We start from the raw sequence: 72,089 nt of genomic DNA, 5'->3' as shown, positions 1-72,089 counted from the left end.
ATAAATAAAAGAGGGAAAGCCGCTGGAATTGAGAGGTGTTAGAGATTTGATGGAAGTCAGGGAGGTCACTAGTCAGAGAGGAGAAAGGAGTGCATTCTAGTGTTGAGTGGGGAGTAACACATTTGGACCTGTGTTTTAAGAACATAAAAGCCATTTTTAATGGCTGAATGGAGAGAAGGGAGTCAGAGAGACTTGAGGCATACAGCAGGTCCTCTGGCAGGCTATTGAATTAATCCAGGTGTGAGGTGATGAGGGTCTGTACTAGTCATGGCAGTATCAGAGGGAAGAAGGGGGCATATTTGAGGGATATTGCCTTGGCAACAGATCACATGGGGGGTGGATGAGAAATAGAACCCAGGTTGTGAGCTGGAGGGATTGAGAGGATGGTGTTGCCCTCCATAGTAACAGGGAAGGTAGAAGGGAGGGCGAGAGTTTAGGGAGAAAGATAATGAGTTCCATTGTGGACATATTTAATTTATGATGTCCATTTGATATCCAAATCAAGATGTTGAGATTGCAGGTCTGTGGTGAGATTGAGGGAGGAAAGGTTGATTTGAGAATCATCAGCATTGGGATGGTAATTAAATCCATGGGAGCTGATGAGCTCATCAAATGAAGTAGTATAGAAGGAGAAGAGACCAGGGCCCAGGACAGAACCCTGAGGGGCACCTGAGGGCATGAGCTGGAGGAGAATCCAGCACAGGAGGCTGAGGAGTGGGATAGGTAGGAAGAAAACCAGCAGAGAGTGATGGCCAAAAGCCTAGAGAGAAGGGAATATCAAGGTAAAGAGAGTGATCAGCAATGTTAAAGACTGCAGAGATAGATGCCAGTGACTCTGAGGGTGGAGAAAAGGTTCTTTCTTTTGCTGTTGACATAATCACATGGGTTTTGTTGTTTTCATTATTAACATGATTTGGTATTCAAATTGTCTTCCTAATACGCAATTACCCTTGTATTTTAGTAGAAGTCTAACTTGGCCATAAAGAATAATTTTAATATAAAATCTATTTACCAATATTTAGTGGATAAAATACTAATTATATTATATTGGTCTATAGTTTTCTTTCTCTTTCTTATTCTTTACAGGCTGGGTATTAGGATATTCTTCTCTTAGAAAGAATGGGGGGGGCAGCTAGGTGGCGCAGTGGATAAAGCACCGGCCCTGGATTCAGGAGTACCTGAGTTCAAATCCAGCCTCAGACACTTAACACTTACTAGCTGTGTGACCCTGGGGAAGTCACTTAACCCCAATTGCCTCACTAAACCAAACAAACAAAAAAAGAATTGGGAGGGGAAGGTAGGTGGTACAGTGGATAAAGCACCAGCCCTGAATTTAAGAGGATCTGAGTTCAAATCTGACCTCAGACATGTGACACTTACTAGCTGTGTGTGACCCTGGGCAAGTCACTTAACCCTCATTGTCCCACCTCCAAAAAAAATTAAATAAAAATATATTTTTTTAAATGGAAGAGAGGACTTCTTTTCTCTATTTTGGAAACACTGAATTCAATGTCATCTAGACCTAATTTTTTTTTCCTCATGGTACTTCATTTATAGTCAGTTTATTTTTTATTTTTGTGACTGGGTTGTTTGAAATCCATTATGAAATTCTTTTATATTTTAAAGATGAGTTCATCTCATTTACACTCTGAGTTATAATAATTGATTTTCTCTCCATCATATTCTGTTATATTCTTTTAATTCAGTAACTACAATTCCCCTTATTTCACGATCACTTTAAACCTAGACTTGGGGGTGAGGAAGGTAGGGAAGGAGGGATAGAGGGAGGGAGGGAGGGAGGGAAGGAGGAAGAAAGAGAGAGAAGAAAGAAGAAGAAGAAGGAGGAGGAGAAGGAGGAGAAGGAGGAGGAGGAGAAGAAGAAGAAGAAGAAGAAGAAGAAGAAGAAGAAGAAGAAGAAGAAGAAGAAGAAGAAGAAGAAGAAGAAGAAGAAGAAGAAGAAGAAGAAGAAGAAGAAGAAGAAGAAGAAGAAGAAGAAGAAGAAGAAGAAGAAGAAGAAGAAGAAGAAGAAGAAGAAGAAGAAGAAGAAGAAGAAGAAGAAGAAGAAGAAGAAGAAGAAGAAGAAGAAGAAGAAGAAGAAGAAGAAGAAGAAGAAGAAGAAGAAGAAGAAGAAGAAGAAGAAGAAGAAGAAGAAGAAGAAGAAGAAGAAGAAGAAGAAGAAGAAGAAGAAGAAGAAGAAGAAGAAGAAGAAGAAGAAGAAGAAGAAGAAGAAGAAGAAGAGAAGTAGTAGTAGTAAAAAGAGAGAATGGGAAAGAGGGAGAGAGGGGGGAGAGAGGTAGAAAGGGGGAAGAGAAAGAAGACAAAGGAGGAGGAGGAGGAGGAGGAGGAGGAGGGAGACAGACAGACATCCTCCCTACATAGGCATAGATTTGTTTGTTGAAATAAACTTTTCGAAGCTTCCCTGCAACACCCCTCTCCATCCCCACTACCTACATACATTAAGTAAATATGTGGTTCAGGATGCCCCTTTCCATCACTCCCCTCTAACCTCTTCCTTAACATGAACTTCTCCTGGTCATTCTCAGATTCATGGTACAATAATTCTCTGCTTTCTCCTCACTTCAAGGCTATCTGATTGCTTTTGATCCAGTTTGATGAGGTTTTGAAAATCAGTACCTAATCATTTTTGTCCTGTACCTCTCTTGCACACTGAAACCTCAAAGGGGCAATAGCATTTTTTCTCCCTATACAATATAAATTCTTCAAACTTTCCTATTCATTCACTCACTCATTGATATATGCTAACATGCATATATGCTAACCTTACTAAGGTTCAACTTAATGGACAATTTCCATATCAAAGGCCTAAGTTAAGGCTCAGAAATTTTTGGAAGAGGTCTGATAAATTATAAAAACATATGCTTAGGGAGAAAGATAATGAGTTCCATTGTGGACATATTCAATTTATGATATCCAAATCAAGATGTTGAGATTGCAGGTCTGTGGTGAGACTGAGGCAGGAAAGGTTGATTTGAGAATCATCAGCATTGGGATGATAATTAAATCCATGGGAGCTGATGAGCTCATCAAATGAAGTAGTATAGAAGGAGAAGAGACCAGGGCCCAGGACAGAACCCTGAGGGGCACCTGAGGGCGTGAGCTGGAGGAAAATCCAGCACAGGAGACTGAGGAGTGGGATAGGTAGGAAGAAAACCAGCAGAGAGTGGTGGCCAAAAGCCTAGAAAATTTTGAATTTCAGGCATATCTATTTTATTTTTTGACAAAGTGTATTTTATCCTTTTTAAATGATTTTTTTTTAAGTTTTTAAAACAATTTCCTGAATTAATGGTATTTAGGTTCTCTTTTATTCATATTTTTCTGGGGGGGACTAAGAATTCTAAAAGTGAAATACAAATGAATCATCTATTTGTATTACTTTTCTTTATATTATAGATTAAATGTTCTAATGATATATTGCTTACAGTAAACACCCTTAAAACATATGAACACATGCAGATTCAAAGGAAGAGGTTAGAATTATTTATTATTCTTCAACTGCCACAAAAACTTAAAACTAAAATGAAACAGACGAGTGCCTACAATATCAAAATATAAAATATGTATAGTGAAAAAAACAAAATAGACCACCTCAGCAAGGACACCCACTTATTACCATTTCTAGACAACAGAGTTCTAGAAATGATAGCTACAATAAGAAAAATAAATTAAAAGAATAAATATACAGAAAGAATAGACTAAATTATCTGTTTGCAAATGATATAATTGTTTACTTATTTTGTTCATTCTGTTGGGTTTAATAATAGCCTTAGCAGGTGCAGGATGCAAAATAAACCCAGAAAATAAGCATTTCTAAATATTACCAACAAAAATAAGGAAAATTAATGGAAAGGGAAATAATACTTAAAAATAACAACACATTGTTAAATATTTGGGAGTTAATTTCCTCAGACACACAGATTTTATCTAAATTCATCAATAAAATATTTTATTTTCCAGAATTAAAGGAAAATTTAACTAATTGGAGAAAGATTTCTGGCATTTATAGCTTGGCTCGGATATGTGACACTCATAACAACCATTAGAATACTTTCGTAGGATAAGACAATAAACAATTATTGATATTAACAAAATGTCAATAGCATCAAGGGAAATATTGGGAAAAAGGAAAATGAAAATGCATGATTAGATTTCAAATTATGCTATAAATCAAGAATTGTCTAAATAATCTGGTACTGGAAAAAATAGATCAGTGGAACAGTTTAGATAAGTTAAATTTAGAACCAAATATTTTTATAGAAATCTACTAAGGACGCAAATTATGTGAAGGAACTGCTTTTTCAATAAAAACTGCTGGAAAATTAAAAAACAATTTTGCAGAAAATGGAATCAGATCAAGAACTATCACCATGTATTATAATAAATTCCAAATGGATCAGCGATCAAAACATAATATAAAATATATTTAAAAACTAGAAGAGGATAGAAGGTTATATGGATTCTGAAGAGGACAATGGTTCTTACTAGTCACAATACTGAGGAAATAATAAAAGCAATATATATTATTTCAACTGCAGAAAAATAAAAGCTTTTTCAGAAATAGAGGCAATGGATATAAAATAAAACAAAAAGATAAGGATTAGCAAAATAAATCTCTGCCTTAAATTTCTATGATAAATCTGTCATAAAAATAGGGATTTATAATAATTAGAACTTTTCTTCAGAATAGATAAATGACAAAAAGCTATAAACATGCAGATATCAAAGAAGAAATACAAACTATCAACGATGATTTGAAAAATGGTTCCAAATGAGAAGTGCAAATTAAAAGAACAAATATACTTGATGGCATTCAAGCTGACAACATAAAAAGATCACAAATTCAATATTGGTGGGATATGGGGAAACAGCCACAGTAATTCACTTCCAGTCAAACTGTGAATTGATTTCATTTTTAAAACAAATGTGTAATTGTAAAATAAAAGTTAATAATGATAACTAATTCTTATAGAGCATTTTAAGGTTAGCAAAGCACTTGGTATATAGCAGGCCTCCATCAGTCGCTGACGACTATGGATCAGCACCTTGAAGAACCACAGACCACAGTGTGGCTGTATGTTGTCTCTACCCCATGAGGAGTGGCTGGAATGTCTTCTCCAGGGTGCTGGCCTGGGCGGATCAATATTGAGAACAAGCTGTTGCCCATGTAGCAAGTTTTCCCTCTCTGCGACATTGGTGGATCCACAGGAAAGGCAGAGCCAGTACAGTTTGGCACCAGTGCAGCCGCAGGAGTTGCCAGAAGGATGTGATGTCCAATATCCAACTGCCTAAGGGATTCCAACTCCTGATTTTTCCTTAGGGTTAACTCCCAAAGCTTTTCCTATATATGGGTATAGCCGCAAGGCAGCGGAGGTTTGAAATCAGGGTTTTCCTTCCCCTAGGCGAGTTGCCTACCAAGGCTTATGAGCCCCACCTGCGCCAAGGTTTTAAGGCTCCAGTGACTCGCCTTCGCCCCTTCTCCTGTTAGTGGAAACAGATCTGCCACAAGAAGTCCAGGAGTTGGGCTTTGGTTGTCAGAGGCTATTAGAGAGTGGGAGCTTATCCCCACTCTCACCCGGGCATGACAACCTTTGGAACCGCTTGGTATATAGTAATTCATCTAATCCTCACAATAATCCCATGAAATAGATGCTGTTAATATCTCCATTCTTTTTTGGGTTTTGGTGGTTTTGGTTTTTTGGTTTTTTGCCAGGCAATGAGAGTTAAGTGACTTGCCCAAGGTCACACAGCTAATAAGTATCAAATGTCTGAGGCTGGGTTTGAACTCAGGTCCTTCTGAATCCAGGACCCATGCTTTATCTACTGTGCCACCTAGCTGCCCCCTAATATCTCCATTCTACAGTCCTAACTGAATGTTCAGTAGACATTTTAAACTCATTATGTCCAAAATGGAACTCATTAACTTTCCCGCTAAGCCCTCCCTGGACTCTAACTTTCCCTGTTATTGTAGAGGACAACACCATCCTACCAGTTCCTCAAATTTACAATCTAGGTGTCATCCAGATTCCTCACTCTCACCAAAGTCCCTGCCCGTCCCTCCACCCCATTTCCAAGCTGTTGCCAAGACCTGTCAGTTTCACCTTTACAACATCTCTCAAATGCCCCCTTCTCTCATCTGATACTGCTATGACTCTGGCACAGGCCCTCATCACTTCATGACTAGATTATTGCAATAGTCTATGGGTGGACCTGCCTGCTTCAAGTTTCTCCCCACTCCTATCAATCCATTCAGCCATTACCCTGATTTTCCTAAAGCAAAGGTCCAATCAGATCATGTCACATCTCACCACCACATGCTATCCCACCCCCCATAAACTCCACTTCTTAAATTCAAGTCCAAAACTAAACTATTTTCCCCTTAAGCCCTCCTTTTTGGGGCAGCTAGGTGGTGCAGTGGATAAAGCACCAGCCTGGATTCAGGAGGACCTGAGTTCAAATCCGACCCCAGACACTTGGCACTTACTAGCTGTGTGACCCTGGCCAAATCACTTAACCCTTATTGCCCTGCAAAACAAATAAAAACAAACAAACAAACAAAAAAAACCCTCTCCTTTTCTCCTACCTTGCCCAATACTATCTTCCTAATCCCTCAGGCTCATAACCTAGGAGTCATTTCCAACTTTTGACTGTCTCTTACTCCCCTATATTTAATCCATTGTGAAGACCTTATCAATTTCACCTTTGCAACATCTCTGGAATAAGCCCCCTTCTCTCCTCTAACACCCACCACCTGATGCAGGACTATTGTAATAGCCTGTTGCTAGGTCTCTTCCCCTTGTCATCCATCCTCCATTCAGTCATGAAAGTGATTTCCATAAAACACAGGTCCAACCATGTTGCCCATCTTTATTCCCCAACTCCCCAACTCCAGTGGTTTCCTATTGCCTCCAGGATTAAATACAAAATGCTCCATTTGGCATTCAAAGTCCTTCATAACCTACCCTCCTCCTACATTTCCAGTCTCCTTAACACCTCTCTTTCAGATTGGTACTCTTCCATTCAGCAATACTGGCCTCCTAGCCAACAAGAGAATACACCTCTCCACTCTAGGAATTTCCTCTGCCTGTCCCCCTTGTCTGGGATTCTCTTCCTCCTCCACTTAGAGTTCCCAGTCTTCCTTCAAGAACTCAATAAAAACCTATTTTCTATAGGAAGCTTTTCTTGATCCCCCCCCCTTTTTTTTTTTTTTGCGTGGGGCAATGGGGTTTAAGTGACTTGCCCAGGGTCACACAGATAGTAAGTGTCAAGTGTCTAAGGCTAGATTTGAACTCAGGTACTCCTGAATCCAGGGCCAGTGCTTTATCCACTGTGCCACCTAGCCACCCCTTCCTGAACCCTCTTAATTCTAGTGCTTTTCCTTTTAAATTATTTCCTGTTTATCCCATATACAACTTGCTTTATCAGACTGTAAATTCCTTGAAGGCAGGGACTGTCATTTGCCTCTTTTTGTATCCCCAGCACTTAGCAAAGAGTAGGTACTTAATAAATGTTTATCGATTGACTGAGTGAAGAGGAAGCCCTTAGAACATTTTGAGCAGGAGACTGACATGGCCAAACATTTGCTTTAGGAACATAACTTTAGTACCTGTGTGGAGGACAAAATGGAAAGGAGAGAGACCCAAAACAGAGAGGCCAATTAAGAGACTGTTGAAATAAGCTAGGTGAAAGGAAACGAGAACCTGAGCTAGAATTGTAGCATTCAGAATGGAGATGGATGAAAGATGGTTTGAACACAGAAATGACAAAACGGGCAATTATTTGGGTGTTTGAGGTGGGAGAATGATGAGGCAAGGATGAGTTTAGATTGCAAACTTGGGTAACTGGAAGGATGGGGTTAGGGTGGGCTTTTTTTTTTGGTTGTTTATTGTGGGGGCCAAATTTAATATATGAAGAGTTAATTGGGTGGTTTGCCTAAATATTGGGGTTCCAGAGATAATGAGGGACTTCTAGGTTTAAAGCTCCCTCCCCACAGAAACTGCCTTTTTAGATATTTCTCCCAGGCCAATAAAAAAGGAGCCTTACAGCCTCTCTTCCACAGATGAATCAGATTTTATTAAGGAGAATAAAGTAAACAGCAAAGGTGACATTAATAAAATCAAAGACAAGGAAATAGGAAAAAAGAAATACAGATAATCCTCCTCGCTCTAACCTAAGTCTATTAAAAGAGCAGAGTCACTCACCACCTGGAACTCATAGCTTCAATGGAAAGCACAGCTTACAACCAGGCTCCTGCTCGCACCACCACCAGCAAGGAAGAGGGAAGAAGAGAGTGAGCTCCGGAAGAGACTCAGACTCCCCTCAGCGAGTGTCTAATTTTCCTCCCCCAAAAGGGGATGTCCTTCAAAAACTGCCTATGGAGAGAGGTTTCTCCTTCTGACCTCAGTAGCATACGTAACTTCAGTGTGGGCCAGGTGTGGCCTCTGCCAAACGAGTCAATCAAATTTAATTTTACCACATTATTTTGCTTTGTTTATTCTGTGACTGGGAAATACATTTTTTAAAAATTCAAATGAAATGAAATAAATCATAAAATAATGAGTTTGCCACAACTGGTGGTGTAGAAGCAGGGGCTAGATGACCACTTTTCAATAATGCTGTAGAGGGGTAATGTAGTAATAGTAATATACAATGGGGAAAGGACTGAATCTGGGGTCAGAGGGCCTGGATTCAAATCTCAGTTCTATCACCTATATGACCTGGTACAAATCATTTAAGCTCCCTGGGCTTGTGTTTCTTCATTTGTAAAACAGATGGAATAGATAACTTGGAAGGATCTGTCCAGCTCTAAATGTATGAGACTATATGATTCTGATGATTTCTCTTCTAATTCAGTCTATTGTTATAAATAATTCTTCTGGTATTTTTTTTTTGTGGGGCAATGGGGGTTAAGTGACTTGCCCAGGGTCACGCAGCTAGTAAGTGTCAAGTGTCTGAGGCCGGATTTGAACTCAGGTACTCCTGAATCCAGGGCCGGCACTTTATCCACTGTGCCACCTAGCCACCTCTGGTATTTTTGAATGTACCAACTTCCAAAGGTTGTGCAGTGAATTGAGTGCTAGCCCTAGAGTAAAGAAGGTTCATATTTCTGAGCTCAAATCTTGTCTCAGACACTTCCTAACTGTGTTGATCCTGGGCAAGTCAGTTAATCCTGTTTGCCCAGTTTCTTCATCTATAAAATGAGCTGAAGAAGGAAATGCTAAAGTACTCCAGTATCTTTGCCAAGAAAACTGCAAGGGGGTCAAACAAAGTTGGACATGACTAAGACAACAAAATAAGTATAAAAACTTATTTGTGAATGGGGCAATGCTATGCAGTATGTAGAGTAGACAGAATGCTGAGCTTGGGTTCAAGAAAACCTGGGTTTAAGTTCTCCTTTTGAAACTTACTAGCTATGTTACCATAGGCAAGTAAATCACTTACTTCTTTAGAGTCTCAGGCAACCAAAGACTTTATCTACTGAAACACTGAAGGGCTGCTACTCCTATTGACTGAGGGAGTTCCTTCATTGGGAATGACTTACAAATCATAGAATGTTTGTATATTCATGTACTAGGCATTGTTGATTGGTTGGTTGGTTGTTCTTTCAGGTGGAAGACATAACTATGTTGGGGTCAAGGTACAGTGTGTCTAACTGTGTCTGATCAGACCAATGGGAGGTTGGAAGGTTCTGCCATAAGTTGGGCACAAATAGTCCATATAAACATTTGGAGCGGAGACGTCTCTAAATTTGAGGATCTCACATTTCTTCTGAGCTACTGTAATGAGCTTCACTCATAGAGGACATGCCTTCTTTGATGCAGACACGGCATTCTGGGAGGTTCTGTACCAGTGTCTCTCATGTCTCATAATCAATTCCAAAGTTCTTCAGAGAAACTTTGAGAGTGTCCTTATATTTCTTCTTCTCACCTCTGTGCTTGCCTTGTGTGAGTTCTCTGTAAAATCGTCTTTTAGACAAAAAATTCTTGGCTTTCAAAAAATGTGGCCATCCCAATCAGAGTTTCTCTCTGCAGTGAGATTTGAATGCTTGGCAGTTTATATCAGGAAAGATTGTCAGGTCTGGTGCCTTATCTTGCCAGGTGATCTTCAGAATCTTCCTAAGACATTTTAAATGGAAGAGATTTGGTATCCTGGTATGGTGCTGGGAGACCGTCCAGGTTTCCCAGGCATACAACAATGAGGTCAGCATAACAGCTCCCTAGACCTTCAATTTGGTTGGCAGCCTAATACCTCTTCTCTCTCACATTTTCTTTCAGAGCCTCCCAAACACTAAGCTAGTTCTGGCAGTGTTTGCATTAATCTCATCATTTATGTGTACATTTCTGGAAGGTATACTGCCCGGGTCAGTGGAATTATCCATGGTATTCATAATTTCTCCATTTTCTATAACCGATGGTTTCATGTATACGGATGATATAGTGCTGGCTGGGGAAGAACCTCTGTTTTCTTGGTGTTAATATTCAGGTCAAAATTAACACAAGCAGCAGAGAAGTGATCCATACTCTGTTTCATCTCAGCCTCAGAGGCTGCATTGAATGGAAAGTCATCTTTGAACAAAAAGTCACACACCAATTCTCCCTCACTTTTGTCTTGCCTTGTAGTCTTTTCAAGTTAAATAATTTACTGTCAGTGTGGTAGCTAACCTTGATACCATTTTCATTCTCATTAAAGGTGTCTGCCCAACAGTATTGTTCATTATCCAGAACCTATGCAAGCATGGTGTCGTGGAACTGATGTATAATATGAATGAACTTCTCTAGGAAGCCAAATTTTGCCATAATGTTCCACAAGTCCTGTTACTGACAGGATCAAAAGCCTTGATGAGATCAATGAACATTGTATACAGACCTCTGTTAGGCTCCTGTCATTTCTCATAGAGTTGTCAGGCAACAAACGTCATATCCTCAGTCCTTCCTAAAGCCACACGAACCATCTTCCAGGTAAAAGATCAGGAGGACTCTGGCAAGAATCTTGCTAGCAATGACGAAGAGAGTGACCTCACTGTGATTGTCACAGGAAAACCTATCTCCTTTTCCTTTATAGAGATGGACAATAGAGGCAAACTTGAACTCCTGGGGAACAGCCTCCTCTTGCCATTTAACCCAGAAGATTTCAGTCAGCTTTTGTATAAGCACTGCACCCTGTCTTATAAATCTCAGATGTGATGGAATCGGCACCAGGCTCTTTGCCACATGAGAAGAACCTAATACCATTCAAAACCTTTTCTTCAGTTGGAAGTTCAGATGGAGAGGAACCGACTTCACCCTGAGGTATACAGTCGATGGCTTCAGCATTGGTTGATGATGGTCTGTTGAGAACACTATGGATGTGTGCTCAGCCCATCTCTCCAGGATCATGTCCTTCTCACTAATCAATGTGACTCCATCATTACTGAATAGATGAGATTCACCATAATTTCTTTGACCCATAAATATTCTTCCAAGCATCATACAAGTGCTTTAGATCATCACTATCAGCATAAAAACTGAATTTCATCTGTCTTCTTATTGAACAAAGAATCCTGCATCTCTCTAAGCTTCACTTGGACTTTACTTTTGATTAAATTAGTTTCCTTCCTTCTTAGAGACAGATGAGATATCCTGCTGGAAAACCCTGTGGAGTTTTTGTTTTTCATTTAGCACCTTCTGAATTTCCCCATCATTTTCATCAAACCAATCTAAGTATTCTGGCCCAGATGACTAAATATGGTGCTGTACACCAAATCTCTGAAAGCTACCCACTCCTTTTCTGCTCCACTATCACCAACAACTATTTCCTCCAAGTCAGCAACAAACTGTTCCCACACAGAGAAGTATTCTAATCTGTTGATATCACATTGTCTAGTTGTTGTCTTGCCTTGGGGCCACTGCTTTTGTTGAATGTGAATGTTTAGCTTGGAGAGAATGTCTGTGATAGGTGTAGCACTCTGAACCACACACCTTTATCACTCTTGCATCCTATCTCTTCTCCTTACAATGACATAGTCTATTTAAATGTCAATTTTTGCTTCAAGGGCAAGTCCAAAATATTTTATTGAGTTTAGGTAAATGGAAGACAGTATTAGTGATGAAGTCATGAGATGCACAATTCAGTAATAAGTGATAATTGCCATTGCTGTTTCCAATTCCATTTCTCCCAAGGACTCCCTGCCATATCTGATAGTCTGTGCTTATTTTTGTGTGAAAGTCACCCAGAATTATAAACTTGTCTTCCTTGGGTGCACTGATTGATTTGGAGACCCAAATGGGTCTCCAGGTCTTCATAAAATTTTCCTTTGACTTCAGTCAGGGTGGGAGCATATACTCTGAAGTTGGTGCTTTCCTGGCAGTGTCAATCACATTGTCATGAGCCTATCATTCACTCCTTTTGGGAGGCATATAAGCTTGTTGACTAGATTGATGTTGATTGCCAAACCTACGGTAGCTTCACAGAGCTCCCCATCAATGTGGTCACTCCAGAAAATTGTATCCAGTTCCTACTTCAGTAAGCTGGCCTTCACTTGCTGGCCTTGTTTCACTCAGGACTGCTATTTGGATGTGACATGTGCTGAGTTCTCAAGCAACAAGAACCATTCATCTTTCAGGTCTACTGGATTTCTTGTTGTCTATAAGTGTATATCCATTCCATGTACCAAAGGTGAGAGAAATCATCTTTGTAAAAGTTTTTATGCATTTTTTGTGTTTCAATCACAGGTTAGCATCCCCTCCTTCTATAGTAAATAGGCCAGGGGAAACTAGGTGGTGCAATGGTTAAAGCACCAGCCCTGGATTCAGTAGGACCTGAGTTCAAATCCGGTCTCAGATACTTGATACTTACTAACTATGTGACCCTGGGCAAGTCACTTAACCCTCATTGCCCTGCCAAAAAAAAGACAACAACAAAAATATATAGTAAATAGGCCAGGGTTAGGTTAGATGAAGCAGAGAATTTTTAGGGTGTCTTTTCTAGCCCCTTCCTCATGCCAAGAGATAAGCAGTGCAGTTCTTAAAAGGGGCTGCTCAGACAACCTGGGGACTGCCAAGTTCCACTGCTGCTTTGGTCCAGTGAGAAGATGACCCTATGGCCTGGGCTGCCTATACACAGGGTTGTGACTATGGCTTCCAGTGTATCTTCACTTGCTTCATTACTTGTTTGTTGCCATAGCACTTTGAGGTAGGTGAAAATGGGAAAATGGTATGTGTGATGTCTTTTTTGTTTGTTTTTTGTTTTGTGGGGCAATGGGGGTTAAGTGACTTGCCCAGGGTCACACAGCTAGTAAGTGTCAAGAGTCTGAGGCCGGATTTGAACTCAGGTACTCCTGAATCCAGGACCAGTGCTTTATCCACTGCGCCACGTGATGTCTTTTTACTGGAGCATAAATTGGATTTAAGTGAAGCAGAGCGCAGAGTTATAGGTCTCTGTCTCACTCTTTTTTTGTTTGTTTTGTTTTGGGTTTTTTGGGGGGCAATGAGGGTTAAGTGACTTGCCCAGGGTCACATAGCTAGTAAATGTCAAGTGTCTGAGGCCGAATTTGAACTCAGGTCCTCCTGACCCCAGGGCCAGTGCTTTATCCACTACGCCACTTAGCTGCCCCCAGTCTCACTCTCTCTTCCAGTCATCAGAGTCCAGTGGCAGAGCAAAGTCAAGATGACTGGTGATGGCTTGTGATGTAGTACATGACCTTGGCATCTTTGATGTCTAACCATGTTCTAAGCACTCCCTGGCCCCTGCTTCATCCACCTTCATGGCTGTTGGAACAACTTGTCTTCCTCAGCCTATTCCACCAGGGGAAGATTTCACAGGCTTGGGGTAGACACCCTCCCCCAACTCACTGACAGGTTTGAGACCCTTTGGTTTCCCTCAAGCTGGTTTAGTCCATCTGCCAAAATGGTGTTACTGGGGTGTGCCCACTGCACATGCTGCAGCTTCTTGGAGCCACTGGTGAGTTGGGTGGATGCTAAAGGTGGAAAGCAGCCCTGAAAAAGGCTCAGCAGCCCTCACAGCAGAGGTGTCAGTCATCTCTAAACACCCCTATGCCCCACTAGGCATTGTATTAAGTGAATTAAGATTCAACTTCTGGGGGCAGCTAGGTGACGCAGTAGATAAAGCACCAGCCCTGGATTCAGGAGGACCTGAGTTCAAATCCAGCCTCAGACACTTGACACTTACTAGCTGTATGACCCTGGGCAAGTCACTTAACCCTCATTGCCTTACCACCCCGCCCCCCAAAAAAGATTAAATTTCTATCATTTTCTTTGATATGATCTCTTTTTTCTTTTTAAACCAGATCTTTGATGACATTGGTAAAAGGAGCTCCTGATAAAAAGATAACCAATGTCATGATCCTCTTTGAGAATGAAGAACAATCAAGAGTTAAGAGTCCTCTACCTATTGAAGAAGCCCATTGCATTCTGAGATACCTCTAACTGTGAGGACATTTTTCTTTGAAGCCTACCTGGTTCCTAATTATTCTCTCTGGGGTCATCCCAAACGAGGATTTCTTCAGTAGTCCTACATTCGACCTCGTGATATCCCTAGTCATCTTCCTGTCCCTCACTCAATATTTCCCTACCTTATGAGCTAGTGAATTCCCTGGCACTGGCCTTTTTTAGGCAGAAGTTGATGATCATCTATGGGGGATGCCAAAGAAAGAGTTCCTATTTTGTGGGAATTTGGAGTACATGACCTCTAAGGCCTCTTCATTTTTTCTTCTTTTTCATTAAAAAAAAAATGTTTTTATTTTTGAGACTGGGTGTCCCTAACCCACCTACGGTGGAAGTGCAGCAGCCCCTCACAGGCCAGCCCTGCTGGTCATTCCCATAGAAGCTTTAACCTGCTTTCTCTGTCTCTGACCTGGGCCAATTTACCCCTTCTTATACAGTCTGTTGGCTGCATGCTTCCTGGGGCTCTCTCCATACTGATGCCAGACTTAGTACTGACATCCTATTAACCCTCCAACTTCTCAGAATTCCCAAACTCAAGTGATCCACCAGCCTCAGCCTCCCCAGTGGCAGAGAATGAGCATGTGCTACCACACCACAACTGGTTCTGAAGTATCTTTTAATTTTGAGCTTCTATGATTTCACTGCATGAAATGCAAGATGCCTTATTATTGTCTTTTTTTTTTTTTTTGGTGAGGCAATTAGGGTTAAGTAACTGGCCCAGGGTCACACAACTAGTAATTGTTAAGTGTCTGAGGCCGGACTTGAACTCAGGTCCTCCCAAATCCAGGGCCGGTGCTCCATCCACTGCGCCACTTAGCTGTCCCTATTGTCTTCTTTAGAAGGATCAAACTAAAGAGGGAATGGGGTAAGGAGCAGACTCCATTTAAAGTTTTATCAAAGAAAGTAGGAAGAAGGAAAGAGGGTGAAATTGTAACCATGGACCAGTTAGTCCCAATGCATTCAGAGCATATACGGAATATTGGATACAGATCAGGGCCCCACAGTTTAAGAAGGACAAAGAGAGTGGGGAAAGGATCAATTGAAGGACTGAGTATGTTTTAGCCTAGAAAAAGGAAGAGTTGGGGGGTGGAGCAGGGGGATAATAACTATCTTCAAGTACTTGAGAGGCCTCAAAGTGGAAGAGGGATTAGGCTTCTCCTACTTGACGCGAGAGAGCAAAAGTAGGAGCAAGGAATTGCAAAGAGATAAATTTAGGTTTTAAGTTAGGAAAAATTAGACAGCTAGGTGGAGTAGTGAATAGAGTGCCTGGTCTGGAGTCAGGAAGACTCCTCTTCATGAGTTCAAATCTGGTCTCAGATAATTCCTAGCTGTGTGATCCTGGCCAAGTCACTTAATTCTGTCAGCCTCAGTTTCCTCATCTATAAAATAAGCTAGAGAAAGAAATGGCAACCCACTCCAGTATGTTTGCCAAGAAAACCCCAAATTGGGTCACAAAGAGTCAGACACAACTGAACAACAACAACAAAGAGAAAGAAAGGAAAGGGAGGAAGGAAGGAAGGAAAGAAGCAAGGAAGGTAGGAGAAAAAGGAAAGAAGAAAAGAAGGAAGGAAAGTAAATTATATAATAAGTAGTTAGATAAAAGACAGGCAAGCAAACAGAAAGAGAGGACAGAGAGAGAGAGAGAGAGAAAAGATAGATAATTCACACATATAGTTCTTTAAGATTTGTAAAGTGCTTTTCTTGTATGTCTCTGAGGCTGGTAGTACAAATATTTTTATCCTTGTTTTAAAAATGAGAAAACTGAGGTTCAGAGATGTGATGTTATTTCCCTATAGTTATACAGATGGTAAAGATCAGGGCCAAGATTTGAATCAAGTCCTCTCTTGATACCAACTTTTAACATTCTTCATTATACCTCTCACTATCCCATAATTCATTTTAGTTTTGATAAAATAGTGTAATGACACTAGGTGATTCAACGGCTAGAGCCCTGGGCCTGAAGTCAGGAAGACCTGAGTTCAAATGTGTCCTCAGACACTCACTAGCTATGTGATCCTGGGGCAAGTCACTTAACCCCAATTGCCTTAAACATTTGGGGCCATCTCCAGTCGTCCTGATATACATACATACATACATATATATACATATATATATACATATATACATATACATACATACATATATATATATATATATATATATATATATATATATGTGACCACTGGACCCAGATGGCTCTGGAGGAAAGAGTAAGGTTAATGACCTTGCACCACCCTCACTCACTTAAACCCAATTCAGTGCAAGTCATGACATCACCTCCTGATGTCATGGTCCTCTTTGAGAACAAAGGAGACACCGGGCAAGTCATTTAACTTCTCTCTGCCTCAGTTTCCTTAATTATCAAATGAAGGTAATAATAGCATCTATCTCTCAGGGCTTTTGTGAGTTTCAAATGAAATAACAATTGTAAAGTGCTTAGCACAATGCCTGGCACATAGCAAGAGCCACATAAATGTTACCTGTTGTTGTTGTTATTCCATTGCTCAATACACTTACCAGCTGTGTGACCCTTGGTGAGTCACTGAACTTCTCAGTAAAATAAGGGAGTTGGAATTGGTGGGAGTCGTTCTATGGCCCCTTTTAGCTCTAATTAATAGTCCTATATTCTTCCCATAGAGTTTGCCTCAAGGGGAAGTTAATTAAAATCCCATCTGACTTTCTGAATCTGTGCAGCTGAGTGTGACAAATGATTTTGGCAGAATGTGTCATGCCTTTACTGTATCCACACCTGCAGAAAGGCATCTCTACAGGTGTTTGCCCAAAGGCCATTCCCCGCAGTAAATGTGGGCATGCACTAGGGCCATTTCCTTCAGGGTCAGATTAACTCCAGAAAACAACTGGGTATTTACCAAGGAGTTGACAGAACAGCAGTGACCTGGTGCCCCAGAAATTATACTTAGTTTTATGGTTGTTGGCTTGATTTGCTCACGTTGACCTACTATATCCCTGATCCCATCCAGAAGAGAAATTAATTTGTTGTATCCCTGCCAATACAAATAGAGACCCTTAATAGGAGATCCAACTAATTCTCAATTATTCTGTGAGTGATGCTTTCACTTCTTTCTTGTGGTTGCTCTCCTTTCGCTTCCCTTTAATTATTGGTTAGCACTTTTAACAGAAGCTAGGATGAGTAATGAAAAGAAGTGATTAAATAAAAATTGTAATTGAGAGGCAGCCATGGGATAATGGTTAGAGGACTGGCCTTATCACCAGGAAGTCCTAGGTTCAAGTCCCACGTCTGACATACACTGGTTGTGGGACCCTTAGGCAACTGATTTCATCTCTTTAATATACAAAACTATTTAAGATCTTGCAAAGAAAATACTAACCTGCATTTGTAGAGGGAGATTTCTCATTCCAGAGTTCCCTATAACCAGTGACATCACATGTCCAGTCTCTATCCCCAAATGTAAAGGAGGTATTCTTGTTCTTGATAAAAAGTTTGTTGGGAAAGAGATGAAAAAGGTTATTTGATTCTAATTCTGCTCTGACTTTTCCCATTTTCAATAACCTCTTGCACAAGCAAGGTGGTCAATATCTATTTTTGGATTGATTGGTTGTTGCCTGAGAGTCAAACAAAATCCTTAAATCTCCTTCTCTTCTGAAAATGATTTAAGTTTTACAAAGTATTTTCCTCATAACAGCCCTGTGAAATAACAAGTCTATTAATAACCCCACTGTACCAATTATGAAAGTGGAGTTGAGAAAGGTAAAGTGGATTTTACCCATGGTCTCACAAATAGAGTCAGAGGCAGAATTCAAACCAGGGTCTTTTGAATCCATCTTTTTAGGGAGATAGTGTGGCATAGTAAGTAGGGTGCTAGACTAGGAATCAGGAAGACCTGTGTTCAAATTCTGCTCCAGATACTCATTAGCTAAATAGCCTTGGGTAAGTCACTTAACCACTCTGGACTTCAATTTTTTCTTTTGTTAAATGGTAGTAAAATATCATCTGCCCACATTTCCATTATATAGCTCCCTCTGATGTCAATAAGTGATCAAGCAGCAATTTAGGGATGGCCAGTTGCAGGCTTGGCATGTCTACAAGGATGGCAGGGTCATTGACCACCGCAACAATGGTGTCTACTTTCAAGAGCAGTGGCTGATGGTAAGAGAAGCTTCTGCATCAGAGCCCATAGCCACCAATAGGATTCACCCAAGTCCAGACTATTTTACCAGTAGATAAGTATCAGGAATTGTCTGGACAATGCTGAGCTGAAGTGAAATGTAAAATGTTTAATTAAGCAGTCCTGAAAACTCTTTCTGTTCTGAGGCATATTATTCCATTCAACTTACCATTTATTAAGGCCAGGTAGGTGGTAGAGTGGATAGAGTGCTGGGCCTGGAGTCAGGATGACTAATCTTCCTGAATTTAAATCTGCTCTCAGACATTAGCTGTATGACCCTGGGCAAGTCACTTAATCCTGTTTGCCTCAGTTTCCTCATCTGTAAAATGAACTGGAGAAGGAAATGACAAACCACTCCAGTATCTTTGCCAAGAAAACCCCAAATGGGTTAATGAAGAGTATGACGCAACTGAAAAGACTGAAAAATAAACAATAAGCGTCTACTATGTAGTAGGCACTGTGCTAAGCACTGGGTATACAACTAAGAAAATAAAGATAGTTCCTCCCCTTAATGAGCTTACAATTGAATGGGGAAAGACAACACACTAAAGGAAGTTGGAAAGGTGGTTGCGGGGTGGGAATCACTAGGGAATATCTAATCTGGAGGTATCATATTCCTGGAGTCCAAACCAAGCACAGTTGCTGATGGAAAATGGAAGGTAGATGACTATAATTAGAAGATAGTGATAGCAATTATAGATTAAGTTATGGAACCCCATTTTAAGTGTGTCTTGTGTAAAACGTGCTCTTCTGACTATCTTGTGTTTAGCATTATTTTTGCATATAAGAATAGCCTCTCTGATTCATATTGTACATTGAAGACCTTCTCTTTTTATTCACCCCTTTTTGGGAAAGGCCCAAGATGTGTTTTCTTTTTTCCTTTTTCTTTTTTTTCAGGGCAATTGGGGTTAAGTAACTTGCCCAGGGTCACACAGCTAGGAAGTGTTGAGTGTCTGAGGCAAGATTTGAACACAGGTCCTCCTGAATCCAGGAATGGTTCTTTATCCACTGTACCACCTAGATGCCCTCAGAAGATGTGTCTTCAAGCTCCTTGGATTCCCAGGGATGGTATTACTTAGTCTAAGGGTATCAATGTATAAAATTCATGACCTTGGGTAGAGGCAGGGAGCAAGGCAGAAGAAAGGGTGCCCTTTCATAACAAGGGGCCCTGATTCTCGACTCAGAGGGACTGGGTTCATGTCCTTGGTAGAGCCTGGTATAGAAGAAGGGATCATGCTTTTTCTCTCCCTCTCAGGCTCATTACACCACTCCCCTCCCCAATGTTGAAGCACCAGAAAAAAACCAAAAACTTATTAAACAAAGCTTAGGAATGGCTCATATTTCACCAAAAGTGATTAACAAGGTCCCTGTTTGAAAGATGCTCAATGTACAAAGGAGACCAGCTATGACTTATTTCCTTCTCCACAAAAGAAATATGCAAAACACAGAAAATTCATAAGGAGGTATTAGCAAATGCTTAAAACACTGAATAGTAATACATAACTGCTATTGCATTCTCCCAGGAGGTTAATACCTATAATTAAAAGATGAAATTCTTCATAGGACTGCTGAACAGTCATTTAACCTCCATCTCCAAAGGTACATTTCTTCTGGGATGCAAGAGACCATGGCGTGACTCCATCCTGGATGTAGTGGTCATCATATTCTCTGAGAAGTTCTGGCAGAACCCAATTTCTACTGGGTAACCAGTAAACCAGATACAAGAGCTTCTGAGCTCTTAAATTCATGAGGCTATCAACTAGAAATAACAACTAGAACAACTAGAAATACCCATCTCAGGGTAATTGTTCAGTCCCCTCAGGGAAACAGACCCAAGAGAGGGGCACCTAGAGATTTAAGCTGCAGGCCCAGCTAGGCAAGCATATGAACTCAGTGCTGCCAGGGGGAGAGGGCAATGAGATTCCTTGCTCCCTTTTCTGGAAATCTGAGAGCAAACTCAAAAGGTCCAGAAGCCCTCAACAAATGGAAAGAGAGAGAATGATAGCAGAAGTATCACCCTGCTCTTCCTGCTCAGAGAACAACCCTTTTTGGCAGTTCCATCTCCACACTCAGCCACTCTGTACCCCCTTGATACTACAGGAACAACAGCTCGACCAGGAGCCTCTGGCCACTCATGTGGTTTAGCAAGGGGCCATGGTGCATATCATCAGAAGTGGCTCCATCATAGAGCTACTAGAAGGTATTGGGGCATGTGCTCACCTCCGTGGGAAGTGCCTAGTACAAGAGATGGGGCGGGGGAGGGCAGGAGGAAGCTCTTCTGATTACCTCCATTTCAATTATTTTAGCTACTTGAATAATTTCAAATTGTTTTCCATTAACAGCTGGATCAAATTTACAACCCTACCAATAGCATTTAGCAAGTCTGAGTTCCCAGTTCCTCTGTCATCTACTGTTTTTGCATTTTATCATCTTTGCCACAAAGAGGACAAAATTCCTTCGATTTATATTTCTCTTATCATTAGTGACTCCATGCCATGATGTTTGGGAGCCCAGCAAGACTCAGTCTCTAAGAAAGAGCATCACAAACTACATGTCTCTCATAGCTCTCAGAAGACACCTCAGGGTGGCATCCACTAGGGGCATGGGCATCAGGAGTGTTTCCTACTTGATTTAGTCCTTAATTGTTTACCTGACCTTTTGTAAATGTCTTTTGGCCTTTTGTAACATGGTTAATTTGAGCTATTTAAGGAGAAATTCAGAGGAAAATTGGAGTTGTGAACAAGCTTTCTGTAAAGGTAATAGACCAAAAGAGGTTCTCGGAACCTGTGGTAGGTTCCTAGCGAGGAATCATGTTAAAAATAATAATAATAAATGAAACAAATAAGCAAAACGAAAACCTTACTATGTCCTGCTATTAAATGTCCTCTTAACTAGTCTGAAATGTTCAAGTTCTTCACTTATTGCATGGGGGGAGAAGGGATGGGAATATTTTGCTTCCTTTTAATAATTTGAAATTCAGATGAATTAACTAGAAAGTTAATTCTTATTAATATTCTCCTTGTTTAAGGGAAACTATCCTTCACAGATGGATTACATTATGATTTTTTTTAGTCCCTCAGTCCCAACATTTATTATAGGATTTAGTCCCAGGCCTCATTACCTTTTGAGGGAATTCTCACTATGACCTGAAAAATAGTTTTGCTTTAAAAATCCTGGTTTGAAGTCTGCAGTGAACCTCATGCTGCTTTGTTAATCCTGCACCAAACCAATTTGTCCACAGAATACTGTACCCTGGACCTCTGTTCTAGTCTACTCGGATTTTCCTTTTTGGATATCTAACATCAATTGACAACCTCCCAGTAATGGATGGGGCAAAACTTTTACCCTCAAACAGAAACTCTGGCTATGTGGGTTGGTGTGGCTTATGTGACCCACAGTTTATTAACCCCAATATTGTATTTGAGGATGTCAGCTTCTCAGCTTGCACAAGAGACCCAGATGTTGAAGGCTTCTTTTTATGGGTACTTCCTCCCCACAGGAGAGGAAGGAGAGGATATATTGGGGGAAGGGGAGGCGGTGAGCTCACAACACCTCCATCTGATCTCAATTTATTCACTGCCTGGTTCACGCAGTCCCGAAGGAAGCATTTTTTTGCTGCTTTGCAGATACTCGATTCTCGTCACATCTTTGCCAGTACTATTGCAGCTCATGAACCCATCACCCTCCTCCTGTGAACCACTGTGGCTTTCTCTCAGCATAGATGTTCATGGGTATCACCACCAGCTGGCTGCCTGTCAGCAATGTGAGATGTAAATTTCCTTCTGCTTCCAGCCCTCTTTCCCCTGCCCCTCACCCACATTTTAAAAAATGTTTTGATAAAATCTAGAAGAGGGGCTATAGTATCTCTGTGTACCCGTTTCCTCCAGGGATTGAAGTAGGAGGGAAAGCTGATTCTAAGCATCAACTTAAAATTCTCTTCGATAATATAAATGAAAATATGGGCCACACCTTGTTCATTCTTCCTTGGAAAGAACCACCTGAGGGATCACATGACTTACCCCAAATTTATCAGAAGCAGGATTTGAACTCAGGTATTTCTGACCTCGATATTGGCTCTCCACTCTCTATGCCATGCTGCCTTCCCCGAGAGCCAGAGCTATATTAGATCAAAATGTTGCCATTTCCCCATATGCATTATTAAATGTCTCAATACAGAAATGTAAGAATTATTGTATATGGAACTATTTCCTTGCTTTCTGGAGAACAGGTTAGCTACTTCAGTGATTTAATAAAGTGGTCTGGACATTAAACATGTCTCCTATTGGTCTCCTCCTGACGGTACATTATGAGAACATGAATTCTAAGCTTTCAAAACTTTTGTATCAGTGTTGAGGTATAACATATGATCCCCCCATCTTTTTGTTCATTTCACCTTCTCGCCTTCAGAGGCCAGCTTGAACTGTGAGAGAAAAAGCACTAATGAATAAAACTGTGCTTAAAAACCCTACGGTCCCTTCTTTCCCTTCTTCCCCTCCCTTCCCGCCCAACCATTTCTTTTTCTAACCATCAATAAAACCTGACGGCATCTCTGACTTGCCTTTCTGGGCAGCTTGTGCTGTATACCCTGCCAGACACAATGTTCAAACAGAGATGAAAAGATGGGGCTCAGTGAGAGACTTTCTCTTCCCCACCCAGCAGAGAAAGACCACAGACAAGAGGCCAGGCACAAGGCTAGTGGAAGGTAAAGATCAATGAAAAGAGAAGAGCAGGAAGGACCAAGACCTAGACAGCTGGATGGGAGCCCAAGGAGGGGAAAAAGAATAAAAGAAAAATCAAGCTCAGAATGATGCTGATCTTAGCTAGAGAGAAGTATTATTATGCCTTCTCACATGTTGTATAATAGATGCATTAACGGCCAGATTGTCATTCAGTGGAGTCTGCCAGTGTCTGGAAATCATTTTAAATACCATTTAGGAGGATTTAGATTATTTTATGATAACATGGTACCCACTGAAAGGATTATTAAGCTCATATTTGCAGTGGCCTGGGAAAAAAATAAAACTTATCTCTTCAAAAGATGATGCTTATGATTCCCCCTTTAGGAGCTTCTCCGCCTGCATTAAGACCTCAGCTAAATTGGCATATGCTAATCGGGGGCTCTATTGAGACTTATTCATTCAGGAGTTCAGCCTGTCATTATCTACCATTTGATGCACAAGATTGGGAGCCCTATAATGCCTTTGGTCTAGTCACACCATCACATTGTTTGCTCTGGTGCCCGAGTAATTTCCTCTCCTTTCCCAGTTATCCATTTGCTTTGTTTATAATGGATTTCCAATATGATCTTGAAGATAATGATGAGCAGTTGTTATTAGGCTCTAAAACAAAAGTGCTACACTAGGAAGTAGACTCAGATTTTTGTTGTTGGTTTTTTTGTTGTTGGCAAAAAAACCTCACAAAACCATGATGCATTGTTTACAGGGGGTTGACCCTAAATGATTTGAGGATGAAGCTGTAATGCAGTTGATAAGAGTTGAGTTGATAAGAACTGAGTTAGATGGCATGTGGGCTAGTAGGTGGAGCAGTGGATAGAGTGCTGGGCCTGGATTCAGGAAGACCTGAGTTCAAATCCAGCCTCAGATACTTACTAGCTGTGTGACCCTGGTCAAGTCACTTTACCCTGTTTGCATCAGTTTCCTCATCTATAAAATGAGCTGGAGAAGGAAATCACAAACCACTCCAATATCTTTGCCAAGAAAACCCCAAATGGGGTCATGAAGAATTGAACACAACTGAAATAACTGAACAAAAATAAGGTGGCAGATGGGTAAAAGTGCTAAATTCGAAGTTGGGAAGGCTCTAGTTCAAATCTGGCTTCAGACACATAAGATGTGTGACCCTGGGCAAGTCCCTTAACATGTGTCAGCCTCAGATTCCTCATGTGTAAAATGAGGACTAAGATAGCACCTACCTCCTCTCAGGGTTGCTGTGAGGATCAAATAAATTAATCCATGGGCAGTGCTTTGCAAACCTTTAAGTGTTGTATGAAGGAGCAATGATGATGGCAATGCAGAATAGAGAAAAAGAGGAGGAGAAGAAGGAAAAGGAGGAATAGTAAGAGGAAGAGGTGGTGGTATCTGTAAGGGAAGCTTGCTGTGTTTCCTAACTGTGAGAAATTGATATTGCATTGATGGTTAGATAGAAGTTCAAAAATACATCTTTATTTTCACTAATCTCTAACCAAAATTTAGCATTTCTTCCAATTCTGAATATAGACAACCAAACATTTTTCTGGGAAAGAGTCTTTTGGCTTCACCAGATTGTCCAAGGGGCCAATGACATAAACAGGTTAAGAACTCTTGAGTTAGAATAAGTTAATAAAACTCTTCCAAAAATCACAGAAACCCAAAGGATGATGGTACACCTAGAGTTGGAAGAGACCTCAAAGGCTACCTTGTCCCACCTCTTTATCTTAACTTTTTTGGGGGGTGAGGCAATTGGGGTTAAGTGACTTGCCCAGGGTCACACAGCTAGTAAGTGTTAAGTGTCTGAGGCTAGATTTGAACTCAGGTCCTCTTGACTCCAGGACCAGTGCTCTATCCACTGTACCACCTAGCTGCCTCCCTTTACCTTAACTTTTGAGGAAACTGAGGCCCAGGGAGGTTAAATAACCTGCTCACACAAAATCCCCCATCCCTGTTCCTTTGCATTTGCTGACTCCTAGACTTGGAATTTTCTCCCTCCTCACCTCCATCTCCTGAAATCCCTTTCAAAACTGAGATCAAGCACCATCTACTGGGAGAGGCCTTTTCTGGTCTCCCCAAATGTAAGTGTCCTTGACTGCAAGACAACCTTGCATTTGACTTTATATATATATATATGTATGTATGTATGTATATGTATGTATATGTGCATGTATATGCATGTATATTTATATGTACAAATATGTATATGCACATACACACACATGTTGTCTCCCCATTAGAATGTAAGTGCCTTGAGGCCCGGAACTGTTTCACTTTTGTCTTTGTATCCAAACACTTAGCATAAAGCCTGTTATACAGTAGGTATTTAATAAATGCTTATTGTTTGATTGATTGCCTAATTCCACACAAGGTAGTGTCAGAGATTGAACAGGTCACAATGAACATAGGAGAACATGAACTCTCTTTCCAATATTTCAATCAAATCCAGTAAACATTTACTAAGCACCTATTATATGTGGGGCACTCTGCTGGGAAAATAAATGAAAGTGCCTTCCCTGAAGAAGCTTATATTCCACTGGGTTGATACAATATTGACAAAAACAAATAAACACAAGGAAAGAGGAAGCATTAATAACTTGTCTCATGGACTAGTTTGCTGTGTATTAGCCAAAGAATTTTTGATCTAGTATTAATACAAGCTGATGAAAGGCATGAGGATTAATGAGACTTTCTCTAGTTGACTGAGATCTAAGAAACTCAAAATGAAAAGGTTGGATTAGATGACTGTCCAGGTCCCTTGTAGCTCTAAATCTCTACATCCATGAAAATCAGAAGTGATCTTTCCCCATTGTGAGTAAACATCTATAAGGCTTTCTCTGACACTGTCCATTGTTGTCTAGATGCCTTGGTTGCAATAGAAACTAATGAGGACAATAGCAGGAAAGGTTGCCCTCTTTCTAGAGTTGCCCTGGTAAATGTTTAACAATTGATTGTCTGGAAAGATGTATGTATACATAAGTTTAAGTTTCAATTGTATTATTAATGTTTTCTCCATAACTTTCTAAAGTCTACAGTCAAGAGAACAATAAATCAAGCCCCAATTTGCAGCATTTGCTGATTTCTTTTTTTCCTTTTTTTTGGGTGGGGCAGTGAGGGTTAAGTGACTTGCCCAGGGTCACACAGCTAGTAAGTGTCAATTGTCTGAAGATGGATTTGAACTCAGGTCCTCCTGAATCCAAGGCCAGTGCTTTATCCATTGTGCCACCTAGCTGTCACCCGTATTTACTGATTTCTGAGGTGTAAATGCTCACATTTAACAATCTAGCTATCTCCAACACACCTGTTGCCTTCAGAGAGAAGAAAAATTTGAAGGTGGGCACCAGATCTACCACATGAAACAAGGCTTAATAGTTCTCAGATGTGTAGAAAATTGGAATGTTCTTCAGGTACCTATTACTTGCCTAGCACCCAGTTTTTGCTTCCCACTATAGACTTGATCATGCTCCTAGTCTTGACCGAGCCTTTTCCTCAGACATATTACTGCTTTGGGCTCAGCCATCTTTGTGACTGATAATTCAGGCTCCTGCTTTTAATGGCCACTTCAGATATTCCTATTGCTTGCTTCTATCATTTCTAAGACCTGGATCTTTGGTCACCAACTTCAGTTTTCTCATCTACAATTCCACCAGACCCATCATTTTCTACCACCCCTAGCATGTACTAGAAAACTCCAGCTAACACCCTTCTCATTTCCTGCAACCTCCCTAAGGAACTGCTGACCAACTTAAAAGAGCATAAGCAGTGGAGTCCTGGACAGGTTTTCAGGTGGGACATCTACTCATATACACACACATTCTTTTATAGCATAGTCATTTGCATATAGACATGTCCTGTTTAAAGTTAGCCCTGACCAGCTGTCATTGAATCAATAACATAATGTGGGGACCAATTTTTAATTGGGGAGTGCTAGCTAAGCGGCTCGCCACAATATTGGGGCAAGGAAGGAAACCGGCAGCCTCCCTCAAAACAGAACAAGATTTATTTTAACAAGAACGAACTTAAAAAAACAAAACACAGGGGCAGCTAGGTGGCTCAGTGGATAAAGCACCGGCCCTGGATTCAGGAGGACCTGAGTTCAAATCCGGCCTCAGACACTTGACACTTACTAGCTGTGTGACCCTGGACAAGTCACTTAACCCCCATTGCCCCGCCAAAAAAAAAAAACAAAAACACAAACAGGATCAGTAGGATCAAGGGAAAGGAAATAAAATGGGGAAAGGGAAATTATAATACCTGAAAAAATACCACCGCCCAGGAATCAGCTGAAAATACGCAGCAGAATGCCTGTCGCTCTCCAGCTTCCACCTAGAATGCCCAATTCTCCTCCCCCAAACCTAGAAACACCCCACACAGCCCCAGCCAATGGGATGGCCGCTCTGACAGTCACATGACTGCCCTCACTAGGCTTCCAATCATTATAATTTTGCCAGGCCCATGTAGGCCTCAGCGGGTGGTGATGATGTGAGATGCCAGAGCCCTGGCAATGGCTACAACCAGTGGGTGGAGCATCGTGTGGTTTGCTGAGCCCCAGACCAGTGCTCGCCCAGGCATAAAAACCTCAAATAACAATTAATTCTTTACATTAATTAATACATTATCACCAAAAATCACCACTCTTAAAATTCTGCCCCAAGATCATTCAGCCAATTATCCATTATCACCCTGTGTTCCCTGTAATGTTTTTTCATTTAATATCATTTTTTTTCATTTAACATGTTTCCTATAGCCAAAGAAAGCAATTGGATGATGATTCATCTGTATATGCTTTATTCCTATAAAGGTCAACATGTCTGATTTATCCTTATATCCCTCTTCAATTTCACATAGTAGGTGTTTAATATTTATTGAACTGTGTTTAAAAGACAGAATCAACTATTTCTGCTATCAGAGGTTCTTGGATTGTAAATTCCTGGTGGTCTTCTGCCTTTCTGTATCTTTTTATGAGCACAAATAAGCAACTATCTATTCTGAGAAATGGAATACTCATAGCCTTGGAGATTATATCATGAGTAATCTTTCTTTTGAGAATTTCTGCATTCAAGAATTGGGCATCAGACCACCAAAGTGAGTGTGTTTCCTTGACAATACACTTCTCAGAGAGGAAAACCACCAACAAAGAGATCATGTACCCGAAAAACTAAAGCTAAATTATGGCTGACCACGAAATCTATATCTTACCAAACCTTTATGAGAATTACTAGAAGTTATTTGGACTACTCAGATTCAAGATGGATATAAAATATCTCTTCAGTCCTACAAAGGGTTTTCATCTTCTAGAGAAAGTGTGATGAATATAAGGGGTATATTTGGTATTTCATATTGCTTTATGTATTTATGTGTGCCTTTGGGTCTTTTATAGCATAGGTATTTTCTGGGGTAGAAGAAATAAGAAGTGGTTTGATACCTGATGACTATATTGTAAATTGAGTGCCCTTTGGGGGTACAGAATCTATTACTCATATTGGGGAAAACCATAAACATAAGCAGCCAGATAGCATAATACAGAGAGTGCTAGTCCTAGGATCAGGAAGACCTGAGTTCAAATCCTTCTTTGAACAGTTACTAGCTGTCTAATCCTGGCCAAGTCACATGACCTCTCTAAGCCTCAGTTTTCCCATCTGTAAAATGGAAATAATAAAAAGCACCTCCCTCAAAGGGTGGTTGTGAGGATCAAATGACTCTCTCTCTCTCTCTGTATATATATATATATATATATATATATATATACATATATATATATGTGTGTGTGTGTGTATATATGTGTGTGTGTGTATATATATATGTGTGTGTGTGTGTAAACATAAATAGCAAACATGTATTATATATAACATATTATGTAGAATATATTACATATATTTGCCATTTTGTTGTTGTGAGGATCATTACTATATACAACATACATACATATATTTGCTATTATTATAAGCCTCATCTAAGATTTCTTCTAGAAATTTTCCTGGAGAAATACAGAGGAGGGGATTAATAAGTCAAAAGGAGACTGACCACCCCCCACCCCCAGGTCCATATAAGCCTAGAGCCCTTTGTAGAGAGCTCTGGGAGGCACGGTACATTGGCTTTCCCACCAGAGATAGGAAAGGTATTTGCCACTTACCCTGAACTCCTGACTCTCCCTTAATTGTATTTGGTTCAAGGCCAGATAGGGAACATTTAATCTTGAAACAAAGATCAGGCCCAAAGCTCCCAGCTACTGGCTGGGTTGTACTCATGAACCCTGTGGGAACTAGCCTTAGAGGAAAAAAAAAAACCCTATGTCAGTACTTTTCCACCTAACCCCTGAGGGAAATAAAAACTTCTCCCCTAAAGAGGGGACTTTTGGGTCACAGTGGTTGGTAGTGGTCCTGGCTACCTGAGTGAATTTCCAGGTGCTTTTATCAATGAGACTCATGTTTCCCTAGTAATTGAGAGTCTGGGTCCCCTTTGATGAATTACTTTCTGGGCTGATCGTCCAGGGTTTACAGTAAGAGTGCATTTATTGCTGATGGTTGACACCTATTTCTGTCTGTAACTGCAGTAAACCTTCTTTCTTTCAATAATCATAAGTCTCTTCTTGTTCCCCACTTAATTCCAAAGAATTATTGCCTTGTCCATCAGGCTAATACAATAAATAACAGCAAAGCCCATTGTTACTAATGATCTCCCTAGAATACTAGTTTGTTTAGGGGAAACAAGTCTGTTAACACTTAATTCCTTTGCTGTTACTTCAAAATTTCTTTTCCTCAAGGTTACAATGCCCCTGAGTCCCCCCCCCCTTCATAATAGTTGTGGTACAGGTAGTATTTACCCTCTAAAGCATCTTTCTGGGTTCCCCTTCCTCCCCCTTTCTTTTTCATTCAATTTCCTTCTCAATTTACCTTCTTCAAGAAGAAAGAGGAGGGGGTAGTTCACCATTTACATAAATATACCTCCAGTATTGTTGTGCAATCTATTCTCATGTCATACCCACTCTTTCTCAGAAGTGGGGGACTTTCATTAAGATACTTATCTTAATGAAATAAATCATGTCACAAATGACTCTCTTTTTATTGTTTCCTCTGGCTCCATTTCCAAATCTCCCCAACCACTATTATTTTTGTCTTTCTTCTACTCCCTGAATGGCTCTATGAGGAAGGAGTTGAATTTAGATCTACTCATGTTTCCAGATACGAACTGACTCACACTTAGACTTTTTTGTTTCTGTCCATGCTTCAGTTTGGCCTGGAAACTACCCCACCCTCACTGTCATCATGACTCAAAACCAATGCTGTCGTGAGCCAAGATACTGATGGAACTGGGAAGTCATGACAATACCCTCCACACACACTCCAGCAAAGGCTGTTGCATACAAGGAATTTGTGGTACAAACCTGGACCAGCCAAATTCCCTCAGATGGATTGATTTGAGGCCATAGCTATGGGCCCCTTGGTCAAGAAGAGTATAAGAAGGGGCAGCTAGGTGGCGCAGTGGATAGAGCACCGGCCCTGGAGTCAGGAGTACCTGAGTTCAAATCCGGCCTCAGACACTTAATACTTACTAGCTGTGTGACCCTGGGCAAGTCACTTAACCCCAATTGCCTCACTAAAAAAAAAAAAAAAAGAGTATAAGAATGGTTCCAGAGACTTGGAGGGAGGCTCCTAAGATCTCAGGACACTTACCTTTTTTTATTGTTTTTCATTTTTGTTGTCTGAACTGCTTCTATCTGAAGATATTGCAATAAGGTTTTAGTAAAAAGAATAGATTGAAACCTTGAATTCTGAGTGATCCATAGCATGAGATACAAAATAGTAATTTGAACACCTGTAACCCCCATTTATAGGTTTAGGGCTTATTCTTCATCACTCTCCAATAATAGAACCCCTCTATAGAGCAGGCTCTAACCTGGAATCTATAATATCTATGGTTATCTGCACACACTTGGAGGTGCCCTGCTCCCTGAATTACCTTAAACCTCATTCTCCTCCTAGTCCCTCAGTCAGGATTCCCCTAGGGACAAGGCTACAGAGCTGCTGAGGTCTGTATTCCATTTCACTTGACTGGACTCACTTAACTCTCTCTAGCAACTAAGTCTCTCCATCCACAGCACCAGTGATCTCCGCATTATCTGTTCCTCCCCCCACACACCTCACTGTAAGCACCTTGGGGCAGGATCACAACATATCACATGATCGCCAGCTTCAAGAAAATGCCTTGGGGCAGCTAGGTGACACAGTGGATAGAGCACAGGCCCTGGAGTCAGTAAGACCTGAGTTCAAATCTGGCCTCAGACACTTGACAAGTACTAGCTGTGTGACCCTGGGCAAGTCACTTAGCCCCAATTGCCTCACCCCCTCCAAAAAAAAACATAAAAAAAGGAAAAAAAGAAAATGCCTTGTTGCTCTTTTATAGCCTAGAGAATAATTAACAATTCCAAACCATCATGGGGACCCCTTTTGCCTTCCTAAAGAACTGTATTTTCCCCTAGGCAAGCCCAGGGTCTAACAATTCCTTGGGTTCCTTGATCTGCTAATCCACTGTAAGTCTGTGATTTCCCCTCTTAAGAGAAATCTGTTTTCCCAGGTCACCTGCTAATTGCTCTTCTGTAATAGTTATAGAATTTCCTCACAGGTATTATACCTGCTCTCTGCCTAAGTGCCTTAGCCTTGCTTGGGGGCAAGTAGAACTATCTTTTGCTCAATCTGTTATTTGTTCTTTTGCTTTATATTTGTTTTCTTTCTTGTATTACCTCATGCTGGAACAATTTCTAGTGCTTGGAAATCATTTACCTTTGGAAGGAGTAATAATATTTCTTTTCCTGTTGGTCCTATCCCTCATCCATGTGGAAAGGTGACCTATGGCATAGTGAGTAGTTCATTAGCATATTAGGGAGGCAATGGAAGGCACCAATATAGCATATTTTACTGAAGTCATTTTTCATACTGACCATAAAAATTCCATTGGTCTGGTCTCTCTAGTTCTTGAAAAGTAAGTCAAGTTAAGCTTGCTCATTTTTGGTATCCATTTCCAAATTTCTCTTCCTATGGGTAACTCCTTCAAACATTCATTACTTGATAAGGGGAGTCGTTCTCTCCTAGAAAAGCCCCTCTTTAGGAAAACTCCCCCAACTTGGCATTCAGAAGTTTGCAGTTTGGGTCCACAGTGACAGAAATACCTCTCATTCTTGAGGTAGCCTAAAAGGACCACTGCCTTCCTAAAACTATGGGTCACATTAACTGCCCATTAACAAATAGCCAGTAGACATACACAGATGCAATGATAGATAGATATACACACATCCATGAATATAGACATGTGTGTATAATGTGTGTTTATATGTGCATGTATACATTATATATATGCGAATATGTATATGTACATGTGTATGCGTATACACATATTATGTGTATTATCTAATACACATGCATATATTATATGTGTATATTATGTGTTTATGCATATTTATGTATATGTATATATACATAGACATGTACACATACACATACACATATATATTAGGAAGATGAATTCCAGGTTAATGGGGAATGTTTTATTGCTACCCTTCTTACTATGCTATCTTAGTCAAAGTCTTTTTTTGTATTTTTTTTTTGGTGGGGTTAAATGACTTGCCCAGGGTCACACAGCTAGTAAGTGTCAAGTGTTTAAGGTCGGATTTGAACTCAGGTCCTCCTGAATCCAAGGCCAGTGCTTTATCTACTGCACCACCTAGCTATCCCCAAAGTCTTTTTTTAAATAGCTAATAATGTTAACTCTGGCAGTTGATAAAAGAGCCATCTATGGAGAAAGAACTCAGCACTTGAGAAGGAAAAGCATAGTATCTTTTGCCTTATCCCTCTTCCATAGTGCAAAGAGATGGGGAGGCAATTTGCGACTGCACACCTGCCCCTCAATCAGCAGCAACATCTTGCAACCACATACCTTTCCAACAGCGAATAAGATTAATGAGTCTAGCTGTGGAGTCAAGTTGAGCTTCAGAGAGAAAGAGGCCTGGAGAGCAGAGCAGAAAATTTATACTGAGGAGCAGCAACATGAAGATACTATGAAAAGAGAAAAAGACATAAAGACCCCACAGTGCCAGAGGTATGAGTTGCTTCAGTCGAGTGTGTCCCCTGTGTGTTTATCTCTTTATTATCACACTCTATGTTGCATTTGAGAGTGCACTCCAGGTTTGTGGCAAAAGTGTTTTGTAGCAACTGTTATTACTATATCATTTTGTTTTTTAAATGTTATTTTTTAAATCATCAAGCATTCTTTTTTTTTCCCTCCCACCTCTCTCTACCTACAGGAAGGATGGATAGATAAAGATAAAGGATGGATAAAAGGATCACCTAAATACAGTTGAACAAAACATATTTCCACATTATTCATGTCCAAAATGCATTTCTTATTATATATAATATAATGTCCATCATCTAGCTATCATAAGGTCAGCAGCATTCATCTTTATAATCCTCTGGAATCATGGCTGATCGTTTGGTTGGTCAGAGTCATTAAGTCTTTCAAAACTGTTCATTTTTATAATATTGATGTTGTAGGATAAATTGTTCTGATTCTGATCAATTCCCTCTGTATCCATTCAAACAAGTATTTTCATATCTCTTTGAACACATCCTTTCTGTAGCTTCTTTTAGCACAATAGTATTTTATTACTTTCGTATACTATCCCCCAATTTATGGGCATCTATTTTCTAACTTTTTGTCACCACAAAAAGATCTGTTGTTAATATTTTTGTACATATAGGACTTTTCCCTCTTTCTTTGATCTCTTTGGGGTATAGAACTAACAGTGATATTGCTGAGTCAAGGAGCATACACTTTTTAGTAACTTTTTGTTCATAATTCCAAACTGCTTTTCCACTAACAATGCATCAACATTCCTATTTTCCTGTGGCTTTTCTGACATTTGTCATATTGTGCCATGTCAGTAAATGCTTTTGTGGTGAACTAATTATATCAATTGACTGACTAAAGGAATGCATTAGCTCTGAGGCAGAGCCAAGATGGCAGAGGAAAGGCAGTGACTCTCCTGAGCTCTCCCCCAAACCCCTCCAAATTTAAATAATTCCATAAGACAATTCCTAGAGCAGCAGAACCTACAAAAGGACAGGATGAAATCATTTTCCAGCCAAAGACAACTTACAAGGTCAGCGGGAAAGGCTCATCACACCCAGGTGAAAGTGGAGCACAGTCCAAAGCAGGCTATGCTGGCACAGCCCCAGCCCCAGCAAATAAGGAGCAGGCCTTGGGAACCATTGAATCAGCAGTGGCACTAGCATGAGCAGCTTCCCTGGCTCTCAGTCCACAAACCATAAGGAAATCAAACAAATAGGCAGGAGATTACAGGGGTCTCTTTGCTAGCACTGAGGCAGGACTCTATTGCTTTACCCATACTCAGATCCAGGTTTCAGGAGAAAATACTGCAGACAACCAGAAAGAAACAAAATAAGTACTGTGGAACCACAGTTAGGTTAGCACAAGATTTAGCAGCTTCTACATTAAAGGATTGGAGGGCTTGGGATTTGATATTCTAGAGAGCAAAGGAACTGGAATTACAACCAAGAATCACCTACCCAGAAAAACTGAGTATAATCCTTCAGGGTGGTGGGCGGGGGGGGGGGGAATGGATATTCAATGAAAGAGAGGGCTTTCAGGCATTCTTGAAGAAAAGACCAGAGCTGAATAGAAAATTTGGCTTTTTGAGGAGGGACAAGGTGAAAGAGAGAGAACAGAATAAATGGGGTGGGGAAATGGAATAGGATGGAAAGAAATACAGTTAGCAATAGTAACTGAAAAAATTTTGAAGCAAGTTTCTCTGATAAAGGCCTCATTTCTCAAACATATACAGAACTGAGTCAAATTTATACAAAATAAGAGCCACTCCCCAATTGATTAATGATTAAAAGATATGAACAGTTTTCAGATGAAGTAATCAAAGCTATTTATAGCCATACAAAAAAACATGCTCTAACTCACTATTGATTGGAGAGATGCAAATCAAAACAATTCTGGGGTACCACCTTGTACCTATTAGATTGGCTAATAGGAAAAGAAAATGACAAATATTGGAGGGGATGTGGAAAAATGAGATATTAATGGACTGTTGGAGGAGTTGTAAACGGATTCAACCATTCTATAGAGGAATTTGGAACTTTGCCCAAAGGGCTATAAAACCATGCGTACTCCTTGACCTAGAAAAACCAATACTAGGTCTGTATCCAAAAAGTGATAATAAAAAATAAATGGGAAAAGGACCTATAGTTACAAAAATATTTATAGCAACCCTTTTCTGGTAGCAATGAATTGGAAATTGAGGGGATGCTCATCAACTGGGGAATGACTGAACAAATTGTGGTATGTGATTATGATGGAATACTATTATGCTATAGGAAATGATGAGCAGGATGCTCTCAGAAAAACTTGGGAAAGATTTACATATGCTTATGTGAAACGTACTGTGTACAAAGTAAGAGTAATATTGTAAGATGATCAGCTGCGAATGACTTAGCTATTCTCAGCAATACAATGAACCAAGACAATTTTCAAGGTCATATCATGAAAAATGTTGCCCATCCCCAGAGAAAGAACTGATGATGTCTGAATCCAGATCATAGAATATTTTTTACTTTATTTTTCTTGAGTCTTTTAGTCTGTTTTCTTTCACAACATGACTAATATGGAAATGTTTTTGCATGATTACACATGTATAACCCGTATCAAATTGCTTGCCTTCTCAAAGTGGGAGGGGACAAGGGACAGAATTTGGAGCTCAAAGCTTTAAAAATGGATGTTAAAAGTTGTTTTTACATGTAATTAAGGAAAAATAAAATACTAAATATTTTTTTAAAAAATAAAATCACACATTAGTGGGGACTCAGGAGCCATAGTTTTCAGAGAGCAGACCTTGGAACCTGGGGTAGTTGACCCTGTGGAACCTACCCTGCGGAGCACGAATTGGGAAGATAGCCTTGTGAGAATGCTATATAAATAACTATATAAAAATTTAAGGAGACACAAGGGAACAGACAATACTTTGTTATCCCCTTCCTCATGGTGAATTCTTTCTTTAAAATTTGTTTTTATTTCTGTTTACTGAATTGCAGTTGACTAACAATAGAATTTTGTGATCATGTTTTTTATACTTTTGTCAGTCTGATGAAGCTGTGTCCATTCTGCAAATCCTTTTCTAATAAGAATCTGCCCCCAGAAACACAAAATAAGTGGAAAGTTTGGGTAAGAGGAACTACATAAAATGTTGTCTATTGGTTAAAGTACTTGCCCTAAATTTGGTTCCATCAGCACTTTTTTCTTGAAAAAATAATAGTCCATAAGGTAGAATCACACAGTAGAAAGAGCATTGACAGGAGTCAGAAAACTTGAGGTCAAATCCTACTTAAGGACATTATCTTTGTGACATTAAAGAAGTCACATAACCTCTGTAGGCTTCAATTTCTTCATCTGTAAAATGGTTAAACTAGATGGCTTCTGAGGTCCCTTATAGCGCTAGATCTATAAGCCTATAAAACAATTGTAGTTTTGAGAGGTTAATGATAAAACTAGCTCTAGACTGCTGCATATAAATACACACAGGGGAAAGGACTTATAGAACAATACTGTGACCTGCTCTACTTATGACATCACAAGAAATAGGTGTTGCCATAGCAACTAGAGAATAAATGTTAGTAGGCATCCCCTTCCCTTTCTTGCAATTCCCTACCACTAGTGAGTTTCTAAAGCTTTTACGATAGCCATTCACACATGATTGTATTCTTTGGGGGGTTTTATGTACTGCTGAATTCAGTTGTTCTTTTTCCATATGTATGAAATGAGAAGAGGTGCTTTTCCCCCATCCATTGTAGGACACCAAAAGCACTGTTGGTGCTCAATCAATAAATAATAAGGATGCTATTAACAGTAATAACACTCTTCTCCCTCCCTACTTTTTCCTTATTCCTTACACCATTACAATTAATACTGAATGCCTGTTTTTACTTATTACCATTTTAAGTCTTTTCTCCCAGATTTCTCTATCCCTCACCATGATTTTCTTCTGTACCTTTAAGAAAAAGCCCCTCTCTCATTCTTTTCCCTTTTCATTCCTTCTAGAAAGAAAATCCTTATATCTCCATTCTAAAAACACTTCAGTCTATCACCCACCCTGACCAGTAACTCTGTTTAGTAGAAGCAAATTTACATTGCTGATGGAACCAGCTTACTGTTTTCATAAGGCTCCTCTGTCCCTCTCCAAATTCCCCACAAACACCCCTTCCCAATTCTACCTGATGGCCAAAATTCCTTCAATAGAGAATCAGGTTTTATTTCAGTTAGGGTTAAGACTAAGTAAATCTCATTTTGTTAACTGTTGAATAACCATGAGTCTCTCATTTTGCTCCAATATTCAACCTAAACTATCGGGGACAGGCTTGGGTCAGGTCCAGTCCAGAACATCTCAGATCAAAGGAACATAGTAGTTAGAATTAAAATGTACCTTTAAGGTCATCTCGTCCAATTCTCTTATTTTACAGGTGAAAAAACTGGAACCCAGGGCATTTAAATTAATTGAAAAGTCTCTACTTCCTCCAAAGTCCAATTCATGTGACATCTCCATGAAACCCTTCACTAAGTAGTATTTCCTTCTCAAAATTTCTAATAGAATTATATCTATCTACTTTGAACATGTATCATCACTTTTCTTTGTATCATAGTTAAACTTAAATAATAGAGTCTAATCATACATTCATTTAATCCTTTTTTTTTTTTTGCATTCAACTACACCAGCTCAGCAAAAGGGGATTGGAAGAAGCACAGAGAGATGCAGAGACACAAATAATTTAAATAGTGTCGGTTGATTTGGCCAGTTGTTACACTCAATGAGTGGATGTCATGGATTGAACATGAGAGGAGAAACCGAACCTGCTATTCCCTGCATCAATCTTAGTTCCCCCTTGCCTCTCAGGATGTTAAGTATTAATACTAGAATGACCTCATCATTATATCCACAGAAAGTATATTCCTTCTGCCTAGTTTGGAAGAGCTCCTGAGAGGACCAACCTTATTGACCTTATCATTTCTGGTTGTCTAGTAGGTGTGGCGAATAACACTATATGTGGTTGCCTTATTTTTGTCCCACGTTTAGGGAAAATTAGCTGGGGTCCCTAATATAGTTGTTACTTACAAATTAGAAGCTTTAGCACCAGTTTGGGGGCATTAAGCATTTATTAAAGTATATTAAATATTAGTAGAGAGAGAACATGTCTCTGAAAGTTAAGAAAAGGCCTATCTAGCCTAGAGGAGAGACTAGAACTCAGCCTGGCCTTCTAGCCTAGAGGAAAAATAGAGCTCAGCCTAGCCTGCTTCTTCCTCTAAGTCTTCTGCTACCAAGAACACCTCCGAGAGAATCTGACTCAGAGTAACTGCGTGTGGAAGCTTTTTCTGGGTCCAGAAGAGAGGTGGTCCTTACATACTGCTTCAAGCTAATTGGCTAGCATCAACCAAATCCACTGGACTTGAGAGTGGTCCCATGTTGAAGTCAGAGTTCACACCCTCTGAGAACATACCCTCTTGAGGGCCAGGCAAGGTGTGGTTTTAATTGAATTAACTTTAAGTGAGTTAATCAATGAAGTCAGTCAATCCAATCAATCTTAATCCAATCAATCCCCTGAGCTGGGGCCTTTGGGCATTGCCAAAACCCTATTATTTTCTCACATAGGCCATGCTGTGACCTCTTTGAATTCCAGGTTCCATCTCTTACATCTTGGTGACCCAAAAGGGAAAAAACTGCTGGAGATAAGACTCCACTCCAATATCATCACCCTTATGTGAGAAGACATTTTGAGATATTTTTTTCACCTAAATATCATTTTTTTGTGTGTCAGAAAATCTTTACCTCTTTTTGGCTTCTTCAATTTGAATTACTAGTTCCTATTTCTCTGCCTTCCTTTCTTCCCCACACTCCCCATCAATAACTTCTCCTAGTATAGTGAAAAAATAAAACATACATTCAATTGTTTCCAATAAAACTCTCAGATCCATCTATTATCTGGTATAAATGGACTTCTTTTAAAGAAACCTTAGTACACTTGCAGCTATATAACTGCTTAAAGATACCATATTGTATTTTGTGAGTGATTTATGAAGCCTGTTCCTGAATGTATAAATAGGAAATATTATACCACTAAAGAATTACTACTAAATATTAATACTACTTTCCTTACAAGATCACTTTAAGAACTCTTCACAGGTAATTTATGCTGTATACAATTTGTCCTTACTTTTTTTTTTTTTTTTGGTGAGGCAGTTGGGGTTAAGTGACTTGCCCAGGATCACACAGCTAGTAAGTGTCAAGTGTCTGAGGCCGGATTTGAACTCAGGTCCTCCTGAATCCAGGGCCAGTGCTCTATCCACTACACCATCTAACTGCCCCCTTACTTTTTAACATAACATTCCAAGATGTGACTGAACTCTATTCACATCTTTCCCCTTGTTAGGTAGTAGCATCCTTTAGAATATGATCTGTCATATTTACCTTTGTACCCCTAGCACAAAGGCTTGATTAAGCAGACATAGTAAATACTTTTTAGATTGGTGAACTAATCACCTTCGTTCCTTAATAAACCATTTAATGAGTTGCTGGCCCATCCCTCTTGGTGATGAGCTTCTCCTAATCTAGGCTTGTACTCGGTTGACAGACATATAACCTGTGACCAGGCTCATCCAAAGCTTTTGCAATTTGATAAATCTTGCCAGAGTTTATGGTTTCACCTATATAAGCTTTGACAACTCAGGGTAACCTCTATGACAGAATAAGGCTTCAGAGTAGGACTTTAGTGAAAGAAAATGAAAATGTTTCTAAATATTTTTATGTGACCATTAATATTGTTGTTGTTTAGCCGTTTCAGTTGTGTCCAGTTCTTTGTGACTCCATTTGGGATTTTCTTGGCAGAGACATTGGAGTTGTTTGCCATTCCTTCTCCAGCTCATTTTACAGATGAGGAAACTGAAGCAAACAGGGTTAAGTAACTTGCCCAAGGTAGTAAGTATCTGGGGCTGCCTTTGAACACAGGAAGATGAGTCTTCCTGACTCCAGGCCCAGGTGATGGCCATATACGAAGGGAGCACGTGGATCCAGGGAACACATATGAATGTGTACATCTATGGAAAACATATCTGGCCAAGAAACATGCACATCTGGGGCAACTCATATTTTTGACAATACAGAACCACCAGCATCCTCTGGTGATAATCCTCATGATCCTCATGATAAGACTTCTCCCTCCTGAGTGTCTGCATTGAGTTGGTCTTTGCCACAATTCCCCACTGAGCTCTTACTGTTCCATACTGACCCCTTCTGGTCTTCAACCACATTGAGGTATATTCCCTTGAGGGGAGTAGTCTGCCCTTTCTTTCTCTTTTTCTTTTTTTTTTTCTTTTTCTTTTTTTTTTGTGGGCAACAGGGGTTAAGTGACTTGCCCAGGATCACACAGCTAGTGTCAAGTGTCTGAGGATGGATTTGAACTCAGGTCCTCCTGAATCCAAGGCTGGTGCTTTATCCACTGCACCACCTAGCTGCCCCCTCTTTCTCTATATAACCCACATACTAACCATAGCTCTTGTGTCATGTTGAACAGCTAGCTTCTATCACCAGAACTATCAACCAGAGAGATCTTTAGGAGTCTTTAACTTTGTCTTTTTAAATTCCTTTTCTCTCTGCATCCTTTAGTCTAATTGCTTTCTGAGTCATAATCCAAAATTCTTTTTTAATTCCTTTACTATCTTTGGCTCCCCTTCAAATAACCCTATGATCTCCACTTAGCAAAACTGCAAAGGAGTACTGAGTAGAGAACTATGGAAAAGGAATTCCTTTTGACTTCATCTTGGCTTGGGAACAACACTGAAAAAGCCCAGATTAAATTGGTGGAGTTAGAAACCTTTGTCCTACTTCCCACTATATACAAAAATCACTATATTCCCTATAATTAAAAAAACCCCAAAATTTCATATTCTCCTAGCTGGCCACGGTATTCTCCTTTTACGGATGCATTTGTTATCTGTTCCTTTCAAACAGGATCATGGAATATAGACTGATGAAAGGGATTTTTTAAATTATCCAATCTAACTCAGTTGAGAAATGGGAAATTGATGCCCAGAGAAATTAAATGATTTCCTCAGGATTATACAAGTAGTGATTAGCAGAGCCAGGATTTGAACCAAGATCCCACTGTTTGCAAATTAGTCAAGCCTTTTAGATCCTGAAACACACTCAGTAATAAAACACCCTTTATATTTTCTATGTCCCTCTCTCGTATTGTTCACCATAAGTTTTATTTGTTTAGTTGGGAATTTCAAGTTAGATAATATTTATATCAGGGAGAAAGAATAAACCCCCAAATGCATTGCCTCCAATTGTTTGCACAAGCAGAATTTGGCACTGGTTGCTTGATCCTTTGGCTTTCCATGGCTTGAACAATCAATACATAATTGTGTGAACTCAGTCTATCAAGGCATATCATAACCTTTTAAATGCTAGAGCTTAGTCATTTCCTGAGGCTCAGGAAGGTTAAGGATCTTGCTCCTGGTCACACAGGTAATAAATGCTAAAAGTGAGACTTGAATCAAGGGCCTTCTTGATCCCATGGTTTAAATAGTACTGTGGAGGAGGAGATAGAGTGTGAGAGGGAGAAGCCTTGTGAAATTAATCTAAAGCTCTTCAGATCATAAGTTGATAGAAATAAAGTGTTAATGAATTATCAAAAAATAGGGAGGGAAAGAAAGAAAAAAAGAAAAGAAACTGGAGGCCCCTTCCCCCTCTATTCTCTCAGGAGATGTAACAGGATGTTGGAAATAAATGCCTGCTGGTGAAGAGGAAATTCCCCAGTGTTTACTACTCAAACCACTGGGGAGCCATTGGAACTCACTTTGTGACTATAACCTCGCCCTTTCTCTTCCTAAGGGAGGGAGAAAAGAAGCCTGGTAATAAGAGCAAGTCATGAGAGTGTGGAACTGGACTAAGTAAAGGGCACAGGCATGAGCATCCTGGGAAGGAATTGGGGATGGGGGGAGGAGGAGAAAAGCCGGGGCTCCCTCCAGCACTTGTGAAAGCGGAGCCTGAAGGCTGCTGGTGCTGTGGCCATAGCCAATGAGCCAGTAAACTGGGGAGTGGGTGATATCTGCAACAACAGAAGCAGAACAAAAAAAGAACAAAAAAGGGGGGACAGCTAGGTGGCATAGTGGACAACGCACTGGCCCTGGATTCAGGAAGACCCGAGTTCAAATCCAGCCTCAGACACTTGACACTTACTAGCTGTGTGACCCTGGGCAAGTCACATTGCCCTGCAAAAAAACCCCAACCAAACAAAAAACAAAACAAAACACAAAAAAACCAACAATGACAGAACCAGAAATTGGTATCCACCCAATACAGGAGCCGTTCAGAACAGATGCAGATGGGCTAAGACTGTTTCTGCTCCTAAAAACAAAAGCAGTAATGCCTTACTTTCCTGTATTTCACTCTTAACTCTTGTCCTCTCTTGGGAGAGAGCTGATGTGCTGACTTTATATTTCCATTCTTATTTCTTAAATATTTTCTTTTGTTGTTAATGAAACTGGTTTCTGTCCAATAAAAGAGTTAACTATTATATTGTGGCTGATATCTGCATGTCTGTGCAAATGGTGGCAAGAGAAGAGACAACAGGTGGAAGAAAGAGACATAAGAGTACCCTGCGGGGTGGTGGGGAGCAAGATATTTTATTACTGCTCGAACTTATCCTTGCAAAATGAGGGATCAGTGCTGAACAAAGGAAACTTTATTGATTCCTGTTTTATAGCTTCCTGGAACAGAAGAAAAACATGGATGCAGATTATTTTCTAGCTAAGAGTTTTGGTGAAGGAAGGCTGGGTTTGGGATAGGAGCTTGTGCCATTGTACCACTTTCATGTTCCTTCCTAGGAAAAGAAAACCACGCCATATCAATCAGTTGACTAGAGAGACAAATATACTGAAGGCAGGAACTGGGAAAGAGTGGTATTGACCATAGGAGGTTGAAAGATGGAGCAACTAGCCCCTTCTTCACCACCGCAATAGCCTAACTCTCACATATAACCACTAGACTTCTATATGTGTTCAACCCATTCTCTGGCAACTTTCTCTAAAAAAGTATTATATGTAAAATGAGAAAACATCTGTCCTGAGATACTCTAAAAATATCACCTGGTATAAGTTCATCTGGGCATGGTTGTTGATTATGACCTTCAAGATACAGAGAAACAAGATGGAAGACTATGTTAGGAATAGCAACAAATAGCTATACATCAACATCACACATGGTAGAAATAACTAGAGATAGTGAACGTTGTCCATGTCATGTTGCTGTCATCATTTTTGATTTGTTTTACTATCAGAAAAAGGGGCGTTTTAGCTACTTAGTGAAAATTTCCCTACAGATGGAGAGAGGTAGAAAGAAAGAAAGGCATCTCAGACTAGGATAGGTATCCTTGAAAAGAGCCACAGGCATAAATAATATGTCTGGCCTACAGAAACAGGATGGGGCTTGTTTAAAATAGTTCAATCATTATTTAAGGAAAAGTCAGACGTGTAAAATCTGGCTATACAAATAAACTTAAAGTCTCCTTTTAGGTTAAAGAAAATTGGGGAAGTTCAGTTTCAACTCATCATGCCTCTTTATCATTTAAGATTGCCCCCTTTGTAGCAGGTATCCTTGAAAACATCCTAAATAGCATTAATCAATCAATAAGCATTTATTAAATGCCTACTATTTTACCAGTCACTGTGTTAATTGTTGGGGTTATAAATACAAAGAATGAAACAAACTCCATTCTAAAAGGAACCTATATTCTAGTGAGAGAGACAACAAGTCTAAACATAAATGTATACAGAATAAATAAAAATACATACAAGTTAGTTATTCGGAAGGGAGAGTACCAGCAGTTGTGGGTATAATAATAGCTAGAATTTACATAATACTTTAAGGTTTGCAGAGTGCTTTACAAATAACTCATTTGGTCCTCACAACAACCAATTTTATAGATGAAGAAACTGAGGAAAGAAGGGATTAAGTGACTTATCTAGAATCAAACAGCTCAAACAGTGGATATCTGAGAGTAGATTTGAACTCAGGTTTTTGTCCCTCCAGGTCCAGCACTTTCTCCACTGTGCCACCTAGCTCTGGGAAAGTTTTCATGGAGCAGCCACACTTGAACTGCATCTTTAAAAATAGGCAGAGGTGAGGAGTGTGTGCATTTTGGGAAGTGGGGACAGCCAAAGCAGATAAATAGAAAGAGTGTCACATGTGATGATCAGAGTGAAGGCCAAATTATTATGTGGAGAGCAAGAAGGGGGTGTGGGGAGAGGGAAGGGAAGCAGCTTTCAAAGTACGTATTCTGTGCCAGGCACTGTGCTAAGCACGTCACAAAGATTTCGTTTGATCCTAACAACAGCCCTGAAAGGTCGCTACTATTATTATCGTTTTTTACAGCTAAGAAAACTGGGACTGAGAGAGGCTTAGTGATTTGCCCAGAATCAATCAGTGTCTGAGGTTAGATTGGAACTCAGGTCTTCCAGATTCCAGGCCCAGTGCTCTACCTAGCTGCACTGAAGGAAAGTATTGCATCCAGAAAGGTAAATTGACTGAAAAGAGTGATATGGTCAAATCTATACTTAGAGAAAATCACTATGTGGAAAATGGATTGGAGTGGGCAAGAGACCTGAGGCAGGGAGATCAATTGGGAGGCCATTGCCACTGTCTCATGGGAACAGTAATGAAGGCCAGGACTAAGTTGGTGGCTATGTGAATAGTGAGAAGAAGTCGGTTGAGAGAAGGGTTGTAGAGAACAGAATGACAATATGTAGCAACTGATTAAATATGTGAGGAGAATAATGCTGAAGTTAGGAAGCTGGGACACTGGGAAAATGGTGATTCCTTTGACAGAAAAAAAGGAAGTTTGGAAGTAAGGAGAGTTCAGGGTATTGGCAAAAAGATTTCGAGTTTGAGTTTGAAGTAGCTGTGGGATATTCAGTTTTAAATGTTCGTGTTCATTGTTCACTGGAGCTCAGAGGAGAGGTTTGATATATACATGCATGCATGCATACATACATATATATATATATATACATTTACACATACATGTACATATGTTTACATGTGTGTATATATATATATGAGTTATTCGAATAAAAATAAATGATTAAACACATGGGAGTTAGTGATATCACTAAAAAAGGGTGTCTCGCTAAAGAACAGAAAAGGGTCCAGAACAGAACCTTGAGGAATATCCATAATTAGGGTGTATTAGGTAGATAATGAGTCAACAAAGGAGACTGGAAAGGAGTGATCAGAGAAGTAGGAGGAAAACTAGGAAAGAGTCAAGTCACAAAATCTCAGAAGCTGGGGAGGATCTTGGAAGAGAAGGTGGTCAATAGTGTGGAATATAGCAGAGCAGTCAAGAAGGTTGAGAGCTGAGAAAAAATAAAATATTTGGCAAGTAAGAGATTGTTGGTAGCTTTGGAGAGAGCATCTTCAGGTGAGGTATGGGGTCGGATGGCTTCAAAAGGGTCGCAAAGGGTTGAGGAATGAGTGAGAGGAGAAGAAAAGACATGATGACAAGTGTGGATTGCTTTCATCTTTTTAAAAATTTGACTCAGAAAGGGAGGAGAAAAATAACAGAGTAGCTTGAGGCTTTGGTAGTTTCAAGTGAATGGCTCATTGGTTTTTTTAAGTATGGGAAAGAGTTGGACATCTTTGATGACAGAAGGAAAGGAACCAGTAGAAAGAGAAAGGTTGAAAATTTGAGAGGAGATGATAGACCGGGTACTCTGTTGCAGAAGACAGGAGAGGATGGGACCAAGAGCATATGTAAAGGTTAGCTTAGCAAGGAGAAAGGCTACATTATTATTAAGGAATGGAGGAAAAGAAGAGAATATTGGATGATATCCAAGAGGTTTTGGAATTAATAGAAGAAGGAAAAGAGAGGGCTCACTATGAGTATTTTCACTTTTGTCAGTAAAATAAGAGGTGTGGTCTTCTTAGGAGAAGGTAGAAGGAGGGAGAGTGATGGAAGGCTTGAATAGAGAAGGGAAGGTTTGGGATAACTTCTGTTCAAGGGATATAGGGAATTAATTAGAGTGGAATACAAGGATGTTTTTTCTTCAGTGAAAGTCTAGATGAAGTCAGATGATATATATTGGTAGTAAAACTTGTCCATATGGTTGTATGACTTCTTCTAGCTGTTTTCAAAAGCACATGAATAGGAATGGCAGTGGGGAGGGTGGTAGTAAGAGTAATCCATAGCTAGGGCTTTGCAAGGGTAAAGGGGTTTGGTAAATGCACAGAGCACCTAAGATAGAGTGACCTGCATGGGAGGAACTGGAGACCTGCTTCAAGGAGACACAAGTGATATATTTGTGGATATTCTGTGTTGATCTCACATGTGCTTGGCAGCAGCCTTTTTCCATTGGCTACACAGCCAGGACTGTCTATATCATTAAAACTAGGGGCAGCTAGGTGGCGCAGTAGATAGAGCACTGGCCCTGGAGTCAGGAGTACCTGAGTTCAAATCCAGCCTCAGACACTTAACACTTACTAGCTGTGTGACCTTGGGCGAGTCACTTAACCCCAATTGCCTCACTTAAAAAAAAAAAAAGAAAAAAACCTACCTGACTGAGGCACAGTTGATTTCTTTCTGGCATTTGTAGCTAAGGGTGAAGGATTCCTTCACTCCCAGAAGGTGATACCATACAGGAAGGTGTGGGGGAAGGGTTGAGGGTCACCTCCCCACTCACCATTTAACACTATGTGGCCCCCAAAAGTTCGGAATTTGGGGCTTCTTTCATTTGCCCTTTATGGTGCTAGGTGTAGGGAGGGGTGTCCTTGACCTGGGGACTTGAGCCATGGGGATCTTGAAGCCCAGTGTTTCAGACTAGATGTTGTAGCCAGCTCAGCAGGAAAGCCCTGAGAAGTCAGGGTCCCAGAGGACTCTGGATGTCAACTTGGTAACTAATGCTATGTAGGAACTGATTTAAGCTATCAGGGTAATCTCTCACTACTCCCCAGAGACTAAGGTAGTATGGGGTAGAGGCTGTTATGGTAAATGCTTGTGTGTTTGTTCTTTCTATATCTTTGGAATAAGTATTCCTTTGTAAAAAATAATCCGACATTAAGTGGTCAAATGGAACTGGAGCGTTAGTCACTTGGCCTCTAAAATTGCAGTAACACAATCAATAGGGGATCTAGCCAATGGTAGAGAAGAGAGGCACTGCCCCAATGCCCTAATGGTACTAGACTAGACAACCCTCCTCTAGGGTTGTCCCTTGGGGACCAGGGCTAGAGCATGCCCATGCCCTAGAGGTAGGACAAGGAGGTAAAGGATTTGAGATTAGGGGGCAAAGTGGAGTTAAATTGGTTAATTTCTAGGAATGAGATTAGGAAGGCAGGAGGGTAAAGTCAGAGCAAGGATAATGGCCTGAGAAAGTATTGAGGGAACAGAGAGAAAGAGAAAGGTTTGATTTATCATGAGGCATTCCATTCTGAATGACCTCACATACCTGAGGTCCAGTCTAACCTACAGGTGTTAGGAATGAAACCTGAGTAGAAACTCTGTTTCTTACCCCCTCCATTGTTGTACAGATTTCTTTGCAAATGTTTTCTCAATAGTTCTGAGAGGAAATCTGAGTAGAAAGACTGAGAGAAAGAAGAGATTGCTGGTTATGGCCTTCAAAACATTTTCCAGGGGGGCAGCTAGGTGGCACAGTGGATAAAGCACCAGCCCTGGATTCAGGAGGACCTGAGTTCAAATCCAGCCTCAGACACTTGACACTTACTAGCTATGTGAACCTGGGCAAGTCACTTAACCCCAATTGCCACACCCCCCTTCCCCCAAAAAAATTTCCAGAGGAAAAAAAGCACACACAACAACAGTGCTACAGTCAAAAAGAAAAGGTGGCAAGGGTGGGGGGTATGGGGAAGTGGGGGATTCCTTATATACATATGTATAAAAATGTATATGATTAAAAAATAACACCTTGATGCTTTAACATTAAATAGGATAGTAACATCTAACAATTACTTGTCCTTTCCTCTTCACTCAAGCATTTGTAATCGTGGAGTGATTTGTGAGCATTGAGTTGTTGATATTGATCTCAGCTTTCCTGAGAAAACTACTCCTTCCCTGACCCTTCTCAGAGCTACCCAGTGACAGCCTAGATGAATGAGTTAAGATGAGGTTGGCTAACACTTAATTTTATTGGACAATGACAGATATAAATAATGGACTTCTAGGGTCCTCATATCTAAGACCCTCTGTTAAATGGTGTCTACTTGCATGTAGCTTGTTATATAAGATTTGAAATTACCTTCAATGGCTTGTGTTATTCAAGGAATATCCACAGGTGATGATTATGCCATACTAACACCCAGTGGTATGCTGGTAAAGGTTTAACAATCAGATCTCCAAAAACACATAACATGCTTAAGTTTAATCTGCATTGACATTTTTCTACATCGCTTTTTTAAGTCTAGACAAACAACAAAACAATACATCAAGCTCTGATTTTTAGTGTTTGCCAATTTCTGAGGTATAAATACTTAAACTAAAAATTTAACAATCAGCACACCCCTGATGACAGCAAACCTATATTATGGGGCTCTGGTACATACATAGAGTGCCTCAGATGGCACCTCCACACGGAGAACACTAGAAAGCTACTTCTGGGAGAATTTTGTAAGGGAAGTTCCTTGAAGAGTTAGGAGCATTGTGGACATTCAGTAACCTCTGATTGACTAACCATGTGGTAAAGGTAAAGATCTCTGATTGACTTTGGAGACATTCAAAAAGACCCGTCAGGTTTAGTGATAGTTTTCAGAGAGAGACTATGTTTTAAGAGGAAGAGCTATGAGACCTATCCTACCTGACCCCCTGACTGAGGCCATACAGAACCCCCCCCCGCCCCAAGAAGTGAAGATTTGTTCCTTTCCATTGTGGGTGAAGGGAGTAGAGTCTCCAACCTTGGAGGGAGAGGGAGAGGGAGAGAATCCAGTCTAGGGTTGGCAGCCAGCCTGTAGCATCAATGTCCCAAGAAACAAGAAGAGACCTTCAATTCTTGCGAGTGATCTTCAGAACTCCCGTCCAAAAGGATTCATTCAGCAATTGTGCTGCATCTGGACATGGATGTGGTGGGATCAAGGCTATGCAGGAATTGAACTAAGATATGACCCTAATTCATCCAACTCTAAAGTTTTAAGTGAAGGGGGGATTATCTCCCCAAGGCTGTTGGGGCATGTTTGTACATTTGGTTCTTTCTAGGGGGGGGGGCAATGAGGGTTAAGTAACTTGCCCAGTGTCACACAGCTAATAAGTGTCAAGTGTTTGAGGCCACATTTGAATTCAGGTCCTCCTGAATCCAGGGCCAGTACTTTATCCACTGTACCACCTAGCTGCCACCCTCTTGCCATATTTTTGAAGTAAATGGATATCCCTTTGTAAAAAGCTACTGGATGTTAAGTGGTTAAATGGAACTGGGGTCCTAGTTACTGGCTCCCTACATTTGGGGGAAACTCAGCCAGTGGTGACTTAAACTGATCATAGAAAAGGGATACACACAAACCCATCAGGGGCCCTCTAGAACCCGGAAAGGTCATACAGTCTGCTTGGTCCTGAGAGGGTGAAGGGGGAGCTTCAGTTATATCATGTGGCCCAAAGTGTTATGTAAAGGTAGGCTGATTAGACTAGAAACAGATACAAAAGAATTCAATTTAATTCAAAAAATGCCATGCTTACCGCTTCTGTGTAACCAGAAAACATCTTTGCCTGATAAGTTATAGTATCCAATATCCCTTGGTCCACAAATTCATAACATTATAAATTCAAATACAGAAGGAAACCCAGAGACCATATACTGAAACTCCCTCATTTTACAGATAAAGAAACTGAGGCTGAGAGGTTAAGTGACCTTCCTAAGGTCACCCAGCTAGTAAGAAACAGAAGCATGATTTGAAACCAGTTCAAATAGAGGAAGAAGAGGGTATAGTCACACTGATGAAATGTCAGCTTCTTAAAATATTGCAGTGACTAGAAGTTTCTTAGGAAAGGCTTCCACAAGTTCCTATTTATCCTGACTGTGCAAATCTTACTCTAAGTCAATACCCTGAGTGAGGGCCAGAGTTTCTTAAGAAATTCTTAAGAGATTCTTCAGGAGAGAGACATGTAAACAGAGGAGATTCCATGGGATTGAAAAAGGAAAAGACTTTGGAAGCTACAGACTTATAAGGGAAGCCAACTCTTCCACATGTCTCTCATTTCCAGCTTGCCTCCCTAAAAACTGGATACAGAGAATTTCTCCTTGGGTGAGATTGGGCCCTCTCTTGGTCTGAAATGAGATTTTATCTCAATTCTATCTAAAGAGCTCGTTTATACTTGTGTGTTTTCTAGTATAATCTAATCTGTATAACTTTTCTAATTTCTACTTATCTTCCTAAATATAGTTGTTTTAGGGAAGTTCTTTTTTTCTTAGGTTCAAGATGCTTTCCTGGATGCTGTTCTTTGTTGAGAAAGAGTCCCCAGCCTGCTATCAGAAGACTACATGCTTTTTTTAATGGAAGGCTTCACCTCTGACCATGAATTGCTGGTTATGCAAAAGACCATTTACAAAGAGTGAATAAATTCATTTATCCAAGAAGATAGCAAACAGAAATTGGAGATGTTATATGGATTAGAATATACCAAACAATACAGAATTGATGAGCTCTTTCACTAGCAAGAAAATATCTCAGTTCAACCCAGAGAACTAGTTCCCAATCTCAACCTTAAGGGAAATTCTCACATGTCTTCAGGGAGACAAGCTATAAACTGGGGGACCTTGCCTTCCCCTCCATGTCTTGAACCATCCAAACCCTTTTCTGCTTCACTCCAGGTTTATCCCTAAAGAGAGTATGGAACCATAGATGTCTTCTTTGAAAGTCTATCTCTCCCATGTGTTTGTGTTACCTCTACCCTTCACACAGATACAGAGTTGTCTTCCTCCTCTCTACCAAGGAGGAGAGTCTTATTCAAGTTTTCCAAGATGAACCCAGGGTTACACTAGGAATATAAGCTTTAGCAATCATGTACAATATTAAGCTGTGTACAAACTGTTATGTGTGTGTGTGTTGTCTCCTCAAATGAATGCTAAGGTTATTTAAGGCAGAAGACCAGGTCTTATGCTATTCTGTATTCTTCATAGCATCTCCTATGTGCTGACCCCATAATAAGTGCTCAATAAGGGACAGTTAGGTGGTACAGTGGATAGAACACTGGTCCTAGAGTCAGGAAGACCTGAGTTCAAATATGATCTGAGATACTTATTAACTGTGTCACCCTAGGCAAGTCACTTAACCCTGATTGCTCCCCACAAAGAAGTGCTCAATAAGTATTTAAAGAATCATAGAGGGGCAGCTAGGCGGCACAGTGGATAAAGCATGGACCCTGGATTCAGGAAGACTTGAGTTCAAATCCAACCTCAAACACTTGACTTGTACTAGCTGTGTGACCCTGGACAAGTCACTTAACCCTCATTACCCCAAAAAACAAAACAAAAAAAAGAATCATGGAATCTTAGTTTTGGAAGGGGCTGAAGCCTATCTAGTTTAACCCTGTATCCAATGAATAAATTCACCCTTACATTATACAAGAAAAGAGGTTATCAAGTTTCTTCTTTAACTTCTTCAATGACCACAAATCCATTGCTTTATGAGGTAACTGATTCCATTAGAAGACAATTCTTATTCTGGAAGTTCTTCCTTGGACTGAGCCCTAGCCTCTCTTTTAAGCTGTAGTAGGTGATAAAGAAGAGCATTTTGCCTAGCCAGGTTCAAAGGAGACAGGGAATGCTATAGATTAAGGATTTGAGGTTTGTAGGGGAACAAGGAGTTAGCACTTTGTCCAGTTCCTGTTGCTTCTCTAAAGCAGGGGGTTTGGGGTTCTTTTCAATTGAATTCTACATTTATCGGACATATATTATATGCACAATACAATAGAGGGGATTGGCCTTGGAATTATCATGACTTGGGTTCAAGTCACACTCACTTAACCTCTCAGTGTCCCCAGGTAACTCTCTGGACTAGAAGTTACAGAGTTGTATTGATGAAAAGAAGAAGTTCCTCTCTGGGAGCCCCTATGTTAATGAAATCACAGGTCCAACATAAATAGGGAGCCACTGGGGTTTGTTGAGTAAAATCTGACATGGTCAGGCCTTTTGTTTTAGGAAAATCATTTTGGGAGCTGAGTGGAGGATGAATTAGAGTGGAAAGAGAACTAAGGAAGGGAAACCAACCACAAATCTACTGAAGTAGTCTAGAGAGTAGTAAGGGCTTACACCAAGATAGTGGCAGTGTGAGTAAGAAAAATGGGTATATTTGAAAAATGTTGTGAAGGTAGAAATGACATGACTTAATAGTAAATTGGACGGGTAGAGTGAGAAAAAACAGAGTCAAGGATAACACCAAATTTGTGAACCTGGGTGAATGAGAGAATAGTAGAGTCCTTAAGAGAGAGATCCAGGGGGGAAATTATCCTAGGAAAATTTGAGAAGAGAAAGAAAATTTTCACCTAGAGGTGACTAGGAAAAGAAGAAAAGCAGGTGGATGGAGCAATGAGACTCAAGGAAGGACATCATAGAAGAGGTATCATTTGAGCTGATCCTTGAAGGAAAAGAAAGATTCTGAAAGCCAGAGATGAAAAGGTGGCACATTCTGGAAGCTTGTATGCCATAGGCCTGGAGAGAACTTCAGATGACTCAGCCTTCTCCATGGGAGGGGGGCATGGGCACCTGGATTACCTGCCAACAAGTAATGGATTCCATTCATTTCCTCCAGTCAAGCTGGGATTTCTCCTTTAGTATTACAAACAGGTCATATCTTGCCAATAAGATTAAACATTCAACTTGGAGCTGGAGTGTTGGGAGGTTGGGGGAGAGGCATGGAAAAACAAAGCATCCTCTGGAAAGGAATGTTCTCCCAGCTTAAACAGATAGCCATTTCAAAGCAGAAAAGCAAATGCAGCCTCACTGCAGGACTTACCAAATGCTGCCACCACTCTCTCAACAGAAGCCAAGCTTTCATTTTGACACAGGAGTTTTTCCTTCTAAAAAAAGTCAAATTCATTATGCTTTTTATTCTCTCTCTCTCTCTCTCTCTCTCTCCATCTCTCCCTTTCTCTCTTGCTATATACACATATACATATATGTAGATAGATGATAGATAATTAGATAGATAGATGGATGGATGGATAGATAGATAGATAGATAGATAGATAGATAGATAGATAGATAGATAGATAGATAGATAAATAGATAGATAGATAGATAGATAGATAGATAGACAGACAGACAGACAGACATATAGATGAGAAAGAGAGATAGATGAGAAAGAGGGAGGGAGGGAGAGAGAGAGAGAGAGAGAGAGAGAGAGAGAGAGAGAGAGAGAGAGAAAGAATGAATGGACCTAGGATTTTTTTGGAATAGGAATCTCCCAAATAAAGAAACTCTCTGTACCAGTCCAGGTAGGTAGTTAGTACAGTGGACAGAATACTGGACTTGGAATCAGAAAGACTTGAGTTCAGGTCTGACCTCAGATACTTACTAGCTGTGTGACCCTAGGAAAAACACTTAACTCCTAGGTCTTTCTTAGTTTCCTCAACTATATAATAGGGATTATATGGCACCTACCTCCCAGAGTTGTTATGAAGATCATATGAGATAATATTTGTAAAGCATCTTACAAACCATAAAGTGCTATGTAAATGCTAGGCATTAAATTGGCACCATCTTTGCAACTTAGAAAGTCTTAGAGAATGCACTGAAAGGTTAATGCACTTACCCAGGATGACCTAGTCAGTATGTCAGAGGAGGGATTTGAACCCAGCTCTTCCTGGCTTTAGGAACCTTGGCTCATACTTTATTGAAAGCATTGAAACCATTTGCTAAAAGTTCCCTCTTTTTCTCTATCTCATATCACTTAACGAAGATTTCTGCTTTCACTTGTTCCTTTCATCCCTGTCTCACCTGAAGAAGTGGTCCTTCTCCTTCCCATAGCAAACTCCTCTGCATTCACCCATATCCCATTATAATGTGATTTCTCAAGCAGATTGCTCCCTATATTATCTAATTATCTCTCTCAGTATTATCTCTCTCATTAATCCCCAGGCTCTCCATCTCTACTAGCTATTTCCCTGTTGCTTACAAACATGCCCATGTCTCCCCCATCCTAAAAAATAAAAGCATACTTAACTATCTCCACTAGCTACATGATTTTTTTTTCATTAAGTTAGAACTTGCCCGTGTTCTGATAATAGGCCTTAACTAATCTGGAAGACAGATCCCCCAAAATATGTTATGTCACGAACACTAGCAGAATTATAGGATCAATATGGGACCTTGGAGGCTACCTAATTCAACCCATTCATTTAGAGTTTAAGTGACTGGCCTAAGGTCATACAGATATTAAGTGACAGAGCTGGTATTTGGACCTAGGTTGCTCTGATAGCAAATGCAATACTCTTTTCACTTCACCCTTCCCCTAAGGGTATGCCTGTTTAGACCACAGATAAAGTGTCCTGTCCATTATACTGTGTTGCCTTCCTGTTGTCCAAGGTGGCATTTCTCCAGCAGTGACCCTGCACTAAGCAAAATAAGGAACGCAGATCTTAGAGTCCAGGAGATGTTCTCCTGACAAAGTTTAACCACTCAGGGCAGACAAGTTCACATGATAATAGACAGGGTTTCCAGGAAGAGTAGTCCAATGATATTCAACTCACCCTCCAGAAAAACATTCAAGATACAGGTAATGTCCAGGTACATGGAGCAAGTGCCCAATATTCCTCCAATACAGTCCAACCTTCCCTCTGAAGCATTTGCACAATCTGAAAGAACTCCGTGGAACCACTTCCCAAACAGGTTTTTTGCATTGACTTTTAAAGTTCCCCTTTAATAAATAAAATTAGTGCAATTCTTTTTCTTCAGAAATTCCCCCCATGCATTCCTACTTAATCTAATCTCCTCTCCAATTTTTCCAGCATTCAACAAGTAAAAGAACACACACACACACACACACACACACACACACACACACACACACACACACACATGCACCCCTACCTTTGAGGATACAGTTGAATTTCTCTTACCCCTGAGTTAGAAAAAGCTCCGGAACTAGGTGTAGTTTTTTTTTTTAAGCTCAGGAGATTTGATCAAGATTTTAGGAGATTAGGTTTCACTCATCCTCCGTCCATCTATGTCATCTCTCATTTTGACAGCACAATTAAAAACACATATTTTATGTGCATGAATGTCCTTAATTCTACTAATTATACCTAACTTGAACTATAGACAGAAACAGAAGGTAGTGTGGAGGAAGGAGGGGTTTGGGGAAAGGCAGTACGCCAAGCAATAAGAAAACCTTCTTAGTGGTGCCTTTGCCTGTGGGGCATATCATATTTTTAGGAAGTAGAGGGGGAAAAAATGCATTCTGGACTAGTTTCAGTTGCTTCCAATACCAAGGGGATATCCATTCCTTAAATAACTTTCATGGTTCTTACTTGTCAGTTGACATAAATTAAAAACATATTCACATTCATTCAATTTCTTTTTTCTTTCATAAGCTCTTTCTACTTCCCCCCCCCCAACCGTTGTTGTTGTTGTTGTCGTTGTTGCTGCTGCTGCTGCTGCTGCTGATTTGTCTCTACTTTGGGGATACACAGTTTCTGCTTTTTTTCCACTAAGAGTTTTCTCACTGCTTGTCAGCCTGGGCCTCTTTCCAGTGGCCAGAGGAACACTTCAGAATCATAGAATTTTGACCTGGAAAAGACCTTACAGGAGATCTTTGCCCTTTAGTCTACAAATGAGGAAATTGAATGTTAGCAAGGTCAAATAACTTGCCGGAGGTCACACAGTAAGTATTAAAAGTAGGATTTGAATCCAGCTATTCTAACTTTAAATCCAGAACTATTTTTACTGTACCATGCTATTTTTTAACCTTCTGTCCTAAAGGATGATCCAAAAGTTAAGAATTAGACTCAGTGAGTTGTGGTATTTTGCTGTTGTTTGTTTTGAAAATAGGAATCTTCTATTTTCGTTTTTTTTAAATTAGAAAATTCTGATTTAAATTTTGTTTAGTTTAGATTTGGTTTTCAACCTACTAAAATTTTAAATTGGAAATTTTTTTATTTTTAAATTAGAAAACCTGTGTGTATTACATATATAATATCTATAATGTATGTACATATGTTTAATTCTACTGGCATTCGACAATAACAGGTTTTCCACCAGCCAGTACCACACCATCCATACATGAAACCGTCAGTTACAGAAAATGGAGAAATTTTGAATGTTGCAAATAAATTCACTCATCTTGGCAGAGTATACTTTTCAGGGATGTCCACATAGATGATGAAGTTGATGCATGAATTGCCAGAGCTAGCTTAGTCTTTGGGAGGCTCTGAAAGTGTGGGAGAGAAGAGGTATTAGGCTGCCTACCAAACTGAAAGTCAACAGAGCCATTGTGCTGACCTCATTGTTGTATGCCTGTGAAACCTGGACTACCAACTCCATGCCAGGACACTGAATCGCTTCCTTTTGAATTGTCTTAAGAAGATTCTGAAAATCACCTGGCAAGATAAGGTCCCAAACACTGAGGTCCTTTCTCAGGCTGCACTGCCAAGCATTTAAATTTTACTACAAAAGGCACAGCTCCAATGGACTGGCCAACGTTGTTTGAATGCCAAACATGAATGCCTACAAGACTTTTTATGGAGAACTCAGTTTCCTCATTAATAAAAAGAGGATAAGAGTAGCACCTACCTTCCAGGGTTGTTACCGGGATAAAATAAAGCAATATTTAAAAACAGTTTGCAAACCTTAAAGCACTGTATAAATGCTAGCTATTGTTATTATTATTAGAGGCAGCTAAGTGGTGCAATGGATAGAATGCAGGGCCTGGAGTCAGTAAGAGTCATCTTCAGGAGTTCAAATCTGGCCTCAGACTCTTACTGGCTATGTGACCCTGGGCAAGTCATTTAATCGTATTTGCCTCAGGTTCTTCATCTGTAAAATAAGTTGGAGAAGGAAATGGCAAACCACTCCAGTATCTTTGCCAAGAAAAACACAAATAGGGTTACAAAGAATCAGACATAACTGAAATGACTGAACAACAACAAAAAATTATTATTTTTGTTAATGTTATTGTTGTTAACTATTACTATTTCCAGGCAGAGATTAGCAGCAAGGTTCTCTTTCTTAGCTCTATTTGGGCTAGGGGACCCAGATTTTAGCAATCTGAAGAATATGGCTATTACTGGCTTCTATGACGTTTGAAGAAAACTTTCATTAGTTTGTCTCTGTTTTATGACTTAGCATACCCCTACTTATGGATACCTATTTTACTAGCTCTTTTACAAATTTTTCCATTTAATGTTTTACTTACGTTATATTCTTTTTTTTTTTTTTAGTGAGGCAGTTGGGGTTAAGTGACTTGCCCAGGGTCACACAGCCAGTAAGTGTTAAGTGTCTGAGGCCAGATTTGAATTCAGGTACTCCTGACTCTAGGGCTGGTGCTCTATCCACTGTGCCACCTAGCTGCCCTACGTTACATTCTTTTTTATCTTTATCACTGTCACTACTCACTGACTTCCCCTTACACCAATCTTACTAGATCCCTCACTTGTAACAAATAAGTATTGTGAGATTAAAATTGGATATTAGATCATAAATCTACCCTACTTAACCTTTCCCTTAATTTATCTCCCAGACTAGTAAATGGAAGAAGCTTCTGGTTTTCTAGATAGACCTTTTATTGTATGGTAGTCACAAGGTGATGTTGATTAGAAGGATAGGAAAGTAGAAATACAATACAAATCGTCTTAAGTCTAGGCTTAGTCTATATTCTGTATAAAACTCACCAAAAGCAGAAGGCCACCTTTGGGGCGAGAGACCGAGTCAAGCGCGTGCTGTTAACCGAGAGCCGGGCGGAGTCAAACTCCAGTCCGCGTCTGTCTGTGCAGCGCAGCCAGGAGACCAGCGGAGCAGGAAAAAAGGCCCCACTTCCGTTCTCTCCTTTCCTTTTAAGCTCACACCCCAGAAGTCGAGTGCTCAGCAGGCAATCTGGCCTGCATCGCAGGCGGACTGGTGTGCGTAACTCATACTGTTGGTCTCCTCCCCAAAAGGGTGGTCCTAAAAAAAAACTGGCGTCTCTCCATTATCTAACCGACTGTTAAAACTTTTACCACAGTATAGTCGAAAAAAATAAACCAAATAAACAAACCACCAAAAAAATCCACCCAGCTGGGGTCATAAAGATTCAGACATGGCTGAAAATGACTGAACATCGGCAATGAAATGATTATAAATTTCAGAGTAGGTGCCAACCAGCTTTGGTAGAGGGTTTATTGCTCTGGAAATTCCCTATACTGATGAAATTGTAATTCCAGTCACTATCCTAACCAATACAACAGTTTTGATAATGACTGCTTTACAGTATGCTTTGAGATCTGATAATGATAGGCCACCCTCATTCTATTTTATTATTATTATTTCCCCTGATACTCTTGACCTTTTGTTCTTTCAGATGAATTTTGTAATTATTTCATATTGTTCTATAAAAGTAATCCCTTAAGGTAGCTTAATTGGAATGGTGTTAAATCTGTATAACAACTTTAGGTAATATTGTCATTTTTGTTATATTGGTATGGCCTAATGTGAAACATTAATGCCTTTACAATTTTATGTCTATTTATTTCTATAGAGTATTTTAATTATATTCTTATAAGTCCTGTGTGTGTCTCTATGGCTGAACTCCCAGAAATTTTCTATATTTTATGTTTATTTTGAATGGAATTTCTTATTCTATCTCTTCCTGCTGAGTTTCATTAGTAGTATACATAAAGGCTGATAATATTTGTGGGTTTATTTTATATCTTGCTTTATTGGCTATATTTTTTGACTGTAGAATTCCTTAAATAAACTATCATAATCATCTTCAAATATAAATGATTTTGTTTCCCCTTCACTTGTGTCTATTCCTTCAATTCCTTTTTCTTGTCTTGCTAACAATTTAAAATTATATCAAATAATAGTGGTAACAATGAACATTCTTCCTTTTCCCCTGATCTTATTGGTAAGGCTGCAAGTGTTTCCTCATTTCTAGTTCTTGGTTTTAATATAGATACTGTTTATCATATTAATGAAATTTCTTTTTTTATGCTTTATAGTATTTTGGACATAAATGAATGCTATATTTTACCAAAGGCCTTTTCTGCTTTTATTGATATAATCATGTGATTTTGATTGTTTTGCTATTAATATAGTCTATTCTATTTATAGTTTTTACAATTTTATTTATAATTATTTATACTTACTTATTTTGATTACTTATAATTACTAATATTAAATCACCTCTGCAATCCTGTTATAAATATAAACTGGAGGGGCAGCTAGGTGGCGCAGTGGATAAAGCACCAGCCCTGGAGTCAGGAGGACCTGAGTTCAAATCCAGCCTCAGACACTTGACAATTGCTAGCTGTGTGACCCTGGCAACTTAACCCCAATTGCCTCACCAAATATATATATATATGTAAACTGGACCCAGTAAATAATCTTCTTAATATGTTGCTGTAGCCCCCTTGCTATAATATTTTGTATCAATATAAATTCATTTTATTGGTCTCTAGATTTCTTTCTCTTCTTAATCTCTTCTGGGTTTGGGTATTGGGATCATATTTCTTCAGTCTAAGAAGCTTAACTACTTAAAATTATGTTATTCAATGTTGAAGAAGATTGATTCTACTTCCTACATATAGCAGAAATTGTCCTCCATACAAATGATTTATGAAAAACTAATAGAATCTACTCCAGCCCCTCATTTTAATTCTGTTGGAGCTTTATATTTTAAGCCTTTGTTTTAAACAATATATTGTTGGACTCTGCTTTAAGATCTACTGTCACCCTCCTCTATTTCACAGATTAGTTTATCCCATTCACATTCACACTTGTGATTATTGTTTTCCCCTCTAATTTAGCCTATTATCCCATAATAATATTTCCCCTCTTCATGACCAGCCACCTACCCTTTGCAAAGATAAAGAAGTTAAGGAAAGAATGGGACTGAAGTCAACATTAGTAATATTTAGTTGGAATGGATTCATTCTAGTCCTCTCACCTACTCTTCTTCACCCAGCTCAAACACATATCAGTGGGTCTTGCCATTTTTCTCCTTTTAATCTCCCTTTTGTAACCATGCTTAGAGAATGAAGTCTGGTTTGTTGTTCAGTCATTTCAGTTATGTTTGACTCTTCATGACCCCATTTTTTGGAAGGTTTCTTTGTAGACATACTAGCAGTTTGCTATTTCCTTCTCCAGCTCATTTTACAGATAAGAAACTGAGGCAAAGCTAAGTGACTTACACACAGAGGTTGGATTTGAAATGATGAAGATGAGTCTTCCTGATTCCAAGTCCAGTGCTCTATCCATTGCTCTACCTAACTCTCTCTCTCTCTCTCTCTCTCTCTCTCTCTCTCTCTCTCTCTCTCTCTCTCTCTCTCTTTTTAGTGAGGCAATTGGGGTTAAGTGACTTGCCCAGGGTCACACAGCTAGTAAGTGTTAAGTGTCTGAGGCCGGATTTGAACTCAGATACTCCTGACTCCAGGGCCGGTGTTCTATCCACTGTGCCATCTAGCTGCCCCCTCTACCTAACTCTCTTGAAGGATGGCTTGCTTGTGACTATCCCCTCCCCAACATTATCATCTTTCTCAAATTACCCTCCTCCATCTCCCTAACACTGCTCAGTTTCCTGTTTATTCTATTTGTTTGCAATCTATATTCTTTTTTCTCCAACCTTCTCTTCCTAAATTGACCTAAAAGTTAGGCTCATGAGATATCTCCTCCCCTACCTCTGCCTTCATGATAATAAAATTTTCTCCTGTCATGTACCAAATATAAGAAATAGAAAGTTATTCCCTCTGCTTCATGACTTTTAAAATTGTATTTCTTCTCCCCTTTTCTCTCTGAAATGCAAACCAAAACCAATAACAGATTCAGATTTTCAATTTGTCATCTTTGTTCCCTCTTTGAGCCTTGAAGATGGTGGGATTCTGAAGAGATAATACCCCTACACCCCCCCCCCCCAGTTTGTGAACATTTGGTCATCATTTAGCCCTTTCAGCTTGCTCAAACCTTTCTTTGTTTCTCTTCTTTCTTGCTTTTCAAAGATACTACTCTGCTCTTAGTTTCTCAACTGGAATGCTTAGAACTCTATTCTATTCTATTAAAAATCCACAGGACTCTGGGATTATCCTTAGTTTGCAAAATGTTGATCTTGGGTGTATGTCCTTTTTTAATTTAATTTTTTTTTTTGCTTTGGTATGTCTGTATTCCAAATTTTCCTTTTCAAATCTATAGATACTGCATAATCTTGCATGATCCTGACTATGCTTCCTTAGTATCTCTCTCTCTCTCTCTCTCTCTCTCTCTCTCTCTCTCTCCCTCTCTCCCTCTCTCCCTCCTTCTCTCTCCCTCTCTCTAGCTCTCTCCCTCTCTCAACCTCTCTGTCTCCCTGGCTATTTGCAGTTTGTTTTCTTTGACTTGAAGTCTCTGGAATTTTTCAAGTATCTTTCAGAACCTATGCATTCTTTCTATTTTCACTTTCCCTTCAGTGCTAGTAATTCTAGGCAGTTTTCTTTCATGATTTCTTGAAATATAGGATCCACATTTTTGTTTGGGTGTGTCTTTCAGGTGGTCAAATGATAAGGTGTTTTTTCAAACTTTTCCAGGTAAGTTAGTTTTGATTAAAGATATCACATACATATCCCATTTTTTTTGTGTCCTGACTTTGCTCTAATATTTCCTGTTGTATTTAGCAAATGTTTGAGCTCTACTTGCTCCATTTTATTTTTCTGAGTGTCTGCTACTTCGGTAAGCATTTACATTTTCTGTTTTATTTATTCTCCTTCTAAGTTTTTCCTCAAGAGCTCTACTTTTGTTCTTTATTTCTTGCTTCATTTATTCTTTTCATGCTTATAATCCTGGTGACTAATCTATTCTTTTTCTTTATTATACTCATAATTACTGAGGAATCATTTTCTTAGGGAATTTTTTCTTGGGATTCTCTTAACTCACATTTCTTCATTGTATTAGATTTATTTACTCATTTTTTGTAGCCTTTCCACTAATGATGACTGACAAATGTACCACTCCTTTCTATTTCTTTCAAACTTTTCTTGGTTCTGAAATTGTTGGAGTTACCATCACTCTAATATTTCCATGCAAGACCCAGGTAGGAGTGGAGAATTGCAAGAAGCCATAGTAGGTTCTCATTGCCAAGCCAGGAGTGGGGCAGCTAGGAATCCTCATTGATCATTCTTGTTGACTCTGTCTCCTCCAATACTCTTGGTCTGAATGACTCAACCAGAGGTCATGGTTCTCAATAAGATGTCTGGTTGTAATTTTCTCTTGTCTATATGCTTCCCTGTCACACAGTTGGAATGCTGGTGACCCCCAGAGATAGGCCCCTTTGCTATAACTCTGGACTGGGACTCTGTGCAAAGGCCATACTCTATCCCTTCCCTTAGTCCTAGATGGGGTGGTTTTATTCAGGCTCCATATCTCACTGTAGTCCTTGACTAGGAACAATTTGGCTGATGCTAGTCCCCTACCACAGTACTAAGCTAGGACACTATGCCTTGTCACACTCCTGGAAGCTAGGCCTAGGCCTTGCTTCATCCTGCCCAAGTCCCAGCCATGTTGAAGGTCCTAGCAATTGAAGACACCTGGATGCTGAGGCAGGGATTGTGTTATTTTCACAATGGTCACTCACCTGGCTCTGGATGGGGCTTTGGAGAAGAGACTCAGGAATCCATTTGTCACCAGTTCAGACCTGTATCATAGTTGGGTCATTTGTAGGGTTAGCTTTTGGAGGGACTGGGGGAACATGACATCATTGGTGTTTCTCTTTGGAATTGTTGATCCTATGGTTCATTTGATATGATTTTCTACTGTTGCAGAGTTTGGTTGGAACTTTCACATCATACTAAGTCAGAGAAATCATGTAAAATCATAGATTTAGAGCTGAAAGGAGCCTTGTAAATCATCTAGTCCAACCCTTTCATTTTAAACAAAAGGAAACTAAGACCCAGAGAAGTTAAGAGACTTCCCCAAAGTCACTTGGGCAGTAAGTGGCAAAAATGGGATTTGAATCTAGGTCCTCTGATCCCCAATCTAGAACCCTTTCCACTGTCCCCTTCCATTTTTTGAAACAACTCCTTCCTTAGGCTTGCTTCCTTTACCTGTAATCTCTCCCATCTCTAGTCCAAGGTAGATGGTGATTGTTATAACTTGTATTAAGTGTATACGAAGAATCTGACCAGAACTTTTATCATCGATAGAAAAGTCAACCTATCAATGGTTTAATAACTAAGTCTAAGGGACCTGTTTGAGGCATTCCTGGTCACTTACACAGGATCATACAGCTAGTGCCAGAAGTTAGATTTGAACTTAGATATTCCTGACTCCAAGTCCAATACTCTATCCAATAGGCTGCTTCTCTCTTACATTTGAAGAGCTATAATTCTGGAATCTGATTCCCCTATAACTTTGCTTTCTTACGGATTGATTTATAGCCTAACTGTACTAGCATGTCCTCACTTGAGAGATCCCTCTTAGAGCATTCATTAGAATGCTCTATTAAGCTTCCCTTTAATTTGCAATGCCAACAGCCAATTGGTTCAAGGTTGTACCTTTTGCTGACTCATACTCCTAGAAAACATATCAAAGCTTTCATATTTAGCACTCAACGAAGTGTTCTGCCACTTTGTAGAAGTCTACAATCTCCCATCAGAAGCAGATACTGCATTTCTGTTCAACATGTTTGGGAATCTCTGGGCCCCGAGATGACTACAAGTGAAATACATTGTTCTCATTAGGTATCCTTGCCAATAAATAGCCTTAATCAATTGCTGAGTATGGATTTCTTCCTTGGCTCGAAGGCAACAGTTAACATTTTTCTGGCTCAGCCTCAGACATAAAGATAAGTAAGAATTTGATTTAAGGCAACCTTGAAAGTTAGTATACAGCCCTGGGGTTAACTTTATTTCTTTTGGGGGGGGCAAGACAGGGGAGATAATCAGGGTTAAGTGACCTGCCAGAGTAATGCAGCTGGTAAGTGTTCCAGGCAGCCTTTGAACTCAGGTCTTCCTGACTCTTGGACTGGTGTCTCTATCCATTGTACTACTTAGTTGTCCTGTTAACTTTATTTCTTTAAAAAAAATCATTCCAGTTCAAAGTTTTTCAATTTATGATTCCCTATTATGTATGTGAACACACCCACATATATGTAGGCATGTATATATAAATATATGTGTGTTTATCTGTCTTCTTTGTATTATATCTAATATTATAGTTCTATGAGAGCACGATGCTTAGCATATGACAAGAACTCAAGAAATGCATGCTAAATGAATACCCATGTCTTTAAAACTAATAATCTTTCAATGATGATTTATGGTTAATGATAATAATAATAACAACAGACATTAACATATTATTTAAAGATTTGAAAAGAACTTTTTACTCTATTATGTCACTTGAGACTCACAGCAACCCTGCTCATTCTACAGATGGGGAACCACAGAGTCAGAGGATAATCAACTTCTCCATAGTTATACAATTAGTAAATTCCACTGGTAGGTCTCAAACTTAGACCTGCCCCGACTCCCAGTTCAGCACTCTTTCCACTGTCTCCTGCTGGATCATGGAATTAATTTGATGTTGATTTTGCCTTTGCTCTAAGCAGTTCATGGACACAGACAATTAATTCTCAGTAGACTGTAACTCTGTAAGATCCTAGTTTAACAGGTAAGTTGGGCTTATGTAGAGAGCACTGATATAGCCCCACCATGAGGAAGAGTCTGGGGAGCCTGCTTCTGGGAGAGTGGTGATGGCATGTAGCAGAAGAACCTTAGAGATTCTCTGGGGCATGCACAGACATTCTGTAAGTAGCTCCAGTTGGCCAACCCCATAGTGAATGGCACCCTCTTTGATTGGCTGCATCTGTAAAACTGGGAGGAAGGGATGCCTTGAGAAGGCACTGGCCTCTCTTGATCTCTGCTCTTGATTTGACTCTTTGGCTGATGTCACTTCTCTAAGGGGAGAAGCCTTGGACCTTCCCCCTCTGAGGCCAATACATGGACCCATAAAACTGCCCTCTGCTCTTTGCTTCAGTCATTGTTCTTTCATTTTAGGTGGAGGAAGAGGAAGCTACGAACCTGTGAATTTTGAAAGGTCAGGAGAACAAGCCAACCAGGCATCTATGTCTGAAGGGAGTCTAAAAGGCCCTGGGTCAAGTCCATATCAGGTTTTATAGATAGTCCAGGATGGGTCCTGCAGAAACCAAGCCTGAGGGCTCAGCCCAGCAGTAGCTAAGATGAGGCATCATCCAGCAGGGATGCTGTATGCTCACTACCATAGGGTCAGAGATTATGAGCTAGAAGGCACCTTGGAGGCCATGGAGTCTAGCTCCCTCATTTTACAGATGAGGAAACTGAGGCCCATCGACATTAAAATAGAATACGATTGTCATGTATTTCTTAATCTCCATCATCATTATTCATATTAAAAAGCAAAAAAAAAAAAAAAAAAACCAACCCCTGGAGATTAGAACTCCCTACAACAAGGGCTTCTTTGCCCCAACACCATCCTTTCATGCCTCAGAATTCAGCTGCCCTGTCTGTGTTCTGCCTATTTCTTCCCATCCCAATAATGAGAAATTCCTGAAGGGAGATTCCTTATCCTTACACCCCTACCCACCACTGCCAAGTGTCCAGGGAGGTAAAGATGGTAAAGCAAAAGAAACTAACCATGGGGTTGTATACCTGCCCACAGGACAGCAATGTGGCAGAAGAGGGTCTAGCAAAGTTAGAATGGGGTCCGGGTCCCTCACATTCCACTTCCCCCTAGACTTTCCCCACCTACAAAAATGGGCTAAGACCCCATATCCCATATGTAGATTAGTGGGGAAGTGGAATGCCCTGCACTACATCAGGTTATTGTCTTGGTTTCTAAAATGCAACAAATTGTTCATAATTTACTCACTTTAATACATTGACCCTCTTCCTAACTCCTTAGCTTTGGATCTTTTTGCTTTCACACTCAGTTCAAAGCTCCTAACTCTGGGCTGGATTTCTGTTTATCCATTTGAACTAATTTCAACCCTACCCCTTAGGGATTATTAAATGGGGCTATTCTCAGACTCTTGGCAAGGCCCACTGGCTCCCTAACCCTGACAGGGGAACTGACACTTCTTAAAATCTAAAAACCTAAAAAACTGACTTCTCTTCCTATACTTGGCTTCCTCCTCCCTAGCTCCTGGCTCCCATCCCCTGCTCTCAAACTTTAATTTGAACTACACCCTCTTTGTGCTTCTACTGGCAAATTTTCTCCTTCTGGCTCTGCTAAGTGCTACTAATCTCAAAGATGTAGCAGCATCATGTTCTCATGATGGTAAGGAGGGGACTTTTTTTTTCTCATGATGAAACATTAAAAAAAAATTAAGAAACCCAAACTCTGGTTCAGACAATAATACTTACTATGTGTTATTCTGCAGGCCCTGGGAGCCACAGGTACAGAGCAAAAATCCACAGAAAGAATTGGGCCAGACCATAGAACCAGGACTACTAAGCTCTGGGAAACTTGGGAGGTCCTGAAGAAAGTGTATCAATGTGTCTGGAAGTAGGTGGAGTTGGTTACTCTGCTCACCAGTACAGCTAGTGCTTTACCAATATCAGGTTAACCTGTGGGCACTGGCCCTCCCAGGGTTTCTAGCACAAGTTAAACTATTTACACATCTTTACTGATAGAAACTCCCTACTATTTGGACCAATGAATTATTGCTTTGGATAAATCATAGCTTACAGGGTTTAAGATGCTCTGCTGTAGTCTGAATTTGCCAACCATTAGATTTACTGGCTCAGATGATGATACCTAGAATTCACTTAAAGCTTTAAAGTTTGCAAAGCACTGTACATGCATTATCTCATTTTGATCCTCACAAGAACCTTGTGAGGTAGATACATTTTATAGATTAAGGTACTGAAACTGAGATAGGCTAAATAAGGAAAGGATAAACATTTATTAAGCACCTACTATGTGCCAGGCACTGTGTGAAGCACTTTTTAAATTTTATCTTCACAAACCTTATGGGGTAGATTCTATTATCCCCATTTTACAGTTGAAGAAACTGAGGCAGACAGAGAGTAAGTTACTTTTCCAGGTTCACACAGCTAGTAATGGTCTGGGGTAGAATTCGAACTTAGGTCTTCCTGACTCTGGACCCAGCACTCTATCCACCACCAAGCTGCCAAGCTTAAATGCCTTGTCCTGGTTCACAGAGGTAGTAATGCCAAATGGTGCCAAATTTAAACTCAGGTCTTCCTGATTGCAGGTCTAGCACTCCAGATACTACACCAACTAGTTGTCTCCCAGAATCATGGTAGAATATACTTATTCCATTAGGACCTTGAGGCAAGACTTACTTTAGATCAGAGATATCAAACTCCCTGTCTCCAGGTCACCAGCAGCCTGCAAAACCCTAAAGTTCTGCCTCAGCCAAATTAAAATGTAATTGACAAAAGTTTAACAAAATAAATAAAAATACAATAAAACATAGATAAGGTTAATTCTTGATTACAAGCCCTGGTTAATTATAGAATCCTAGAATATCTGTAGTATGCAAGGGGCTCCTAGTTGTTTCACAGGTAAGAAAACTGAGACCCAGAGGTAAAGTGAATGGCCCAAGGTCACACAGCTAGTAAGTTGTAAATCTAGCATCCCTGCATGATTGTGGAATGTGTCTGTGTGTTTAAATACCCTATCTCCCTATTTCTGATGCTAACAGCAACCCTGTTTTTTTTAATATAGTTTAACCAGACATTTTATAATTTACAATGACTTATTCCATACATCTACATGTATTCCTAGCCACAGTTATGTCCAAAGCTACTGGGGTACATCCAGCATTCTCCTTCCCTATCTGCCAGTAGCACAGTGCTCAAAAATGGGCCAACCTATGCAGCTTTATAGGGCACCAAATCTGACCCACTCTGCTGCCGCCTCAGCCTCAGGCATGACTAAAGGATGAGACTCACCTGGTTCCATAGGCAAGGGACAATAGAGCCCCCTACTCATAAGTCCCCACGGTAGGTAACCTACATAGTAACCTACAAGTTCTGGTCTCTCAAGACTTAATTTTCCTACCCACTGGATAATAAGGATCTGAGCTTTGATAAACTCTGGGCCTCTAAAATTTTACACATTTGATCCTAGTTCATCCTTGCTCATCTCTGCTTCTATCCATATTTGTAATCTAAACAACCAAGCCACTTCAAGCTTCGTGGCATTCATTCTTTCTCTTCCTAGTGATTCTTGGGGTCTGTTGGATAGATGCCATTAGAGAGTAAGCTTTGACAGGTTCTACAGTGAGAGGAAAACAACACTGAAAAAATTTTAACAGCTTTCATTTAGATGTTTATCTGATTGATTATTTCTGTTGATAATAACTTTAAGTGTTGTAAGTCACAGGGAGAAATGAAATGATAAGAGACCATGATTGGATAAAAGAATTTCACATTTTGGATCATGGAAGTGAGTGATGCCAAGATCAAAGATATGACCATCCCTGTGTAGCTAAAATAGAATAAAAGAAAGTAGATTGAGGAACAGGGAAGTTAGGGTATTTTAAGAAGCATCAACATGTACAATGAAATTTCCTAGTATAAGGTCAATGCATGGGTTGGAGCAGACTGTGGGCCAGGCATTGAACTCATTGAGAAAGGAGGAAGAATATCCTGGGGGCCAATAGATAATAGCCACCAAGATTGGATTAGATAGTAAATTCGAATAGGGTGAAACTCAAAGAAAGTGAGGTTGGCAAGGGATGATGGGAGAGACTTCAAGTGCCAAATGAGAGTAAGGAGTTTTCTGACTTCCCTTCAAGGACCAGTGAGTCAGGTGTGTGAGAGAAAGCACAACCAATACTAGAAATATGTCTCAGTGATAAACTTTCGTTTGGAGGAACCAGTTCTCTATAAATAGTACCAGAAGATGGAGGGAGTATGAGAGGAAGAGGTGAAGGGAAATCAGTTAACTGTGTACTGGAAGTTCCACATGCATAGTAGAAGAGGCAAACAGATCTGGGGTGGGGCTTGGGAGTGTTAGGGTTTAAGTGTGAGGAAGAAAAATGGTGAGCAGGATGGTTTAGTGTTGGGTAGTTAAAATGAAATGAGAGGACTAGCCAATGCCAGTCCTGAGAACAGGGGAGGATTTGCTCTTCCTGCTATATCATATAGAACATATGCAATATCTTATCCAATCCAATACATGGAATTTCAGAAGCTGATTTGACTCAGAGTTGATACGGTGTTAGGAAGAATATCATTTGGTTGGGTGGATATCAGTAAGGATCAGTGATGCTGGAGAGGTTGAGCAGAAATTGAGTGTATTCAAAAATATTTGAGTGAATTATCTCTCTCTGTTTCTGTCTTTCTATCTCTTTCCATCTCTCTTTCTCTGTCCCTAAATATATGGCTTCTTTTTTTCTTTTGATTCTTTTGTGTTTATTCTTTCCTGATCATAGGTAAATGAATATGCAGAGCTGGAATTGCCAACTTGTCAACAGTGAGTTTCAACAGGTCAGAAAAGTGAGCACTAATCTCCTCAGGTATTGAAACCAGTAGCAGTCTACTGGTAGCCATAGCAACCAAGTACATTAAGGAGCAACTGAGTGGACTTTTTAGCCCAGCTTAACAATGGATTGGCCTTTTAGTAGACACTTAGCCAGGAGTATGTTGGTAAATATTTAATGACCAGCTCTCCAAAAAAAAAATCCTCAACATATCTTTAAATTTAATCTGAAATATGTTTAATGTGATTGTACATATATGACATATCAGATTGCTTTCTTCTTGGGGAGGTGGAAGGGAAAGGAGGAAGGGAGAAAAATTTGGAACTCAAAATCTTATAAAAACAAATGTTGAAAACTATCTTAACATGCAACTGGAAAAAAATAAAATAATTTTAAGATTGAAAAAAGTTTAATCTGAACAATTCTCCATTACTTTCTTGCCTATACAATCAACAAAACAATAAATCAAGCTCTGATTTGTGGTAATGTCTGAAGTGAAAATGCCCACACAGAAAATTTAACAATCACTTCTCACAAACCATAGCTCCAGTACACTCCTGCCCCCAGCCCTGAAAAGAACCAAGCCAGACGAGCAAGCCAGAAACAAACTTGGTTGAAGACTCCTTGCAAGAAGAAAAGAACCCCTAGGGACAGATGCAAGATATCCCTAGGCCCCACATGTTCTCAGTGTGAATGCCTCTTACTTTATGTTTCAATTTAAGCCCAGTCTCCCTAAAGACATTATGTATACAACATGAGAGTATGTCCCCAGTTGAGGGATGTTTTTGTAATTTCTGTCTAAGCTACACCTTCTCAGCAAATATAATTTTGTACAAGCTAATTGATGCCAACTTACTGATTAGTATTAGGAGATACAGTGGTTAGGAGATAGTGAGAGATACTATCAGAAGCCCAACCCCCCTCAGATTACTTGGCGGAGCCCTTAAGGGAGAAGTCAGCAACCTTCTGGGTATCCAACCTACGTGAGTCGAGGTTGGGAGATTGAACTCAAATAGCCGTTACAAGAGATTTAGTCTCACTGGTATTGAGAGAAATAAAAGAAGTAGAAGTTTGCTAACCACTGTGGAAGAGACCAAGTAGGTTATTAGTAGAAAGGAGCTGCTCTGCTGCTGAAGGCAGGTTTGTAGAATGTTTTAGGTCACTGCATCACCTCTTAGTCTCAGAGCCACCGTGGTCTGAAACTAATCCTTTCCCACAGGGACATGGCCTTAAGCTGTCTAGGGGGAGTGATCGTGTCCAGCTACATGGGCACATCTGAGGGAAGAGAAAATATAACTTGTTAACACTGACATAAAATGTCAACCTCAGTATTGACTTCTCATGAAATAGTCACCTCCATCCCATGCTTTGCTCTGCTGGGATGTTTGCCTCCTTGCCTCATTCTGTACAGCCTATCTCTCTCCCTTCCCATTCTCCTCATCTTGGTTATGAACCTTTTTGTCCTCTGATTCAGCTGTCTAGTTCTCCTCCTCCCGCTCCTTCCTGTTCCTTTTGCCACCATCCTAGTGAAAGAGAAAGGGAGAATATCTGAAGAGGCAGAGGAAGAGAATTCTAGCCTGTGTCAAGAGGTTAGAGGGTAGAAGATCATAATACATAGAAGAAACAGAAACATTTTCCACATTTGAAAAATTAGTACATTGGACTACTTGGTCTACAAGGACCTTTGTAGCAATAATTTATGATCTTAAAAAGGATCATTCTATATCTATGTAGTTAAGATGATGTAGAAGGTGTATCTATCCCCTCTAATAAAGAAACATTTGTTTGCTCTCCAAGAAATGTGATAGATCCCTGGGTAGTATTAGGAGATAGATGATAGAGAGAAGCAGTGATGGTTTATGTCTTCCTGCTAAGAGGCATCAAGGTGATTATGTAAAAATCAGACATGAACAAAAAGGAGACATGCTATTTTCCTGGGATGTTTTTATTCAGGACATTATAGAAATCCTCTGAAGACTTGTCAAATATAAAGATCCACTCGTGCTTTTCTCATATGGAAAGAAATAACATTAGAAGTGATCTAGAAAGAATTACTTGAGGAAAGTCCTAG

Source organism: Dromiciops gliroides, chromosome 1, assembly GCF_019393635.1.
Source record: "Dromiciops gliroides isolate mDroGli1 chromosome 1, mDroGli1.pri, whole genome shotgun sequence".
Taxonomy (NCBI): Eukaryota; Metazoa; Chordata; class Mammalia; order Microbiotheria; family Microbiotheriidae; genus Dromiciops; species Dromiciops gliroides.
The sequence above is the reverse complement of the archived record's forward strand: the minus strand, read 5'-3'. Positions refer to the sequence as shown.